A 72089-nucleotide genomic window follows, 5' to 3' on the forward strand; every position below is an offset into this window, starting at 1 on the left:
GCTAAATAAGCCCACAGATGACATTTATAAGCCCACATTAGGAATCGTGAAAACGCCCTGAACATCAGCATACGTTTAGCTGACGGGTGAAACCTGGTGACAGAATCCCTTTAAATTGAAGAAATAAATGCTGGGACAGCACACATCGTGTAATAACAATTCTGGAGCATCTTTTCTTATGACTCTATGTTGTGCTATTCCTTTATTATTTATCCTAGAAGTTTATTAATGAATTGCCAGCGGTCTGCAATAAAGGTCTAACTGAATGCTAAGAGTTGGGGGGGGGGGGGGGGGGTGTCCCTGTACAGTCTGACACTATTCAATCAGTTCTGCCAGTGTCAGACTATGAAACACCTTCCCCCCCCCCCCCCCCGAAACTGGTAACACCCATTTACACCTTTATGTAACTTCTAGCAGGGTAGCAACTTCTGAGGATAGGAGACTATTCTTTTATTCTGGAACTTGGAAACAAAGTATTTTTGAAGCTTTTGATTCAGTTTCTTTGTCTCGCCATCGTCGCGGGCGTCCTTATTTTAATGCATATGGGCTTCCAACCATAATAGGCTTTTTTCACATTTGCGTTAAAACAGATCCGACAGGCTGTTCCGTGCGGGAGGGCGCTACCGTGTGCTGCCAAGATACCGTCTGGCCTCGTTTACTATAAAGAGGACTGGTGGAGATTCGGCCGCTAACCGGCAAATAAGCCAAGAGGCGGCCAGACGAAAACTGCTGCGTGCGGTATTTGTCTGGCTGCTCCTCGCCTTATTTGCCGGTTGTGGGCAGATCTCCGCTGGTCCTCATTATAGTAAATGGGGTCGTATGGAACCTTGTTAGCACCCAGTATTCACAGAAATGTGACTACTGCAAATGTGAAACACGCCTTATTATATAGAATTTTGTATAATTTAAATAATACAAAAAGAGGATGTCAGAAGGACCAACCCGATCCTTCCTGGTATGGTTGATCCTGATAATGAAAATTATACCCCTATTGCTCTAATCCATTTTGTAATTAATGTGCCAATTGTGGCGTCAGTGCACTGAGGGGTGTGTTGTAGCCAGTCTACAGTGCATTTGGACAAACGTACTGCCAAAGGGTTAAAGGCTAAGTACCCCTTCGGGGGCAATTTTTTTATGATTACATTTTACTCATTTTGGGCTAAAAATATTTTTTTTTCAGGTGGTCTTTATTTAAAATATTGAGCCGTTCTGTCACAAAGGGTTAACTGTTTTTCTAGCTGTGTGCATCCTACTTTCACTTTGTGCCGGTCATCTAATAACCCTTATCTGTAAATTACTAAGGGGTCATAAACACTTATTTAAGCCACATTCTGATCAGTAAGATAAGGATTGAGTTATAGTGTTTAGGAGGTCAGAGAGCAGAGATAAGGAGCCTATCAGCTCCCTGCCTGACGGAGCAGAGAGAAAATCCACAGGCTGCTACAAGAGCATCCCAGCTATGTACAGAGAAAAGGACTCCATATTTTTTATAAAGATGATGATTTTTACCTCATAATGCGATAATAAAAAAAAATTGCCTACAAAGATATATATAACCTTTAATGCTGGTTTCAAAACTAAGGATGCTGAAGACACGGCATTCTGTTGGCCATTTTTCTCTATAGAATTAATCTTTTGAACCTACCTAATAATGCCTGAAAAAATACCTATATAAAAAAACATTATTGGAAAAAAAAGGTACTAAAACGCTATAATAATACTTCAGAAAAGGTATTCATGTATTTTGGTAATTTTTTTCATGCATTTTTAAAAATAAAAAAACACTGGGGCACATTAGCTGACCCTAAAGAGTTCAGCTTGGGTACCTCTTCCCTCAGTGCTTTGTGGCCAGGGACAGGGAAGCACGTAGCCTTTGTGGTGCCCGAGGCAAAAATTGAAAGGGCACCGTCCCCACCCTATGCCAAATTCTTGCCCTAACTAACCCCTTCCCTCCAGCCAGAGGTGTAACTTGACCAGCATGCACTTTCTATAATACCAGTGTCTTCTTATGTGGCACAAGGGTCTTTGGGCCCCCTCAGGCTCATAGGCCCGGTAGCGACTGCTTCCTCTGCACCCCCTATAGCTACGCCCCTGGGGTTATGTATCAAATGCGCTGCACCAGAGAACTGGAATGATTTTGTTCACTTTGTCGGTGGCGTAGGCATTTGTGCCAAATTTATGATTAGACTTTAGGCAAAAAGATCCGCAGGTATTTGTGCTACAAATGAAAACAAATGGCGTGTGACATTTTGCTAATTTTTCGTACAAAAACAAGAGCAACCCATGACAGACACTCCAAAAAGAGACAGCAAAAAAAGTCACATCGTAATACATAATCCCCTTATACATCTAATTTATCACAGGGGCTCAGGTTGGATGATGAATGTGGTGCAGGGATAGACACTTTTCTCTGAAAACCCTCAGCGCAAATCAGTTTACACTGCAGCTTTTTCCCCCGCCGTGTGTCTTTGCTGGTACTTTTAAGGGTACCTGCACATGGGTGTCGGGGGAACGCGCAGAAGATCTGCATGGAAATCTGTACATCTCTGCAACAAACCTCAATTCCTAATATCAGTTTTTGGTGCGGATTAGATGTGGGTTTTGCTGCAGATCTCAGCCTTCATTTGAAAAGGGTGAAATTTGCCGCTAAAACCGCAAACATAATCGACGTGCTATAGATTAGAAAATCCGTAAGGCATGTCAATCTCCGTGCAGAACAAATCTGCAAAGTGTACATGGGAACTGTTTAATCTCATGCACACGGCGTGCTGTCCGCACTGAAGTGAATGGGTCAGCATCCGACCAGCAAAAAACGTGGATCGGATGCGCACAAAAAATACGTTTGTGTGCAGGAGTCCATAATGTCAAAAACGAGCAGACGCGTATGGAGCGATTTTATGACGGGAAGTTCATTTCAAAGGGAAATTCAGTGTGGATTCTGCCCCAAAATAGGGCACGCTGCATCATATTTCCATTTGGAAAAAAAAAAAAGCAAGTCCTGCTTCCCATTGAAATGAATGGGAGGCTATTTTAAGCTGTTTTTGAGGCGGAAATGCGCCAAAAACTCTGTGCGAACTGGCCTTTAATATTGCCACACACAATACGGCTGCAGCGTTTACGTCACGCATGGCTGTCCGCTAAGGCTGCGAGGCGTATCGGCAATGTCAAACACATGTCCAGCAGTGCTGACCATTACCACACAGCGCTGTTTATTTCCTCCCCTCAGTCTCTATAATGGCTATGCTATGCCCATAACTTATGGCAAAACATCAAATTGTGTATCTCTGAGGAGCCCCTGCTTTAAAGAGTTAATACTACAACACATGGCCTCCACTGAGGGGTTTCCATGCCACATTTATATAAGCTGCAGTCATATGGGAGGAGGATTATACGTTATAGAGAACTAGTTTATTGCCGCCCTGACAGCAGCAGCAGCAGCTCGTGTCATCATTCTGAGCATGCTCGGTGCGCCCTAGTGTGATCACTTCCGCCCTCACTTGTTACCTCACTTCTGCCCTTACGTTCTGAGCATGCTCAGTGTGACTAATGTCTTTGCGTCCACCCTGACGTTCTTCCTTACGTACTCTGCGTGCTCAGTGCTCTTCTGGGACCGCTCACCCTTGTGCACTTTGTTTTGCACTTTTCACATGGTTGCAGCATATCAACAATAACGCCCTCCATCTACCAGGTAAGACTGCTTGGGGTTATAGTCTTGTTTTGCAGTTTTTATTTCTCCTCCTCCTTTATGCACACACTGTCTCAAGCAATGGCCGGTCCTGTGCAGTATTGCAGTATGTGTATTTTCTGTATTTGGCTTTATTACTAAATACACACACTTTTTATTATTTTTATTAGTGTGTTGTATGTGTTTTCTCTGTTCAAAACATCTGTTATGCTGTTTGAAGTGTTTTTTGTTTTTTTTCCAGTCTTTTGATATTGATGGCCGCCATCAGGATAGGTTATCAATATCAGATCTCTGGGGGACTGACTCCCAGGACCACCGCCAATCAGCTGTTCCCACATTCACCGGTTATATCCACGGTATAGTTTGCGGTGCTGCCGGCTGATGAAAACAGCTGATCGGAGGCAGTGCCGGACGTTGCGCTCCCACAATCCGATATAGACGATCTGTCCTGGCTGGGAAACCCATTTAAGGCTAGGTCTACATTGCAGCATTTGTCGCGCGGCTAGGGTTGGACGATATCAAAAATATTCAGACGATAACGATATTAAAAAATTTATCGCGATAACGATATATATCGCGATAAATACCCGTTTAAAAGAAAAAAAAACACAAGGAGACGTTATACTGTATGGGGGGCCACAAGGAGACGTTATACTGTATGGGGGGCCACAAGGAGACATTATACTGTATGGGTGGGCCACAAGGAGACATTATACTGTATGGGGGGGCCACAAGGAGACGTTATACTGTATTGGGGGCCACAAGGAGACATTATACTGTATGGGGGGCCACAAGGAGACATTATACTGTATGGGGGCAGCCACAAGGAGACGTTACACTGTATGGGGGGCCACAAGGAGACGTTATACTTTATGGGGGTAGCCACAAGGAGACGTTATACTGTATGGGGGGCCACAAGGAGATGTTATACTGTATGGGGGGCCACAAGTAGACATTATACTGTATGGGGGCAGCCACAAGGAGACGTTATACTGTATGGGGGGCCACAAGGAGACGTTATACTGTATTGGGGGCCACAAGGAGACATTATACTGTATGGGGGGGCCACAAGGAGACATTATACTGTATGGGGGGGCCACAAGGAGACATTATACTGTATGGGGGGCCACAAGGAGACATACTGTATGGGGGGCCACAAGGAGACGTTATACTGTATGGGGGCAGCCACAAGGAGACGTTATACTGTATGGGGGCAGCCACAAGGAGACATTATACTGTATGGGGGCAGCCAGAAGGAGACATTATACTGTATGGGGGCGGGGGCCCAAGGAGACGTTATACTGTATGGGGGCGGGGGCCACAAGGAGACGTTATACTGTATGGGGGGCCACAAGGAGACGTTATACTGTATGGGGGCAGCCACAAGGAGACATTATACTGTATGGGGGGCAGCCACAAGGAGACGTTATACTGTATGGGGGGCAGCCACAAGGAGGCGTTATACTGTATGGGGGGCAGCCACAAGGAGGCGTTATACTGTATGGGGGGCAGCCACAAGGAGGCGTTATACTGTATGGGGGCAGCCACAAGGAGACGTTATACTGTATGGGGGCAGCCACAAGGAGACGTTATACTGCATGGGGGGCCACAAGGAGGCGTTACACTGTATGGGGGGCCACAAGGAGGCGTTACACTGTATGGGGGGCCACAAGGAGGCGTTACACTGTATGGGGGGCCACAAGGAGGCGTTACACTGTATGGGGGGCCACAAGGAGGCGTTATAATAAGGTCTTGTGGCCACAGGCCACCATACATGCAGTAATACTTTGCGATATACCTTTCCCGCGGCTGCCTCGCTTGTGTGCTCTGATTCTGACATCAGATGCCGGTGGGCAGAGATTTGAATATGGGAGCAAGGAGGAGGGAGAGCCGGGGCGGCCGCTGCGGGAAGTAGTAAGTTTATAATTTCGTCACCAGAGCACACAGTAGTGAGGCAGCCGCAGGAAAAGTCTCTCCAGAGACACCAGTACTCACACAGGGGATCGATTCGCCACATATACAATAGAGCCGGCACTGGTGGGTGACGACGGTGATGATGTCAGATGGTGGGTGGAGACTTGACTAAGGGAGGCGGAGCAAGAAGGAGCCAGGTCAGGAGCGAGAGGAAGTAATGTTACTTCAGTGGCAGCGCTATGCAAGGTGCAGGGGCGGGCGGGCGCACGTTTAGAAGCGGTCAGCGCACAATATCGCCGTTTTTTTTAATACCGCGGTATATCGTGATACCGGTATATCGCCCAACCCTACGCGCGGCAGGGCGCAACTACATTGCAGCATTTGTCGCGCGGCAGGGCGCAACTACATTGCAGCATTTGTCGCGCGGCAGGGCGCAACTACATTGCAGCATTTGTCGCGCGGCAGGGCGCAACTACATTGCAGCATTTGTCGCGCGGCAGGGCGCAACTACATTGCAGCATTTGTCGCGCGGCAGGGCGCAACTACATTGCAGCATTTGTCGCGCGGCAGGGCGCAACTACATTGCAGCATTGTCGCGCGCAGGGCGCAACTACATTGCAGCATTTGTCGCGCGACAGGGCGCAACTACATTGCAGCATTTGTCGCGCGGCAGGGCGCAACTACATTGCAGCATTTGTCGCGCGACAGGGCGCAACTACATTGCAGCATTTGTCGCGCGACAGGGCGCAACTACATTGCAGCATTTGTCGCGCGACAGGGCGCAACTACATTGCAGCATTTGTCGCGCGACAGGGCGCAACTACATTGCAGCATTTGTCGCGCGACAGGGCGCAACTACATTGCAGCATTTGTCGCGCGACAGGGCGCAACTACATTGCAGCATTTGTCGCGCGACAGGGCGCAACTACATTGCAGCATTTGTCGCGCGACAGGGCGCAACTACATTGCAGCATTTGTCGCGCAATAATGGCAGTCTATGGTGTCGCACTGCAACATGCGATGCAACATCTCGAATGGATTTTCTGCGACTGTTGCGTTGCAGTTGCAGCATGTTGCAGTGCGACACCATAGACTGCTATTATAAAAATTGTTGCGCTACAAATGTCGTCGTGTAGACCTAGCCTAAGTGTCTAGCTGTTGCAGTACTACAACTTCCAGCATGCCCTGAGAGCTGCAGCTGGTAACCCAGATTCTTGCATGACCGACCTGTCTGTTATGCAGCAACACACTGCCGGCTCTGTATTGCTGCACAGCTAGATAAGCATGACGTTCGTAGGCCTGGACGAGAGCCTCTCGGCCAGCAGTCATATCATTATCAGAGGTGTCAGATCTTTCTTTAACCCATTACTTTCTTTTTGGACGTTTTGCAGAGCGATCAGTTAAAGCCATGAAAAGTGTTACGGTTGCCGCAGGGAAGCGAAGGGCTAAGGTGGAGGATGTAGAATCGCCACCTATGGCAAGCTGCAAGGAGGGCGTGCGAGGGATACTGAGAGCGCTGCAGAGCTGTGTGGGGAAGGTAAGCAGATGCTGCCATATTGTGCACATAGAGCGCCTCAGTGAGATCATTGGAGCATATTCACCAAGACTGGGGTTTATATTCAATGTGCAGTATTTACTAAAGGGGTTGTCATACCATAAGAACTAATCACATAGGGGATCATTTTGTGATCGGTGTGGGTTCAACTGTTCAGCCCTCCAATCAATCACTAGAATGGAGTGCATGGAGTGACGGTGACGGGTTGTCCAGCTTTTTAACACTTTTTGGCTTCTCCCTTCCTTAGGGGGGGTGCTTTGTCCCTCTGACCCTCCTAATAAGCAGAGAACCCCTTTAAAAGGGTATTTCAGGATTAAAATATTGATGGACTATCCTCGTGCACCTGACACCCCGCACTCCTGCCATTCGCTCCGGTGCTAGAATTACACAGTTCAGTCCATTGTGTAGTGGACAAGGCTGCTAACAGTAGACATGCTCTCATTGACTCTACTCTGAAACAGCTGGTCAGAGGGGGGTGCGGGTGTCAGACCTCCACCAGTCTGATAATGATGGCCTTTCGAATTTGTGGACAAACCCTAACCCTTATTGACACGTCAGTGATTGTGAGCCAAAACCAGGAGCCTCCACAGACATAAGGTATAAGGGAAAGATCTGCACCTGTTCTGTGTTTAGAGCCGCACCTGGTTTTGGCTCAAAATCACTGATGGAAAACACTGACCGAACACTGACTGTGTGAATGAGGCATAAGTGGTAAAACAATTGGGTGGTTTTATCTAGGACCTTCTTTGTAAGATGTAAGGTTCTAGTGTGGATCAACCTTATAGATATTGAGGCTTTTTCCTTAGTTACTTCGTGTACATTCAGTAGAAGATGTATCACTGCTTTTTACCCTTTCTCAGCTTCAGCAGCTGAAGATGCGGTGAATATGTCCATAAACTGGGAAAAGATCCAGTGCCTGCCTGATGCCAAACCAGCATTCCTGTGCGCTGTCCTTCATCAGCACATATCTGAACTTCAGGTAGCAAGTTTTAATGATACTATGATATTTAAGATATTATTTAAAGCCTATGTACACCTTTGGAGGCAATTTTTGTTTAAAATTGCATTTTACTCATTTTTGGCAAAAATCATATTTTCAATTGGCCTTTATTAAGAATATTGAGCTGTTCTGTCACAAAGGGTCAACAGTTTTTCTAACTGCGTGACTGGTACTTTCACTTTTAAATTCGTTTCGGTGGTAAAGGTGATTGCTTTATGGATTCAGTTTCCACGGACCATAACGCAATTCTATGACGGCATGCATAACTGAATACCTTTAGAGGCATTTCCGTTATTCATTCGTCATAATACAGATGAAACTCAAAATCAGAATCTCGTGCAAAAGTCATTTATTTCAGTAATGCAAATTAATAGTGAATGCATTAATGCAGCTTAAAGAGGACCTTTCACTAGTTTAAAAACTAAAAACTAACTATATCAGTGGGCAGAGCGGCGCCCAGGGTTCCCCCTGCACTTACTTGTATATCTGGGCACCGCTCCGTTCGCCCGGTATAGGCTCCGGTGTCTGCAGCTCACTCTGTTTTACTGGGCGGAGTTTTTGTATAGGGTTGTCCTCCAAGCTCCCAGGATATGCGCTGTGCGCTACGATTGGCCAGCGCTGCAGCACGGGACAACCCCTCATACAAAAACTCCGCCCAGTACACATGAGGGAGCTGCAGACACCGGAGCCTATAACCGGTGCGAACGGAAGAGCGGCGCCAGAATACTTGTAAGTGCAGGGGGGACCCCTGGGCGCGCTGATATAGTTAGTTTTTAGTTTTTAAACTAGTGAAAGGTCCTCTGTAACATTAGAATTTTGTGAAAAGGTTCACTATTCTAGGCTCAAAGTGTCTCACTCTAGTCAGCTAATTAATCATACCCCCTGAGCAAGGAGTACTCAATATTGAGACTTTGGGGTTTCATAAGCTATAAGCCCATAATCATCCAAATTATAACAAATAAAGGCTTGAAATATCTCGCTTTGCATGTAAGGAGTCTATCTCATGTGTTAGTTTCACCTTTTAAGTTGCATCACTGAAATAAATTAACTTTGCACGATATTCTAATTTTTTGAGTTTCACCTGTGAAGTCTATGGGCTGCAAAACGGATCCTTCCCTTTTTCATTATGCAAGGGTTTTTTACTAGTCATGAAACATCCGAAGTCGATTCACATAATACTTTGTTTGAATACTGTATGGAGCGAGCGCTCAGTACAGTATTAGAATGTATTGGCTCCTATGAGCTGAAGTTATTACTTCACGAAGTCTCGTGAGACTTCGCATAATAACTTCATAAATAAATTTCTACTGTAAAAAAACATTTCCCCGAACTTTGGTTCAGTTCCAAGTGAAGCATCACACTATATGTGCAGGGTCTGCTCTCCTGAGTGTAGACGCCCAACGGCATAGGTAGGTTTAGCGTAGGGCCTGCCTGAGACCACCTTGGCACCGGTAGGCGGGCACACATGTGTTTTGATCAAAAACGGGCGCCGTGTTCAGCGGTGAACTGTGGCCGGTGCTTCCCATTCACAGCTGCAGTCCTGGGCTGTGTGGGTGCGGTTGTTCTGGGATCTGCTCCACAGTTTCCTCTCAGCCCTGGCCACAGCATGTTTGCTGTTTGTTTTCTGCAGCACTTACTTAAAGAGCTTCTGTCACCCCCCCAGACAGCAATTTTCAGTATTGGACTTAATATAATTGCTAATGTACGCAGAGTCCATATATACCCCTCTTACCTCTGGCTGTGCTTTAAATTCTTTAAAAATAGTACTTTTGTGATATGCAAATGTCTTCACTACCAGCAAGTTGGGCGGTTACTTGCTGGTAGCCGCCGTCCCCTCCTCCACTTCATTGACAGGGCCAGCGAGCGCTCTCCTCCTCCCGCTGGCCCTGTCTGCAGCTGAAATCCTGCACCTGCGCTGTACCGGTCCTCATTCGCCGCAGGCACTCTGAGAGAAGGACGCTCGCTTGGCTGCTCCTTCCTCAGTGCGCCTGCGCCGATGACTCAGCCCTACACCCGGAAGAGAAGACGCCGGCATCGCTGGTAAGGAGGCGGAGAGTCCGGTGACGTCGCTGGATGCTTGATTCAGGTAAGTATTTGCCTAATAAGCATGCAGCCACTACAACCCCCAAAAGTGGGAGGAAAATGGCAGTGCGTCTTATGGGGCCATTTTTACACTGATACACCGCCGACCGCAAGCTGCACAGCACGGCCGGCGTGCGCTCGCTGGCCCTGTCAATCAAGTGGAGGAGGGGGCGTTTTTTTAGACCGAGGATGCGGCGGCTACCAGCAAGTAACCGCCCAACTTGCTGGTAGTGAAGAAATTTGCATATCACAAAAGTACTATTTTAAAGAATTTAAAGCACCGCCAGAGGTAAGAGGGGTATATATGGACTCTGCGTACATTAGCAATTATATTAAGTCCAATACTGAAAATTTTCGGGTTAGGTCATGTGACCCCGCTTACCAATCCTAGGCCTCCTGTGCATATATAAGTGGCTCAGCCCCCTTCTCAGATTCCTCAGTGTCAAGGTCCTTGTGTCCCGCTAAGGTTCCTGTTTTCAGCTTGTGTTCCTGACTCGTATCTATATTCCTGGACTCTGCTACCTATTATCCCTACCTGCTTGCCGTTGACTCTGTTGCCGATCTTGACCGTACCTGTGCCGTTTGCCCTGACCTTTTGCCTGTCTGACTACGCCTCTGTCTCATCCTTCGGTCCTGCTCCTCTGGTACTCATCTCAGGTACCTCCTGGTCTGCCTGGACCAGCTGCCTCGTATGCCTATCCTCCTCTAGAGGTACCGACCTGGTGTTCCCTTCGGGAAAGTCTATCCCCACCATCAGGGGTATTGTGAAGATCCAGGGGTTCACTTAGACAACGCCCTTAGAGGATGTAGGACACGTGGCACAGTGGGTTCACACCCCCTGGGTCGTGACAGTCCATATATATTGTTTGCATCTATTGTGTTATTATTATTTAGTGCATTATTTTCCTTGATTTTTATTTATTTTATTATTTTTTTCCTTGTCACTGTACCATTCACAAAGTGTAGGGCAGTTCTGCACTGACTAGACACACCTGCTCACACTATAACAACACCACCACTAGAGGCTCCTCTGGTGACATCAGTGGTTGATGCATAGCGCACTCCTTGACGTCTCCAACATCGTTGGCAGCCGTCATTTCTGCTCAGCATGAATTGACTTTGATCAGTGAACTGCACTAAGGCTTACTGGTCCCTTGTCCAGCGCAGGTGCTCCCTGGCCCATGCAAGACAATCAGGCCTGATCCTGGACGTGTGGTCATGTACCCTTGCGGGTCGTCTAGCATGCAGACCACGCTGGTGTAAATGGTTTCGAATGGTCTGACGTGACACTTGGGTGCCTCTCACCTCCCTTAGATGTGCCTGGAGTTGTGTGGCATTCATCATCCGGTTCCGCAGGGCATTATTCACAATGAAGCGGTCATCAGCGTGGGATGTGGCCAAAGGATGTCCACTTCTATGCCTTTCTGTGACTCTCCCAGTCTCTCGCTATCTCTGTTGCAACCTGCTGATGACACTCTAAGCTCAGTGGCCATTTCTGTCTGAGAACATCCTGCTTAAAGCCTTGCAGTGGCGAAGTACTGTCGATCCATTGTTAGGTGTTGTCTTGGTCTCATGATGTCAAAATGTGAACAGCATGATGAGGAGGACTGTTTAAATACCAATTCTAATTGAAGCAGGAAATTTATTGGGCGATACTTTGATCAAACACCTGTTGTAAATTTTGCCGTTAAGCTTTTTTAAAATTTTGCCAAGAACAGCAAGTTGTGCAAAAAGTACTGAAACACTGAACAGTTGGACATGTGTATTCTAAAGTTTAGAGAAGTTTACCTGTAAAGGTTAGAGTGCATTTTAGGTTCATCCTGAAAATTCACCCACAAGCCAAATATCCCTAACTTTTTGTGAGTAATGTATCAATAGTGAGTATTTGGCTACATGCACACAACCGTTGTGTGTTTTGCGGTCTGCAAATTGCGGATCCACAAAACACGGGTGGCGTCCGTGTGCGTTACGCAATTTGAGGAACGGCACGGACAGCCTTTATATAACTGCCTATTCTTGTCGCAAAGCGCGGACAAGAATAGGACATGTTTTTTTTTTTTGGTCCACGGAACGGAGCCACGGATGCGGACAGCAGACAGAGTGCTGTCCAACGGCCGTGTGCATGAGGCCTTTATGTGCTGTTAGGAAAGATAAGGGCATCATAGTGCTGTGCAAAGTTTTAGGCAGTTGTGGAACAAAATGCTGCAAAATAAAAATGCCTTTAATAACCGAAGTGTTAATGCTTTATTTTTATTAGTTAACAGAATGCAAAGTGAATAAACAAAAGAGAAATCTAAATCTAGTGAATATTTGGTGTGACCTTTAATACCAACATCAGTTCTTTTAGGTACACTAGCACACAGTTTTTGAAGGAACTCTGCAGGGAGGTTGTTCCAAACATCTTGGAGAACTAACCACAGATCTTCTGTGGATGTAGGCTTGCTCAAATCTTTGTCTCTTCATGTAATCCCAGACAGACTTGATGATCAGAGGCTCTGTAGGGGCTATATCATCGCTTCCAGGACTCCTTTTTCTTTTTTACACTAAAGATAGTTTTTAATAACATTGGCTGTATATTTAGGGTCCTTGTTCTTCTGCTGAATAAATTTGGAGCCAATTGGATGCCTCCCTGATGGTATTGAATAAGTGTCTGCCTCCTTAATCCTGACCAGACCCCCAACTCTATGCCACAGGATACTGTTATGTCCTAACAGCAGGCTTACTGAACAGACAGGCCTGGTGTTTTTGGGATCATTGTCCTCTATCCAGGGCAGTTTCGGCCAAGCTTTAGCTGTTGGATAGATGGACTCACGTTTCTTTCTAGAATACTTTGGTATACAGAGGAGTTCATGGTTGACTCAATGAATGCAAGGTGCCCAGGTCCTATGGCAAAACAAGACAAATCATCAACCCTCCTCCATTGCGCTTGACATTTGGTATGAGATGTTTGTGCTGATGTGCTGTATTTGGGTTTCACAAAACGTGGTGCCTATGCCTCCTCATAAATTACATGGCTCCTCTGGCAGCGCAGGCCCGAGGCTTGATGAATCAGGGCCTTTGTTCCTGAAGTCTTGTAGTTTGTTTGGATGCAGCTTTGTAAACTTAAGCCGTGCTACCATTTTCTTTTTAGAAAGAAGAGGCTTTCTCCTGGCAACCCTCCCAAACAAGCCATACTTGTTCAGTCTTTTTTTTATTGTACTGTCATGAACTTTAACATTTAACATGCTAATTGTGGCCCGTAGAGTCTTCGATGTAGCTCGTTTTTATTTTGCAGTTTCTCTGAGCATTGCACGCTCTGACCTTGGGGTGAATTATTGGGGCAGTCTCTGCTGGGAAGATTGTCAACTGTCTTGAATGTTTTCCACTTGTGAATAATCTTTCTTATTGTAGAATGATAAGACTTCAGATTGTTTGGAAATAGCCATATGACCCTTCCCAAAATGATTTAAGATCATTGCTTATCACATGCCTGAATGTTTCAGACCAGCAAACTTCCAAATCTTCTTCTTTTTATAGAAGTGGTCACACATCATTTAATGCTTAGGAGCACCTATTTCCTACTTGCTGTCTAACTACCTATGGAAGCAGTAAGGGTGCACTTAAGCCCCTCTGAGTTGAGCATTGGAGCATTTCATGCTCCGATGCTCCCCCTTACCCTGCGCTGTATAGTGCAGGGCAAGAGCTTTCTCTTAAGACCCGGTGACGTACCGGGACTATGCTAGGCGGAGGCTTCTGCCTACCCGTGAGCTTGGTGACGTCACCGGCACTAATGGGTGGGATTTAGTGCTGCCCTAGCCTGTAAAAGCAATGTAAAAATATGAACAAAAAAAAGCCCTTGTCCTGCGCGATGCAGCAACTGAACTCAGAGGGGCTGAGTGGGGGGAGTAGGAGTTATGTCCGGGTTCAGCTCTGATGACACAGTGTAGCTTGGCATATGCTTTTGTTCATGTAAAGTTATATTTGTTTATATTTATAAGACCTTAAAAAAAAAATCTGACTTTTTATTATGTCCTGATATGTAAAACCATAGAATTCAAGAGGGTGTACCTTGTTTTTCTCATGACTGTATATCCAGAGACACCTGCATTTAGTACAAAAAAAAACAAGTAATATTTCCTGTTACGGAGCGCCACCAGCCAAATTCTTGCAGGAAGTATCTATATGTACTGCTTAAAAATCTTACTATCTGTGAGTGGTGCCCTTACTATCTTGTGAGTCTCACAAACGTCTCAGGGCACACAATGACTCCTCAAACAAATTTTCTCCGCTGCAATCCTTCCCTAAATTACTCAAGATTTGACTGTCTTAGCCAACATTAAGTAGACCTCAAAACACTGAGTGCAAGCACTTGTGGGAAAGCAGAGGATATCGTACTCAGGTTTTTAAGTGTCTACTGACCACAAATATATATATATATATTACTCACTTCTACGAGGAGAGTTAGTAGTCAAACTCTCTTCATTATCCAGGGCCACGAAACAGAGCTCTTATACCATAAATCGCGTATTACCGCAGGCAGTCGCCATATGCAGCACAAAAAGTTTATTAAAAAAAACTGTGAAACAGTAAAATTGCTTAAAACTGGGATGCTCAAGCTGCGGCCCTCCATCTGTTGCAAAACTACAACTCCCACCATGCCCGGCTGTAGGATGTCCGGGCATGCTGAGAGTTGTAGTTTTGCAACAGCTGGAGGGCCTCAGGTTGGGCATCCCTGAAAAAACCTTCAACGCATTTCGGTGCATCCTCCTTCCCCAGGAACACTTAGGTCCACATTCCTCCATTTAGACTACTTTGTTTTGTTCCTCCTCCTCTATGTTCCTGTCCTATTAAACCAGAACTGATATATCAGACTAGGTAAAGTAAGCAATAGGGATGGATCAAGGTGAATGGACTTGTTCTGCTATCTATCTAATCAGATACAGGGTATAAGGAGAAAGGATCAGATGCAGTCTATTACGAGCAAGTAACAATTGAGTAATTATGTAATTTTGTAAATGAGGTTGCGAGTTATAAGTGCGCGGTGCAGAAATCCTTTATTATGAGGAATTTAAATAATCTTTTATTATTGTGAAAAGCTTTGCGCTGACTGTTGCTGCCTGCTTAAATATAGTATGATATGAATACGGCAGCTCACCACGCACAATATCATCTGCTGTTGAGATTTTTTTTTGTGCTCATTGCCAGGCATTGTTATTTAATCAGTGTTATGTTATTAGCTGCAAAAAAAGAACATCTCGTCAGAGACACAGGAAGGAAAAGAAAATAACATGCATTCAACCTAAATAGATAAGAATTGTTTAGGGCATGAATGAGGTTCCGCTCTGCGGAGGATGCGAGGATAGCATTGGCCACATGCATACAAGATACAGTATTTTTTGCTTTTGAGACACTTTTTTTCTCCCAAAAGTGGGGGGAAATGGCAAGTGCGTATTATTAGGGAATACTAATGAACGCTTTCATTATGGAAGCAGTATGCAGGAGACGCAGGGAGCGGTGACTATAGTGCTGCTAGCAGCTCCGATAGTCTGCTGGCGATGTCAGGAGCCTGGCCATATAAGGGGCCGACTGTCCCCATCGGGGCGAACCCATGGATACTAACTATGGCTACCGCCACTCATTGTATGCCAGGAAGCTGTGTGCAACAGGTACCCCCGAGACTATAGACAATAGCCACCTGTGCCAGGTGGAAGTGGAAGACGCTCTGATGGTGGCTCTGCTGGATTCAGGGAGTCTGGTGTCCCTGGTAAGAGCTGCCCGCAAAGTATACTGGCCGAAAAGTTGTGTCGTGTGCATCCATGGAGATGTAAAGGACTATCCCACCACCCTGGTGTCTCTGTCCACGGTGGCTGGCAGGTGGACTCACGAGGTGGCCGTCGCCACCAATTTACATTATGAACTTATTATTGGGAGAGACTTCCCGGGTTTCCCGACAATGTGGCCTGATACGAAAGTTGCCAATATCCGTGAAACAGGTGTAACCCCAGTAGAGTGGCCTTGCTCAGGGGGGAAACCAGAACCCTGGGAGCCTGAGACCGAAGGGCCAGCGGTAGGGGTGGGGCCGCCACTGCGGTGGAAGAGGGGGAGGCAAACCTGTTGAGTGTAATGGTGGGAGACGTGGAGTATTTGCCGCTGGGTCCTGAGTTGGCAGACCTCAACGTCTCCGGGGAAAATTTCGGTACAGCACCGGGACCCAACGCTATCTCGGGCCTGGGAAAACATTGTAATAGTTGATGGTAAACCTCAACAATCGGAGGCCGAGTCGATGTTTCCCCGTTTTGTGGTTCATCAGAAGATGCTGTAACAGGTAAACCAACTACGGGGTGAGCATATTGAACAGCTGGTGGTGCCAAAGGCGTATCGCAAGCTCGTGTTGGACCTAGCCCGCCAACATGTTCTTGGGGGACACCTGGGATGGCAGAAAACGCAGGACCAGATTCTACAGCGGTTTTACTGGCCCAGTATATTCAGAGAGGTGGAAGAATAATGTAAGTCTTGCCCAACCTGCCAGATAACTAGCCCCCAGCCACATTTCCGTAGTCCCCTGGTACCTCTCCCGATTATTGAGATTCCGTTTGAGCGAATCGCTATGGATCTCATAGGCCCAGTACCGAAATCCGAGAGGGCACCAACACATCTTGGTAGTTTTAGACTATGCAACTCTGTACCTGGAGGTGGTGCCCCTGCGACATACATCGGCCAAACTCATAGCTAAGGATTTAATGGAGATGTTTTCCCGAGTGGGACTACCTAAAGAGGTTCTGACTGACCAGGGGACCCCTTTTATGTGAAAGGTCATAAGGGAACTCTGTAAGTTACTGCACATAAAACCGCTACGGAAGTCTGTTTATCATCTGCAAACGGACGGCCTGGTAGAGAGCTTTAATCAAACATTAAAAGACATGTTAAAAAGAGTGGTGTCTAAGAATGGGAGGTATTGGGACCTTCTTCTGCCCTCTATCATGTTCGCAGTGCGAGAGGTGCCCCAGGCTTCTACTGGGTTCTCGCTCTTCAAACTCCTATATTTTCCGCAAACTAAATGAGATTTCCAAATTTGAATGATGAGCTTATTGAGAGGTTAGGCAAAGCCCGGTATTTTTCTGTTTTGGACCTCACCAAAGGGTACTGGCAGGTACCCTTAATGGAGGCTGCCAAAGAGAAAACTGCCTTCATCACACCAGAGGGGCTGTATCAGTATAATATGTTACCCTTTGGTCTGCACGGCTCCCTCGCCACCTTTCAACGGCTCATGGACATTGTGCTGCGTCCACATCGTCGGTACGCTTTGGCTTACCTGGAACGATATTGTCATCCACAGTACCGACTGGGAAAGTCACCTAGCCAGGATACAGGCTGTAGTGGACTCCGTTCGAAAGGCTGGACTAACAGCTAACCTAAAAAAATGTGCGATTGGGCGCGGAGTCATCAAACCCCAAGTGAACAAAATAGAGACGATACGGAATTGGCCCCAACCTGTCACTACTAGGCAAGTAAAGTCGTTCCTGGGAATGGTGGGATATTATATGAGGTTTGTCCCCCACTTTGCTACGGTGGCCGCACCCTTGACAGGGCTCTTGAAGGGACGCAAGTCAGTGATGGTTCACTGGGATGATCAGGCGGAAAAGGCTTTCTCCGCTTTGAAGTCGGCCCCGTGTGGGTCCCCGGTTTTGGTGACGCCCGACTTCAAAAGGGAGTTTATAGTACAGACCGATGCCTCCGAAGTATCTTACTGGGAGTAGTCAAAGTGCTGGGTGGGTGACTACTCCCCACATGCCAGGCTGGGTCTTGGCAGGCTTATAAAAAAAACAGCCAGCTCTGTCAGGTGTTGTGTATTACCTCCCTCTGACAGTGGAGCTCTGAAGACCGTGTATCAGGCGAGCAGGCCACCTTAAAGCCCGCAAGTGGACTTTCTGAGGCTGAGCATTCAGCCGGGTGTGAACTGACACCCAGGATACCAGGTGAACTTTATTTTGTTTTTCTGTGTGTGAACAAGCACCAAGCCTGAAAAGTGACTGTTGTGTTGTTTTATAAGTGTGAATAAACACTGAAAAGTGATTTACAACCTGGTCCTTTGCCTCTATACTGCATCCGCTAAGCAAATCCCCACACTACGTATAGTATCAGGACATAGTGCATGTAGGGTTCCACTATGACCTGACACTGTGCGACGTCAGGTCACAGTGCTTAGTAGCGCCGGCGGAAGACCAAGTAGTGCAGGAAGAGTACACTGGATCTGCAGAGTGGCAGCACTGTCCTGCGCACAAGAGGTAGATTGTTTTATTTATTTTACTGTCTGATCTGAGGTCTGATAAAGAATGGAGGTCTGATTAGTGGTCTGATAAAGACTGAGAGGTTTGAACTAGGGTCTGATGAAGACTGGCAGTCTGATTGGTGGGTCTGATGAAGATTGGGGTCTGATATGAGGTCTGATTAAAGATTGGGTGTCGGATCAGTGGTCTGATGAAAAATATTTTTGTTCTTGTTTTTCTCCTCAAAAATCTAGGTGCATCTTACAAAGTGAAAAATATGGTACTTTTGCTGATGTCTGTTTTGAGGCTTGCATGCATGGCAAAATAGACATTACACCTGCCTTGGCTTTGCTTTGATCCATGTATCTCCAAATCCAGGGTTATAGTTTTTAACTGATGTCCTAAATGGCAGCTATTTTCTATTTTATTGCGTTTGTTATATATGATTTTTTTAGTTTTTTTTAAGAAAAATTGCTGGTGCTAACGACAAAGATGTTAATTATAATTTATCCTCTTCTGAATCTTGTTTCTCAGTTGGAGGGAGAGCCAATCTGAGTGACTATTCCCTCCTTAAACTGTACTTTAAATGTAAAAATGTTACAATATATTTAAATTAAATTCAGTAGGATTTTATTTTTTTACAAATCCTTTTTGTTTAGTAAATATTTGTGTATGTGTAGCTCTTTCTTTTCACTTTTTTAGTGTGAACATGTAAAAAATGTTAGTGTTATTCCCATCACATACATTAGGGGCATATCGCTAAGATGCCCCCATTGTCTGATAGGTGCGGGTCCCACCTCTCGCACCTACAAGGAGAACAGAGCGGGAAGAGCTGTGGCTGGAGGACCCCGGGTTTCCCGAGGTCCGTCCACCAGCAAGCGCTGCTCCCATACAAGTGAATGGGAGCGCACCGCAAACGCGTGGGCCCTGCTCCCATTCATTTCTACCGGCAGACGGAAATAGCCAGGCCAGCGCTCTGTTTTTTTCGCGGCCTCATTGAAATGGAGGGCGGCTGCTCAGTGCGCTCTCCATTAATTTCTCCGCTCTGTTCTCGTTGTAGGTGCACTCCCAGAGGTGGAACCCGCACCTATCAGACAATGGGGGCATATCCTAGCGATATGCCCCCATTGTATGTGATGGCAAAACCCCTTTAAAAGTTCATAGTTAGAACCTAACTTGGTGATTTATTATACTTATGTATTTCTTATGTGTTTGTATTTTTCAGCCTCTTTTAGATCAGCTTCAAACCCTTGTAAATGGAAAAGAACAGAGTGCCGACCTACAGCACACCACAGAGGCTCCCTATACTGTCGATGTTGTGGAAGTGAAGGAGAACATTAACGTTGGAAATACTGGCACAAAACATGCTCTAAATAAAAACTTGGAATGTCTACCAGATCCCGCAGTTGTCCAGATTCAGGCTGGAAAGTCAGAAGTGAGTGATGATTAGTCTTGTATTTTAACTAATATTTTTGCATTTAATTTTGACTAGTATTATTCCACCCTTGGAGTTACCTGCAGGGGGAAGTTTGAATTTTCACTTTTCTATGCAAACCGCTTTAGAGCTTGAAATACACATGTGGAGTAATTCATTAAGACCAAAAGTATGTCCTTCCAGCACTTCTTTCCATATGTGTGTTTTTTGTTTTTTGTTTTTTTTGTTCCTTGCAGCTTGCTTTATATCTTCAGAAAATCGACTTTGATCCATATGCTAATGAGGCATTAAAGTGCCCATAGAGGCTTTTTTTATTTTTATTTTTTATTCAAAGGAGCCCAGGAACACCCCCATAGAGTGCCCAGTCCCGCCCTCCTGCAGAGGCCAAGCGCGCCTCTCCTCCGCTCATACGTTACACCCCCAGTAACGTCGTTGCCGCCCCCCAGCTACATCACTAGCAGCCGATAACCCAACTCGCCCTTTCCCTTCAGCACCGCCAACAAATCTCGCTTCAGCATCGACAATTCAGAAACCTCCTCGGAAATGTAAAAAAGTCCATCTGGTGTAAAACTGTTAATAACAGGAAGGAGAGAGATGCATCTTCTGTTCCTCAGTCTATCTCAAGGCCTCTTTACACAAGTTGATAATTCGTCCGATCGAGCGAGGAATGAGTCGTTATTCAAGACTTTAACGTTCGACCCACAACCCTTTAGATTAGCAGGGTATAGTGTAAAAATGTGTTGATTGCGATCATGTTGTTTGTAACAGTAAAGCGCACTGCGAAATCATCTGTCATGGAAATGATACCAGTTTACACTTGTGGGATTCTGGACGACGAATGAAGATTAGGTGTCTACATTGGTGATCACAGGAATGAAAAGCTAAGCAAGTATTGCTTGTTGTTCAATGCTTTTACACTACTCAATAATTGATCACTTTCGCTCGATTTAACTTTTTTTTTAAAACTATTATCTACTTGTGTAAAGGGGCCTTTAGAGGCTGCATGCTGTTAGTGGGGAGCAGCAGAGGTGAGAAGGGCAGATTTCACACACTATAAAGACCTTGGGGGTCATTTATTAAGACCAGCGTTTTAGACACGGTCTTAATATCCCCTATAGCAGGCGGTGGATCAGTTGGAGTTATGTAGAAGCGTCCGCCTCTACTTCGGCAGATCCACCACCTCTTCTAAGCGTAAGATAGCTCGTTTGCTGGTGTACATTTAGACTATTTTCTACACCTAAATCAGGCATAGAAAATGGTAAATTTTGCTGGCCCGTCCCCTTTTTCTCCCATATCACGCCCACTTTTTTAGACCTGGTGTGAGTCGGGAAAAGTTGTAGATTGTGATGTAAAGGACCATTGCACCGCAATCTGCACCAGAAATACGCCTAATATAGACATATTTCTGGTACATAAATGACCCCCCCCCCCCCCCCGTCCCTCAAATGGTCGTTAAGCCTTCCACAAATGCTTTATAAATCAATAGTACTTAGGAATATAAGAACTTTGTAATATATCTTATCAGAGGAAAATGCCTCTCTCTTGCTCTAGCACAGGGTTGGCCAACCTGCGGCTCTCCAGCTGTTGCAAAACTACAACTCCCAGTATGCCCAGTCTGCAGCTCCGCCGTCCTCCCCTTTACAAAGACTTCTATGGGCAGAAGATATTTAGATCCTTTTAGTCATCTTGTGGATCGCAGTCTCTCAAGTTGGTTTTAGCAGAGAATATTGTTTTAGAAGGGGGTAAGAAAAGTCTGATAAGTGGAGAAAGAGGCATTTTTTTCTGATATTACAAAGCTTTTTATATTTACCTGTACCATTGATTTATGCAATGTTTGTTGAATGGTTATTGAACATTTAAGCAATCATGGGAAGAGAAAAATGTACAGCAATCATCTAGACTGTATGAAACGCTAATTAGTTCTCATAATGAGAAAATTATAATTGAACACATTATGATTACTATTTGACATATGGTCGCAATGACATACATGTGTTCTCATACAGAGTCTGTACCTGTATTGTCCCTTTAAGTAAAGCAAAGCTTGATGTGATTTCCATCACTGTGTCCACATGAATCTTCATAGCTCTTATTCACTATAGCGTGCAGCATTTCAGAGTGTTCAAAATCAAAGGCAAGTTGATGGGTGCACACACGCTGTGTCTTTTTCTGAACATATCCAATTCCCCCTACCCCCTCACTCCATCTTTTTTTTTTGCCGTGCTTACTCCCTGTAGATCGACAGAAGGATATTGGCATTCATAGAGAGAAAGCAAGCAGAGATCAATGAAAACAACGTCCGGGAGTTCTGCAACGTTATTGATTGTAATCAAGGTAAATGTTCCTACAGTCACTCCATTTCCCAGTGATCTCTGCTAGAGATATGACTCAAAATGTGTGCTCTCAGTCTTATTCATGGCTTTGTACGGCTAGAGATTCACTTTGATTCATCTTGCAAAGAATAGTTAGGTAATGCAATTGCCACACAAACACTGCCTGCCTTTCATTTTGCTGCATATAGAACAACGATACATTTAGATGGGGGGGGGGGGGGAGTGAATAGGTGTAGCATCATAATTATTATAATTTTTTTTTACCTTTGTCTTATAAATATAATTTAGCTTCCTGTCATGTTTTAATTCGGGCATATAAATTTACCAAATTTTATTCATTTGCCCAAATTTTTATATTTTTAGTAAAGGGCATCTGTCAGCAGATCTGTACCTATGACACTGGCTGACCTGTTGCATGTGCACTTGGCAGCTGAAGGCATCTGTGTTGGTCCCATGTTCATATGTCTGAAGTCACTTTGTGGGGCTTACATAGTGGAAACCCCCCCATAAATGGCCCCATTTTAGAAACTAAACCCCTCAACTTACTCAAAACTGATTTTTACAAACTTTGCTAACCCTTTAGGTGTTCCACAAAAATTTAAGAAAAATGGAGATGAAATTTATAAATTTCACTTTTTTGGCAGATTTTCCATTTTAATCTATTCTTCTCTTTAACACATCGAGGGTTAACAGCCAAACAAAACTCAGTATTTATTACCCTGATCCTGTGGTTTACAGAAACACCCACCATGTGGTTGTAAACTGATATAAGGGCACACTGCAGGGCGCAGAAGAAAAGAAGCGCCATATGGTTTTTGGAAGGCAGATTTTGCTGGACTGGTTTTTAGATGCCCTGTCCCATTTGAAGCCCCCCTGATATGCACCCTTACAGTAAAAACTCCCAAAAAGTGACCCTATTTCGGAAACTAGGGGATAAGGTGCCAGTTTTTTTGGTACTATTTTGGGGTACATATGATTTTTAATTGCTCTATATTATGTTTTTTGTGAGGCAAGGTAACCCAAAAATGGCTGTTGTTATGGACGCAATGATATCGAATGTGCCTACGTTCTTTGTTTTCAGTTTTACAAAATAAAGCATTTTAGAAAAAAAAATTGTTTTTGTGTCTCCATTTTCTATACGCCATTTTTTTTCTTTCTTCCAATCGTCTTGTGCAGGGGCTCATTTTTTGCAGAAAGAGTTGTCATTTTTATTGCTTCCATTTTTGGGTACATATGTTTTTTTGAACATTCATTATTACACTTTATGGGGCAACATGACCAAAAAATTGGTTGTTTTGGAACAGTTTTTATTTATTTATTTATTTATTTATTTATTTTTACAGCGTTTACCTGAGGGGTTAGGTCATGTTACATTTTTATAGCGCAGATCATTACGGCGGTGGCAATACCTAATATGTATACTTTTTTCTTATTTAGTTTTAATTAAGTTTTACACAATAATAGCATTTTTAAAACCCCAAAAAAATGATGTTTTAGTGTCTCCAAAGTCTGAGAGTCATAGCTTTTTTATTTTTTAACTGACTTATGTAGGGGCTCATTTTTTGTGGGATGAGGTGACTGGTAATATTTTCGGGGGCATACACCTTTTTGATCGCTTGGTGTTGCAATTTTTGTGATGTAAGGTGACAAAAAAAGGCTTTTTTTTACTTTTTTTTTTTTACGGTGTTCACCTTGAGGGATTAGATCATGTGATATTTTTATAGAGCTGGTTGTCACAGACGCAGTGATACCTAATATGTGTACTTTTTTTTAATTTATTTCCCTTTAACACAATAATAGCATATTTGAAAAAAAAAAAAAAAAGATGTTTTAGTGTCTCTATGTTCTGAGAGCTATAGTTTTTTTTTTTTTGTGATTTTCTTTTGTAGGGGTTAATTTTTTGCGGGATGAGGTGACTGTTTTATTGGTACCATTTTGTGGGACATACACCTTTTTAATCGCTTGGTGTTGCACTTTTTGTGATGTAAGGTGACAAAAATGCCTTTTTTTTTTTTTTACACTGTTTTTATTTTTATCTTTTCATGGTGTTTATCGGACGGGGTGAATCATGTGATACATTTATAGAGCTGGTCTTTACGGACGCGGTGATATCTAATGTGTAGTTTATAAAAAATTTTCATTTTTTTTAATCTCTTATAAATGAGCGGATAGGAAAAGGCAATTTATTTTATTTTTAATTTACGTTTTAATTAATTACCGTATTTTTTGCTTTATAAGATAAGACGCACCCCAGATTTTAGAGTAGAAAAATAAGAAAAAATATTTTTCATCAGACCTCATATCAGCCCACTCAGAGCCTTATAAGACCTCAGATTAGCCCATCAGTACCCCCAGACCTCAGATTAGCCCATCAGTACCCCCAGACCTCAGATTAGCCCAGCAGTACCCCCAGACCTCAGATTAGCCCATCAGTACCCCCAGACCTCAGAATAGCCCATCAGACCTTAGATCAGGCTAAAATAAAAAATCATCTTACCTGTCCTGCTCCGCGGCTCCTCTTCAGCTGTCGCGCTCCCATCTTCCTGGCCTGCGCTGCACTATCACATGACTGCGTGCAGCGTCAGGTCATAGTGCGCACACTACGTTCTGACGCTGTGCAGCGCAGGCCGGGAAGATGGGAGCGCGACAGCTGAAGAGGAGCCGCGGCGCAGATCAGGGAGGGTAAATATTACCTGCGCTTGTGGTGCTTCGCTCCCCGCTCCTAATACATACTAGTGAGCGCTTCCATAATGGAAGCGCTCACTAGTATTCGTTTTATAAGAAGCGCTGACATTTTTCCCCCACTTTGGGGGGGGGGGGGTCGTGCGTCTTATAAAGCGAAAAATACGGTAATTAAAAAAAAAATAATAATTCCCCCCACACTTTTTTTTATCAAGTCCCTCTTGAATCTTGAAGATCCAGTGGGGCTGATGGCTGTACTATACTTTTCAATGCTTTTGCATTGCTAAGTATAATACCATCAGTTTTACACTGATAGATGGCAACACTGGACGCCTTTGCAAGGCGCCCGGTTGCCATGGCAACCGTCGGGCCGCTGCCATCGCAGCGCGGCAGTCCGATGGTTGAGAGAGGGAGCCCCCTCCCTCTGTTAACGCTTTGGATGCTGCTGCAGCGGCATCTAAGGGGTTATAGCAGAGTGTCTGCATACAGCTGACACTCGCTGATGGCGGCCGGCTCAGGAACGGAGCCGCCTCCATCACCTACAGCAGGGGGAACGCACAAGGGGGCAAGAATGAGGCAGGGGACAGGAATGGGGACAGGGGACATGGATGGGTGCAGGCGTGCACAGTTGCCGGCACATACATAGTGCACGGCTGGCAAAGATGGAGGCAGGGCGCACAGATCCGGGCAGGGGGCTCACATATTGGGGGCACAGATTAGGGGGACGGAGCATATACACTGCGTGCAGAATTAGTAGGCAAATGAGTATTTTGACCACATCATCCTCTTTATGCATGTTGTCTTACTCCAAGCTGTATAGGCTCGAAAGCCTACTACCAATTAAGCATATTAGGTGATGTGCATCTCTGTAATGAGAAGGGGTGTGGTCTAATGACATCAACACCCTATATTAGGTGTGCATAATTATTAGGCAACTTCCTTTCCTTTGGCAAAATGGGTCAAAAGAAGGACTTGACAGGCTCAGAAAAGTCAAAAATAGTGAGATATCTTGCAGAGGGATGCAGCACTCTTAAAATTGCAAAGCTTCTGAAGCGTGATCATCGAACAATCAAGCGTTTCATTCAAAATAGTCAACAGGGTCGCAAGAAGCGTGTGGAAAAACCAAGGAGCAAAATAACTGCCCATGAACTGAGAAAAGTCAAGCGTGCAGCTGCCAAGATGCCACTTGCCACCAGTTTGGCCATATTTCAGAGCTGCAACATCACTGGAGTGCCCAAAAGCACAAGGTGTGCAATACTCAGAGACATGGCCAAGGTAAGAAAGGCTGAAAGACGACCACCACTGAACAAGACACACAAGCTGAAACGTCAAGACTGGGCCAAGAAATTTCTCAAGACTGATTTTTCTAAGGTTTTATGGACTGATGAAATGAGAGTGAGTCTTGATGGGCCAGATGGATGGGCCCGTGGCTGGATTGGTAAAGGGCAGAGAGCTCCAGTCCGACTCAGACGCCAGCAAGGTGGAGGTGGAGTACTGGTTTGGGCTGGTATCATCAAAGATGAGCTTGTGGGGCCTTTTCGGGTTGAGAATGGAGTCAAGCTCAACTCCCAGTCCTACTGCCAGTTTCTGGAAGACACCTTCTTCAAGCAGTGGTACAGGAAGAAGTCTGCATCCTTCAAGAAAAACATGATTTTCATGCAGGACAATGCTCCATCACACGCGTCCAAGTACTCCACAGCGTGGCTGGCAAGAAAGGGTATAAAAGAAGAAAATCTAATGACATGGCCACCTTGTTCACCTGATCTGAACCCCATTGAGAACCTGTGGTCCATCATCAAATGTGAGATTTACAAGGAGGGAAAACAGTACACCTCTCTGAACAGTGTCTGGGAGGCTGTGGTTGCTGCTGCACGCAATGTTGACGGTGAACAGATCAAAACACTGACAGAATCCATGGATGGCAGGCTTTTAAGTATCCTTGCAAAGAAATGTGGCTATATTGGTCACTGATTTGTTTTTGTTTTGTTTTTGAATGTCAGAAATGTATATTTGTGAATGTTGAGATGTTATATTGGTTTCACTGGTAAAAATAAATAATTGAAATGGGTATATATTTGTTTTTTGTTAAGTTGCCTAATAATTATGCACAGTAATAATCACCTGCACACACAGATATCCCCCTAAAATAGCTAAAACTAAAAACAAACTAAAAACTACTTCCAAAAATATTCAGCTTTGATATTAATGAGTTTTTTGGATTCATTGAGAACATGGTTGTTGTTCAATAATAAAATTAATCCTCAAAAATACAACTTGCCTAATAATTCTGCACTCCCTGTAGTGCCTGATTTCAGATTAGAGCCTGAAACCTGTACTTTAACACTGCCACGATCGTTTGGTTAGTCTGCACAGACTAACCAATCGGAACGATTGCCGGCAAGGGACCACTCTGATTGGTCCCTTGCCGGCATTACTGGACTATATGCTGTCCGTGACAGCAGCAGTGCAGGGGCAAAAGCTTTAATCCAAGCGATTTGTAGCGCTTGGATTAACCCCTTAAGGACCCATGACGTACATGTACATCATTTCTTTGCGGGACTTAAAGAGCCGTGACGTACATGTACTTCATGGGGATCGGGCGGGTGCAGGAGCTGCACCCGCCCCGATCCGCGGCAGGGGTTCGGCAGTCACTGTTAGCCGGATCCCTGCTGCATGCGCCAACATCGGTGAAATCACTGATGCCGGCGCATTAACCCTTCATGTGCAGCGGTCAGCGCTGACCGCGGTACGTGCGATGTCGGGCGGGGATCGGAGCTGCCATCCGGTCCCCATGCTGCTGTGACGGGGACCCGATGGCATGGAAGGCAGCCCGATGCCTTCCTTAGGCATTGGGGCTGCCTTCCGGTGGAGAGCCTGTGAGATCCAGCCCCCTGGATCTCACAGGCAGGAAGCTGTATGAGTAATGCACACTGTATTACTCATACAGCCAATGCATTCCAATACAGAAGTATTGGAATGCATTGTAAAGGGGATCAAACCCCCAAAAGTAAATGCGGTAAAAATAAAGTGGAAAAAATAAAGTCCCCCGCCTTCAAAAAAAAAGTCACTTCCCCAAATAAAGTAAAAACATTTTTGTAAAAAAATAAGAAAAAAAAAAAAAAAGTAGACATATTAGGTATCGCCGCGTCCGTATTGACTGGCTCTATAGACATATCACATGACCTAACCACTCAGGTGAATACCGTAAAAAAAAAACTGTGTTAAAAAAGCAATTTTTTTGTCACCTTAGATCACAAAAAGTGTAATAGCAAGCGATCAAAAAGTCATACGCACCCCAAAATAGTGCCAATCAAAATGAGCCTGACAGTCGCCCAAAAAATAAATAAAACTACGGCTTTCAGAATGTGGAGACACTAAAAAAATCATTTTTTTCCCAAAATGCTTTATGTAAGACTGAAACAAACAAAAAAGTAGTCCTATCTGGTATTGTCGCATCCGTGACAACCTGCTCTATAAAAATACCACATAATCTAACCTGTCAGATGAATGTTGTAAATGACAAAAAAAATAAAAACTGTGACAAAACAGCTATTTCTTGTTACCTTGCCTCACAAAAAGTGTAATATAGAGCAACCAAAAATCATATGTTCCCTAAAATAGTACCAACAAAACTGCCACTTTATCCCTTTTTTGGAGTTTCTACTCTAGGGTGGTATCAGGGAGGCTTCAAATGGGACATGGTTTTAAAAAAACAGTCCAGCAAAATCTGCCTTCAAAAACCATATGGCATTCCTTTCCTTCTGCGCCCGTACAGTAGTTTACGACCACATATGGGGTGTTTCTGTAAACTACAGAATCGGGGCCATAAATATTGAGTTTTGTTTGACTGTTTACACAAAGTGACTTCAGACCTGAACTGGTCCTGAAAAAATTGGTTTTGGAAATTTTCAGAAAAATTTCAAGATTTGCTTCTTAACTTCTAAGCCTTCTAACATCCCCAAAAAATAAAATAGCATTCACAAAATGATCCAAACATGAAGTAGACATATGGGGAATGTAAAAGTAATAACTATTTTTGGAGGTATTACTATCTATTATAAAAGTAGAGAAATAAAAATTTGCTAATTTTTCCAAATTTATGATAAATTTTGAATTTTTTTATAAATATATATATTTTTTTTTTTACTCAATTTGTTTTATCGTCACGTATTGTACTTCATGGCAATCTCAGAATGGCCTGGATAAGTAAAAGCGTTTTAAAGTTATCACCACATCAAGTGACACATGTCAGATTTGTGAAAAATGGCAGGGTTCTGAAGGGGTTCAAGAGCTGCCATAACGTTTATATACGTGCTATCTGAACAGGGTATGTGCAGATAGGACGTATATAGCCGTATGGCAGTCATGAAGGGGTTAAATAGGTACTATTATAGTGCATTGTGTAATAATGCTACCTAACACTACGCACTACTATTAATGTCTTTGTTTTTAGAAGCACTACTGTAAAAATCATTAGATAAATAGTATAGTATAATATAAGGTATTTCTATAATTGCAGAAAACAGTTGTGCCAGAACCGATGCCGTTTTCACTCCGTTTCCTGGATCTAAGAGCCATATAAAAGGTGCTTTACTTTTTTCATCAATTATGGTTGTTCATGTCCTCAGAATCGGTGTTACTTTATCTGATTTCACAAGGCAGGAGCATGAGCGCCCACTTTTATGTTATATTACTGCCTCAGTGCGTGGACCTCCTGCTGTTCTGCTGGATCTTAAAACTATAGCATGCTCATGGATACACTGGATTCATGACTATATGTCCTGTGTATCATTTCAGGTCTCCTAGTAACTGAAAAGCACAAGATGCTACTAGTTGTGAGGACCTGTAGCAGCATATTAAAGGGGTATTCCAAGATTTTAATATTGATGCCCTCCCTACACTGGCGGTGGTCTGACACCCCACTCCCCGGCTGATCAGCTATTCATGAGTAGTCCAGGCGTGGACTACACGGCTCCATACAGTGTGTAGTGGACAGAACTGGGTACTGTGAATACGCTGCGGTAACAAGCTCTGTCCACTACACAATGGACAGAACTGTGTATATCTGGCGGCATCTTCCAGCGCTACTTATGAACAGCTGATTGGCAGGGATGTGAGGTGTTGGACCACCGCCAATCTGATATTGATGGCCAATTCTGAGGATATTAAGAAGTCTTGACTGCCACTTTAAATACACTATATACAAGGGAACAAAAAGTGTTTCTGTATTACATGTTCTTTCCATATGATGGCTTCCATTCAGAAGTTTCAACCGTCTGCAGGATCCATTAGATGTCGGATACCAATGGCACCCGACGGACGCCATTAACTCACAAGGGATCTGTTGGGGGGCTTTAGTGGTGTCCACTGTCTTGAGTGGAAGAATACTGCTGCGTTCACCAGTATTCCCTCCAAATGGGAACACAGTCCTAATTGTAGAATTTGATCAATGATTGTTTTTTAGAAACAGTTTTGATCAAAAGTTTAAGACCACTTGAAAAATGGCAAAAAATCATATTTTACATTGTTGGATCTTAACAAGGTTTCAAGTAGAGCTTCAGCATGCAACAAGAAGAAATGGGAGTGAGACAAAACATTTTTTGAGCATTCAATTAATTGAAAATAACGATTAAACTGAAACAGGCTGTTTTTCAGCTAATCCAAATTTTAGGACCACATGCCTTTAAAAGGCCAAATCTGTGCAAAGATGTGGATTCATTGTCATTTTCTGTCAGGTAGTCACACGTTGTGATGGCAAAGGCAAAAAAACTCTCCCTCTTTGAACGTGGTCGGGTTGTTGAACTGCATAAGCAGGGTCTTTCACAGCGCGCCATCGCTGCTGAGGTGGGATGCAGTAAGACAGTCATTTGGAATTTCTTAAATGATCCTGAGGCTTATGGTACAAAAAAAGTCAAGTGGAAGACCCAAATAAATTTCATCAGCACTGAGCCGGAGGATCTAATTGGCTGTCCGTCAAGACACTGGACGATCCTCGACCCAAATTAAGGCCCTTACTGGTGCTGACTGCAGCCCCATAACCATCAGACGGCATCTAAGACTGAAGGGCTTCAAAAACAAAAAAACGTCTTCAAAGACCTCGTCTCCTTGAACGCCACAGAACTGCTCGTTTGGACTTTGCAAGAGAGCACCAAACATGGGACATTCAAAGGTGAAAGAAAGTTTTATTCTCTGATGAGAAAAAATGTAACCTCCTGATGGTTTCCAACGTTACTGGCATGACAAGCAGATCCCACCTGAGATGTTTTCTACGCGCCACAGTGGAGGGGGCGCCATAATGGTCTGGGGTGCTTTTTCCTTCAGTGGAACAATGGAGCTTCAGGAAGTGCAGGGGCGTCAAACGGCCGCTGGCTATGTCCAGATGTTGCAGAGATCATTCCTCATGACTGAGGGCCCTCGTCTGTGTGGTAACGACTGGGTTTTTCAACAGGACGACGCTACAGTACACAATGCCCGCAGGACAAGGGACTTCTTCCAGGAGAATAACATCACTCTTTTGGCTCATCCTGCGTGTTCCCCTGATCTAAATCCAATTGAGAACCTTTGGGGATGGATGGCAAGGGAAGTTTACAAAAATGGACAACAGTTCCAGACAGTAGATGGCCTTCATGCGGCCGTCTTCACCACTTGGAGAAATGTTCCCACTCACCTCATGGAAACGCTTGCATCAAGCATGCCGAAACCAATTTTTGAAGTGATAAACAATAACAGCGGAGCTACTCATTACTGAGTTCATGTTTGGAAGTTGGATTTCTGTTTTGGGGGGGGTTTAGTTTTTTTTGGAGGTGTGGTCCTAAACTTTTGATCAGCTGAAAAACAGCCTGTTTCAGTTTATTTGTTGTTTTCATTAAATTGAATGCTCAAAAAATGTTTGGTCTCACTCCCATTTCTTCTTGTTGCATGTTGAAGCTCTACTTGGAACCTTGTTAACATCCAGCCATGCTAAATATGATTTTTTGCCATTTTTCAAGTCGTCTTAAACTTTTGATCAGGACTGTATATTTGTATGGGTTAGACAATGATTAAGTGTTTATCTGGTTTGATAAAAGTACAGGTAACACATACTACTTGTGGGGGAGGCTTATCAATCTATTTACGGCATTAAAAAGTCACAAATTATAACTTTTTGAGCTTTAAATTGTTAAATCTGGTAAGCCGTGATAGGATCCTCCCTCCCGAAAAAAAAGGTGAGAAAAGGGGGCCTATTGTCGCCCGCCAGATTTACTACAACTTGTGCCAGAAATTGTCGTAAGTTGTAATTCAAGTTTATGCCAGCTGCTATCTGGCATAGATTTAAAGGGGTTCTACATTTTCATTATTTTATGTTCCATTCACTCTCCTCAGCCATGCCCTGCTACTTACCAATTTACTTGCCTTGCCAATCTTATCTCTGGCCGCCGATTCAGATAGCGGGCACGTGGCCTTCCTCATCCAGGAAGCATTTCTCGTGCTGAGGTCGCAACTAGTTATCCCATCATGGCAGTGGATAGAAGTCGTGACTAGAGATGAGCGAACTTCTGTTTTAAGTTCGGCATCTAAAGTTCGGCTTCCGGTTAGCGGAGGATCCCGATATGGATTCCGAATTCCGTTGTGGTCCGTGCTAGCGGAATCAATCATGGCCATTATTGCTTCCGCTACCACGGACCAGAACGGAATTCGGAATCCATATCGGGATCCTCCGCTAACCGGAAGCCGAACTTTAGACGCCGAACTTAAAACAGAAGTTCGCTCATCTCTAGTCGTGACAAGCAGTGGGAGGGCCGGACTTCAGCATGAATAGTGCCAAGCGCGCATAGGACGCTTCTGCGCTTGCGCTGCTTCTTCCCCTACTCTGGTCCCAGAAGCAGGGGTGGGCGGAGTCCACTTTCTCTGAATCTGTGTGGGAGGAAAGAGGAAGAAACAGCCCAGTTCATAGGCCTTTTTCCATCCACTCCCCTTATTTTTTTTAGAATTGTAGAAACAATGATTGGTAGATGGTAATGGAAATACGTTTTCATGTATGATGTGGGTGTAATGTTTCTATGTCCTATTTTAGTCTCCAGGGTTGTGAATGCTTATGGACCTCAGACTAGAGCTGATGGTTCCTCTTCCAGCTCAAGGGCACATTCTCTCCCACACGAGTGCGGGAACCAGGCTGTGGAGGAGAGGCTCCAAAATATTGAATATCACCTACAGCTAAACCCAGGTGACAACTTAAATTTTATTCATATTCCCATTATTGTTGTGTTCTCAATTGCCCCAATCTGTCAATAAGGTGTTAATATAGGACGGGCTTAAGTTTTTATTTTTTTTCAGGGCTTTACTTAAAGGCCCCTTTCAGACGAGCGAGTTCCACCGCATTGGACTCGCAGCGTGAGTATGCAGCAGGTCCCGACGTGACCTCGCAGCATAGCATTATATTGATTTGTGATGCTGTGTAACCCCTACAGTTCTGGAATGTATTGTATAACACTGACATAATGCTGACACAATCGAATTAAAAGTGATCATGTAAATGTGGTATCGCCGAAATCCTACTCATCCAGAGAGTGAAGGTAACAGGTGAATGCTACCGCATACAGAACCAAACCCATAAAACTCTGGCAGAAATGCTTTTTTCTTTTTCAATTCCTCCCCATTTGGAATTTATTTCCAGCTTCCCACTACATTGTATGTAATATTAAATGGTGCCATGAGAAAGTACAAATTGATGCGCAAAACACAAGCCCTCCTACAGCTATGTGAAGGGGAAAAAGAACTAAAACACAAAAATGAAAAATTGCCATGGCAGAAAGGGGTTAATTTTGGTCCAATGTAAGTTATGTTTTATGATTCCACACCTCTGGTTGTTATATTTCTCTGATTGGGGTGAGGTTTAGACTAAAGCTTTTTTGGACGTATATTGTCCACTGATATTTTCAGCATTAGCATTTTTAGTTTTCTAGAACTGAGGTTTAATTCCACCCTTAATCTGTTTTGGGTGCTTTGTTTAAGTCTGATACAGTTTATTTGTGTTTATTACAGGAGGACCTGTGCCAAAAGACATTTATCAGAGAATTAAAAAGTTAGAAGACCGAATCTTGGAATTAGAAGGAATTTCCCCTGAGTATTTTCAGTCCATGGTGAGTACCTTTACAGGGGTTATCCCAGGATTAATGTAAAACATGAAAATCAGACATCACATAGTACATTAAAATCTCTTGGTAACAAAGCTAGAACCAGCCCTGTACCTCACATGGATCCAGAGATCTCCTCATTCATTGTGCCAATTGTCCTGCCAGTAGGGCTGCAGTAAACGATTATTTTAGAAATAGAGTATTCTATTGATTATTTTTTACGATTAATCGCGTAATCTAAGAAGAAAAAATGAATTAATACAGTTCCCCCAGTGTCATCGGCTCCTCCGCTCCCCCCCAGTGTCATCGGCTCCTCCGTTCCCCCCCAGTGTCATCGGCTCCTCCGTTCCCCCCTAGTGTCATCGGCTCCTCCGTTCCCCCCCAGTGTCATCGGCTCCTCCGTCCCCCCCCAGTGTCATCGGCTCCTCCGTTCCCCCCCAGTGTCATCGGCCCCTCCGTTCCCCCCCAGTGTCATCGGCTCCTCCGTTCCCCCCCAGTGTCATCGGCTCCTCCGTTCCCCCCCAGTGTCATCGGCTCCTCCGTTCCCCCCCAGTGTCATCGGCTCCTCCGTTCCCCCCCAGTGTCATCGGCTCCTCCGTTCCCCCCCAGTGTCATCGGCTCCTCCGTTCCCCCCCCCCCCAGTGTCATCAGCTCCTCCGTTCCCCCCCCCCAGTGTCATCGGCTCCTCCGTTCCCCCCCCCAGTGTCATCGGCTCCTCCGTTCCCCCCCCAGTGCCACCGGCTCCTCCGTTCCCCCCCCAGTGCCACCGGCTCCTCCGTTCCCCCCCCAGTGCCACCGGCTCCTCCGTTCCCCCCCCAGTGCCACCGGCTCCTCCGTTCCCCCCCAGTGCCACCGGCTCCTCCGTTCCCCCGAAATAATTTAAAGGGTCTTCTGGTGAATGAGATTGGACGAGACAGCACCGTGGGTATATGCCTAGCTGCTAATACCGTAGGAAGCTGACATTAGAAAGGTGGACTATACCCTCTCATAGAGTCCATAGGAGGCAGACAGGTTTCATCTGTGGCAGACGAGCCTTCACTATGGGTCTCCATGTTAGTAACACCTCCTGCCGGCTCGTACTTCGGTACCTCGCCAGTGCTATGTCCCCCAATGCATCGAATCAGAAAGGAATTTTACAGTAAGAACAAAAATCCAGTTCTTTGTAAAATGAAATTTCTAACATATCGCTCCAATATATATTCTTTACAAGATTTCTGCTTCCTGTCAGTTTTTGGAAACATTATTTCTTACATTTAGTGGCTAACTCAGCTGCCAGAAGTGTTCATAGCAAAACCTCTGATATACCATAACAAGCATTTACAGTGCCAGCAGCTTTCAGGACAGTCTCTTTTGTGTGTATTGCAGTACAGTGATTTTTAATTTGGAGGCGTCACACGTGGAGCAAGCTTCCAATTTTATATCCTGTAAATCTACTAATTGTCCGTACATTGCGTCTACTTGGATCTGTGATGATGGCAATGGACAGCTCATTTGTGTTTTCCGCAGCTGTACAGAAGACAACTCCAACAGAAAAATTATAATTTGAGAATACAATTTTGCCAGGTGCCCCAAAACCCTGCTTCTCTTCCTACAGCTAAATGATACAGTTCTGGCTGCCTACAGCCACCACTAGAGGGAGCTTTAGACAGCACTGCATACAGTTTTTTAATAACAAGTTGAATGTATGAAATGTCTGCAGCAAACTTATTCCCTGAGTAGGCACTGTACAGAGCTCTGACCGTTATAAATATAGTAAATCACTTAAACGTGTACTCCATGGCCATCTAGGATTCATATTGTCTATTGTTTAATTATTTTGTCTAATGCAAAGCTACCTTTGGCCTTCATAGAGGTTAAAGGAGTTGTGAAGGCCATATATATTGATGAGCTATCATCAGGATAGGTCATCAATATCAGATCGGCAGAGGTTCAACACCCGGCACCCCTGCCGATCAGCTGTTTGACGAGGAGGCGGTGCTCCATACAAGCTTGGATGGAGCGAGTACTTGTATTCCGAGACTAAGTGCAGTGTAATGAACAGAAAACGTTCATTCTTTAAACGGTCTCCTCTTCAAACATTATATATATATAATATATATATATATATATATATATATATATATATAATATATATATAATCTCCTTTAATGAGAGTAGAAGGAATATGTGAGTGTGGTACTGCAACTAGATTAATCAGATTAATTTTTTTCTACTTTTATAGAGCTTCTTTTAAGTATCTAATGTGAAGTACGTCAATAAGTAAAGATAAGAGGGCAAGCAGTCATCACACTGCGGTATTAAGATGAAAAAAAAAAGATAAATTAAGAAGAAAGCTGTGGTTTATCTTGGCTAATCCGGAGCAGTTTTATACACTGACGGCAGTTCCCCTTTAAAAGCATCAAAGTTGTTTTTTATCCCTAAAAGTGCAATGATTCCCAGTGTTAAATTGCCTGCACATTACTGTGTGCTGCTGGGACGTGATGTTTCATCTCCTGCTGCCGGCAGACAGCGACGATACGACTAGGAATTGTTAGTTGTAGCATGCTATTAGTTAGATTCCTATAATCATATACATACGAGCAAGCCTACAAATCGTGCAGTGGGATTCAGATTTATTCTAATGTGCTTTATTATTATTATTATTATTATTATTTTTTTGTAATTCTGTCCCCCTGAAGAGACTCTGTGCTTACACACCTCGTTTGTGCCATCTTTTCTGACTTTGAAATTAAACGTGCCTTCACAGCATATCAATACTAGACTGCCCTTGGACTTCCCACTATGTTGTCCTAAGTAGCATATCATTTTTTTTTAACTCCTGTAGAAATGTCCTATCCTTGTCTGCCAAACGGACCAGAATACGACATGTTCTATCTTTTTTGCGGAGGTCCCACGGAATGGACGTGCGGAATGCACGCAGCACACTTTGTTGGCTATCTTTGATATGAAATGGATCCCACATCCGATGCCAAAAAAGCGGATTGGATGCGGTCCAAACATATGGTCTTGTGCATGAGGCCTAACTCTGATGACCCTAAAAGGTTCATTTTTCTCTTTTTAGATTACTTTTGGATATATTAGCATAAAAAAAAATCTCAATTACATTTTTTCATACTGATGGTCATTAGTAAGCTATTTTTGTCTGTTTCGCTCGGTAAGAACCTGTCTGCCTGTAAAATATTCAACATGTCCTTTCCCTCATGACATGTCTGTCTGCTAGTATATAATTGCCTTCCACATAAAATATCAATTTTAGCCAAAAATGAATAAATGCAATATAAACAGAAATTGCCTCTGAAGGTGTACATAGCCTTTAAATCTCAAACACAAGGAGAGAGATGAAACGGTCGTTGGCACAAGAGACTGTGTTGGCACCCTAAAGGGGGTTCTCCTATTATGTATTCTTATGTCATATATTTTAAGGTTTTATGATATCCACTTTTACATATTTCATGGTTTTTTATTTGTCTTCTGTTGCAGGAGATGCCGAGTAAAAGAAGAAAATCACAAACTTCACAGGTACATATACTTATATAGAGGTAATAGTGTCCACGTATCATACAATAGAATGAATTAGCGCCTGATGGTGAATTAAAAGTCCCACTGGATGTGATCAGTAGCAGATTTGTATGTACGTTATATTACATTACAAATAGCACATGTGACTTAGATCCTTAGGCTCGGCACACATTAACATTTCGGGTTGGTTGGAATACATCCTGCAGACACAGAACACACAACGCCAGTGTGAATAGAGTGTCATGGGGCGAAATGCCATAAATAGGGTACTTTCACACTTGCGTTGTGAGCATCTGGCAGGCAGTTCCGTCGCTGGAACTGCCTGCCGGATCCGGAAATCTGTGTGCAAATAAATAGCATTTGTAGACGGATCCGGATCCGTCTAACAAATGCATTGAAACACCGGATCCGTCTCTCCGGTGTCATCCATAAAAACGGATCCGGTATTCATTTATTTCTGCATTTTTAAAGGTCCTGCGAATGCGCAGACTGGAAAAACGGATCTGTTTTGCCGGAAACACTTGGTTGCCAGATGCGGCATTAAATGCATTTGAATGGAAAATAATGTGGATCTGGCATTCCCGGCAAGTAGTTCGGAATTTTGGACGGAGAAAATACCGCCAGAGTGACTGAACTGAAGACATCCTGATGCATACTGAACGGATTGCTCTCCATTCAGAATGCATTAGGATAAAACTGATCATTTTTTTTCCGGTATTGAGCCCCTAGGATGGAACTCAATACCGGAAAATGAAAAACGCTAGTGTGAAAGTACCCTAATACATGCACAGAAAAAAAAAAATAATGAATAAAATAAAACAAATCTAATTAAAAATAGAGAAATATATATACTTGCGGTGATATATTGTTTCAATATGTTTGCTAGTAAAGGGGTTATACCACAGAAAGTATTTTTATGAATATTGGATCGTGGGGGGTCCGAGTGTTCATATTGGTCCACCGCTCCTTTAATTTCTATGGTAGTGCAGTCTACGCCAGCGCCATTGAAATGAATGGAGCAATGGACCGATATGCATACTACCACTGCCTTCGTGCTCTGGTTTGCTGGGGCTTTCTAGAGGTTGGGTCCCTGCGATTCGATATTTATCACTTATCCTGTGGATATGTAATAAATTCTTTGTGGGGTAACTGCCTTCTAAGATTACATGCCTAAAATATATATTTTGTTTTTAGAACTACTCACTGGTGGAGCTTGAGCAAAAAATCAATGCTCTCCGACAGTCCCTCTACAAAAAAGCAAAAGTTGAGTCGCTGGAGAAGATGTAGTAGAGTCATATGGACTTTGGTCTGGATATTGCTGTCCTTGCCCCCGGAGAATTTTGGTTCCTCCCATTTGTCTACTTTTTTTCTGTTGCTTCCATCATTCCACATTTCCAGTGACATTGGTCTCATCTTCAGAGTCATTGTAATGGGATGGAGGGAAAACTATCCAGATGAAGGCCAAAATAATCTTGTCATAGCTGTAGAAGACATGTCTAATGTAGACACTGAGCAAGGCACTGTTGTAAATAAGTATTTATATATGGACACTTAGTTTTTTTCTTGGTTTTTGTTACATGATGTTTCTGCTTGGGTCTTCACCGGATAGACAGAGTGAGACTCAGAGTGATGAACATTGTTTTTTTGGTTAAATATCCTTGAAGGGTTTTTCCATTTCTGGTAAATCTTCCTATCTCACTCATGCTCTTGTGTAGATGAGCTCCAAATACCCTTTTTCAGCATTTTTGGTGTTCTTGCATGGTCACTGTTGTCACCGCCACTGACCTGGATGTTTATAGCTTAAACTTCATGGTTCGTCTGTTTCCGGCGCTCGCTCAGTTATGGCTCCTCATAGCCAAGTTATCTTGGCAGTGTAAATCTGCCTCCTGCTCCTCTGCTGCAGAACTTTCTACCTGCCACCTGTACGTGACATCAATGATGATGCCCCGTATATTGCCTGGAACGGAAGACAGAATATAGATTCTAGGATGGCAAATAACAGGAAGTGCCAAAAACCCAACTAAGACTGCAGCGGCGATAAAGGAACAAACTGTGTTTCAGAAGGGTAAGTAATTTGTAAATCCTCCTCCTATCACAGGTTAAATTACCTCTAGTCCCGGAAAACCCCTTTAAGTTCCCAAGAGGTATCTTAAAGGCTATGTACACCTTTGGGGGCAATTTTGTTTTTATTATTGCATTCTCATTTTGAGCTAAAAATCTTTTTTTTTATTTGGTCTTTATTAAAAATTTAGAGCCCCTTTCTCTGTACATAGCTGAAATGCTCTACTAGCACAATCTGAATTTTCTCTCTGCTCTATCAGCCAGCTCATCTGATGGCTCCTTATCTCTGACCTTATAAACACTCATTATAGCTGAATTTTTGTCTTACTGATAAGAATGTGGCTTATAAAATAAATGTTTATGACCTTTTAGTCATTCAGAGATAAGGTTTATTAGATGCTGGACACAAGTAAAGTACGATTAAGCAGCTAGAAAAACAGTTAACCCTTTGTAACAGAATGGCTTAATATTTTTGATAAAGACCAATTGAAAAAACTTTTTGTAGGCCAAAATGTGTAAAATGCAATCATAAAGAAAATTGCCCCCGCAGGTGTACATAGCCATTAGGCATTTATGACCTGTCAAACAGAGTTCAGTGGGGCATGCAGGAACCCCAGTCCCCCCGATATAGGTTCCATTGTTACCCCTGGGACCCTCACCTATCTGGCGTTTATATGGGTTTTCCTTCCAGGAGAATTGTCTACAAAAAGGGGACACAGAATAGAGGACACATGGAGCATGGGACACTCATTCTTGTGACTTCCATTAACCTACCTTTGTCATGAATTCTGTGACTAGTAAATGAATGTTCCCAGTGAGAATACACATAAGTCAGCAAGCCAAATTTTAAGTGGAAAAAACATAGGTTTTACCAACATTTTCATTAGTAAATTTGGGGCATGTAAGCCCCACCCATAGACATGCTCCAAACCTTCCCAGTAACGCCCTCTGGTCAGGGCTTACTTAAGCCCCACCTATTTTTGGACCAAGAAATGTGAATTTGCCAGAATTGTCTCAGAAAATTGGGGACAATCAGACAACTTCAGGACTGGTGGAGCAGTTACATCTGCAAATGTGGGCATCTTCTGCATATATTATGTAAAAATCATGTGTTTTGTGTTAATGTAAGTTACCTACATTTATAACTCTAGACAATTGTATGATGGCGTTCGTTCTGTGTGCCAGTTTTCAGAAAATAAAATGTCACTTTGATAATTGGTAGTAATGATGTATTTTTGTAAAAAGTAACACACAGAATATGGGATTTAGTAGCAGAAAGCTGCTTATTTTTTCACTCGCATAATCAGTTACTCTAGTTGTCAGTCTGACAGGACATTCTGTCATATACCAATATAAAATAAATTTGTCTCAAGATTGTAAATACAGTATATCTGTAAAAGGAAATATGGGAAATTATATCCTGACGTGGATGGTTGTGAGTAATTCTGTTCTATGTTGCATGTACAAAAAAAAAAATTATATATATATATATATATATATATACTGCTCAAAAAATAAAGAAAGACAAAATAACACATCCTAGATCTGAATTAATTAAATATTCTTCTGAAATACTTTGTTCTTTACATAGTTGAATGTGCTGACAACAAAAATCACACAAAAATAAAAAAATGGAAATCAAATTTTTCAACCCATGGAGGGTCTGGATTTGGAGTCACACTCAAAATTAAAGTGGAAAAAACACACTACAGGCTGATCCAACTTTGAAGTAATGTCCTTAAAACAAGTCAAAAATGAGGCTCAGTAGTGTGTGTGGCCTCCACGTGCCTGTATGACCTCCCTACAACGCCTGTGCATGCTCCTGATGAGGTGGCGGACGGTTCTCCTGAGGGATCTCCTCCCAGACCTGGACTAAAGCATCTGCCAACTCCTGGACAGTCTGTGGTGCAACGTGATGTTGGTGGAAAGAGCGAGACATGATGTCCCAGATATGCTCAATTGGATTCAGGTCTGGGGAACGGGCGGGCCAGTCCATAGCATCAATGCCTTGTCTTGCAGGAAACTGCTGACACACTCCAGCACATGAGGTCTAGCATTGTCTTGCATTAGGAGGAACCCAGGGCCAAACCGCACCAGCATATGGTCTCACAAGGGGCTCTGAGGATCTCATCTCGGTACCTAATGGCAATCAGGCTACTCTGGTGAGCACATGGAGGGACTGTGCGGCCCTCCAAAGAAATGCCACCCCACACCATTAATGACCCAATGCCAAACCGGTCATGCTGGAGGATGTTGCAGGCAGCAGAAACGTTCTCCCACGGCATCTCCAGATTCTGTCACGTTCTGTCACATGTGCTCAGTGTGAACCTGCCTTTCATCTGTGAAGAGCACAGGGCGCCAGTGGCGAATTTGCCAATCTTGGTGTTCTTGGCAAATGCCAAACGTCCTGCACGGTGTTGGGCTGTAAGCACAACCCCCACCTGTGGACGTCGGGCCCTCATATCACCCTCATGGAGTCTGATTTCTGACCGTTTGAGCAGGACACATGCACATTCTGTGGCCTGCTGGAGGTCATTTTGCAGGGCTCCTGGCAGTGCTCCTCCTGTTCCTCCTTGCACAAAGGCGGAGGTGGTAGCGGTCCTGCTTGCTGGGTTGTTGCCCTCCTACGGCCTCCTTCACGTCTCCTGATGTACTGGCCTGTCTCCTGGTAGCGCCTCCATGCACTGGACACTACGCTGACAGAACAGCAAACCCTTCTTGCCACACCTCGCATTGATGTGCCATCCTGGATAAGCTGCACTATCTGAGCCACTTGTGTGGGTTGTAGACCTCCGTCTCATGAAAGCACCGCCAGCATTCAAAAGTGACCAAAACATCAGCCAGGAAGGATAGGGAACTGAGAAGTGGTCTGTGATCCCCCACCTGCAGAACCACTCCTTTATTGGGGGTTGTCTTGCTAATTGCCTATAATTTCCACCTGTTGTCTATCGCATTTGCACAAAAGCATGTGAAATTGATTGTCACCTCAGTGTTGCCTTCCTAAGTGGCTAGTTTGATTTCACAGAAGTGTGATTGACCTTGGAGTTACATTGTGTTGTTTAAGTGTTCCTTTATTTTTTTGAGCAGTGTGTATGTATATATATAATATATAATATATATCAGTACAGACCAAAAGTTTGGAACACCTCATTCAAAGAGTTTTCTTTATTTTCATGACTATGAAAACTTGTAGATTCACACTGAACGCATTAAAAACTGTGAATTAAACATGTGGAATTATATACCTAACAAACAAGTGTGAAACAACTGAAAATATGTCATATTCTAGGTTCTTCAAAGTAGCCACCTTTTGCTTTGATTACTGCTTTGCACACTCTTGGCATTCTCTTGATGAGCTTCAAGAGGTAGTCCCCTGAAATGGTCTTCACTTCACAGGTGTGCCATGTCAGGTTTAATAAGTGGGATTTCTTGCCTTATAAATGGGGTTGGGACCATCAGTTGCGTTGAGGAGAAGTCAGTTGGATACACAGCTTATAGTCCTACTGAATAGACTGTTAGAATTTGTATTATGGCAAGAAAAAAGCCGCTAAGTAAAGAAAAACGAGTGGCCATCATTACTTTAAAAAATGAAGGTCAGTCAGTCAGCCGAAAAATTGGGAAAACTTTGAAAGTAATAGCTATTTGACCATGAAGGAGAGTGATGGGGTGCTGCGCCAGATGACCTGGCCTCCACAGTCACCGGACCTGAACCCAATCGAGATGGTTTGGGGTGAGCTGGACCGCAGAGTGAAGGCAAAAGGGCCAACAAGTGCTAAGCATCTCCTGGAAACTCCTTCAAGACTGTTGGAAGGACCCATTTCAGGGGGACTACCTCTTGAAGCTCATCAAGAGAATGCCAAGAGTGTGCAAAGCAGTAATCAAAGCAAAAGGTTTGGCTACTTTGAAGAACCTAGAATATGAATATTTTCAGTTGTTTCACACTTGTTTGTTATGTATATAACTTCCAATGTGTCTAATTATAGTTTTGATGCTTTCATAGACATGAAAATAAAGAAAACTCTTTGAATGAGAAGGTGTGTCCAACTTTTGGTCTGTACTAATATATATATATATATACACACTCACCTAAAGAATTATTAGGAACACCATACTACTACGGTGTTGGACCCCCTTTTGCCTCAGAACTGCCTTAAGATGCTCTATTGGGTTGAGATCTGGAGACTGTGGGGGACATTTTAGTACAGTGAACTCATTGTCATGTTCAAGAAACCAATTTGAATGATTCGAGCTTTGTGACATGGTGCATTATCCTGCTGGAAGTAGCCATCAGAGGATGGATACATGTTCTCATTCTGTTTACGCAAATTCGGACTCTACCATTTGAAATGTCTCAACAGAAATCGAGACTCATCAGACCAGGCAACATTCTTTCCAGTCTTCAACAGTCCAATTATGGTGAGCTCGTGCAAATTGTAGCCTCTTTTTCCTATTTGTAGTGGAGATGAGTGGTACCCGGTGGGGTTTTCTGCTGTTTGTAGCCCATCCGCCTCAAGGTTGTGCGGTGTTGTGGCTTTACAAATGCTTTGCTGCATACCTCGGTTGTAACCTCGAATGGTTATTTCAGTCAACGTTGCTCTTCTATCAGCTTGAATCAGTCGGCCCATTCCTCCTCTGACCTCTAGCATCACAAGCCATTATTGCCACAGGGCTACGCATACTGGATGTTATTCCCCTTTTCTCACACCATTCTTTGTGAACCCTATAATGGTTGTGCGTGAAAATCCCAGTAACTGAGCAGATTGTGAAATACTCAGACCGGCCCGTCTGGCACCAACAACCATGCCACGCTCAAAATTGTTTTTAAATCACCTTTCTTTCCCATTCTGACATTCAGTTTGGAGTTCAGGAGATTGTCTTGACCAGGACCACCCCCTAAATGCATTGAAGCAACTGCATGTGATTGGTTGACTAGATAATTGCATTAATGAGAAATAGAACAGGTGATCCTAATAATTCTTTAGGTGTGTGTGTGTGTGTATATATATACTATATATATATATATATTATATATATATATATACTATATATATTTCAAAAATTGATATAAGCTAGATGAGCCAGGAAATTGGGATTTTCTTGGACAGTTTATTGACTAATATATAATACTGAATATAATATAAGCTGGTTTTCAAAGGTTTGTTTTGGTGGAGCTTTTGTATCACCCACAGACCTGAATCTTGGAGGTCGTGTACAACGCTTAATAATTTCACAGGAGAGGTCCTTGACCACCAGCGAAGTGCAACTGTATTAACAATTTCTGCAAAGCATAGACGTCATAGACACCGACACTGGAAAGAGGTTAACTTCAAGCTCCCACATACTGATGCAAAATCTGGTTTGAATGTACAGGTTTTAGGCCAGTTTACACTAGCGCTAAACTGTTTTGGTAGATGGTTCCGGTAGAGTAGCAGCTTGCCGGAGTTCATCTCATCCGGCATAACCAGAAACTGCCATATTACCGCCAGGCCCCATTGACTATAATGGGATACGGCGGGGATCTGTCCTGTTTTCGGCATCTGTGCCAAGACTTGGGCGGACAAATACCTCTGCAACCAGCATTTCTTTGTCTGATCAAATGCCACAAAAAGGCTGGATCCCGCTGGGGTCCTATTATAGTCATGGGCTCCAGCGACGAAAGGTATAATCCAACTATGCCAGATATGATGAACTTTGGAAGGCTGTTCCTCTACCAGAACAGACTGCTGGAACAGTTTTAGAGTTTGTGTGAAACTAACCTTATAAAACTCAAGCTTCGACTTAGGTGTGACCACTATCTCTTCCCACTGGTGTTTAAAAAAATAAATCCCTTCCACAGCTACCTTTTTAAAGGTTATGTAAACCTTGAGAGGCAAATCTTTTATGATTTGACTCAATTTTGACTAAAAAAAACAAACCTTTTTTTCTATTGGCCTTTATTAAAAATATTGAGCTCTTCTGTCTGTTTTTCTAGCTGTGTGAGTGGTACTTTCACTTTCACTTTGTGCCAGTCATCTAATAAACCTTATTTCTAAATCACTAAGAGGTCATAAACACTTATTTAAGCCACATTGTTATCCGTAAGATAAGAACTGAGCTATAATGAGTGTTTATAATGGCAAAGAGCAGAGATAAGGAGCCCGTCTGATTTGACGGAAAAAACAGAAAATCCAAAGGGTGCTACTAGAGCACCTCAGCTCTGTACAGTAAAAAGGACTCCATATTTTCATTAAAGACCAACTTTAAAAAAATATTTTTTAGCTCAAAATGAGTACAATGCAATAATTTTAAAAAAATTGCCCCCATAAGAGTACATAGCCTTTAATATTGCCGATCGTAACTTTGTGATGGTTTTATTCTTGGAGATGCAGTGGGTACAGTTGGTGCAACAGACTGGACCATTGTGACCTTATCCTCCTTGGATCTTGGAGTAAAAGTCTGAAAAGGGGATCCAAATAATTGGTAGCCAAGGACACTTCCTATTGACCAGCACATGAGCAGTGCTGACCAATCCAAAAGCAGGACTGGACAAACGGGAAATATTTTGGACTACCATTGCACAGTGCCATTTTGGACTACCATTGCAGTGCGCATAAGTCTTAGGAGCGGTGCGGCCATCTTGGATGAGGATCTCTTTAGGATTTCTAAATGGCTTTCAATTGTCAAGTCTCCCCAGATGTACTGCTTCCAAGTCTGTGAGCTGCTCATTTGGAAGAATCAAGCTTTTCTCCACATGTATCGACCACACAAATCAATTAGTGTTTACATACAGTCAAGCGACGTGGAGCAAAACAGATGGTATTGTTTTCTAAGAACTCCATGAAGCAGCATGCAGGAGCCGGCGGCTCGGGCCGCATTTACACTCTTTGAAACGTCAATATACTTTTGAAGAAATCCAATTTCTTTAGACTGTTTAGCACCGTGCTTTGCACATGGAGAAATTAGATCATTGCCAGATGAAAATATAATTACTTCTAGATCTGCTGGCTTTAAATGAGTTCTGTAATGTTGTAGTTGCCGTAATCAATATAGCAGCTCGAAAATGTCAGCTAAGAGCTTTGTTGACTGGGGGTGCTACATACACAGCTTGGTTTTGTGTGCAAAAAACGCATGTGCAAGAGTTGAATCTGTAAATATCAAGTTACCAAGGCTATAGAGTGGAAGCCTACCTGATCTGCAGGAACATTGGCTAATTTACGTGACTGACAATACAGAACAATTTAAAATCAAAGTTAAAACAAAACTCCTTAAGGAAGCAGCACGCGAAACGCACGTCGGGGTGTGGACTGGTGGTGCATTTTTGTGGTGGGAGTCTTCTCTTGGGTCAGTATTCATTGTTCACGGTTGAAATACCGGGGGACATAGCGGGAGAATGGAGCGGCGCCACGGAATAATAGTGAGTGCAGTGAGATCCCGGGGCGCCGCTCTACATAGCCTGATAGTTATCTTACAATGTTTGGACCGATGAAAGGTCCTCTTTAAGGCAGTTTCACATAGTACAGGATTTTATCTGTGGATTTGTGCAGATAAAATTTGCAATGGATTGTTGTACCAGGTGAATGGATGAGATAAAAAAAAAAATCCATAGGCTGCAGTTTGTATTTTCAAATCTACAGTATGTCAATCTGCTGCAGATTTTTAACATTAACCCTTTAACAGTTTTGGGAAAAGAACCTGAGCAGAGCTAGGTAAGTAGGGTGAGCGGGAGAGGGTTGCTTTAACCTTTTGATATCTCGGGCTGTATAGCAGTGTTTTAACATGAATTCTGCGATTTGAGAATAAATAGGCTTAACAGGCTTAGTGATAAAAATATATTTACTAAGTGTGATTCAATTTAAGGGAAAGCAGACAAATCTCATACAGAGTAGTAAAAAGTAAATAATAATCACTAGTCTACACATACAATATGGGGGAGGGGGACTCCGAGGCCGCCATGTCGTAGCACATGGCCGACACCGCATGGTCATATAAGAGATAGGAATAGTGTTTCAATCAACATCCTTCCTGGATGAAGTTCCTCAGTGGAGTGTCAATTAACGGTCTGTTTGCAGCCTATACCCTTTCAGCCCCTTCTCCCAAAGATGTCTAGTGTGCAGCACGCATGCCTCTGAGATAAGCACTCAGGAATTTCTTAGCACAATGGAGGTTGGGGGGTTTGTGTATGTTATCTAACTATCAACTCGCTATATTATAAGTAATATTATTACACAGAATATAAAATGTGACAGAATTAAAGAGGACCTTTCACCTGGATATCCTTAATCTAATTATTATCCTACCTTATAGTGCGGCCCCCACTGATGTCTTGGCACTTTTTTTTTCCTAAAGAACCTCCTGATTGGATGCGCTCGCAGCCAGGGAGAAGATAACCGCGCCCAGGAGAAATACAAGTCCACGCCTAGTATAACCGAGTCGCCTCATTAGCATATGAGGCTCCAAAAGATACGAGGACCACAGCGGACGAATGGGGGATTCTTTAGAAAAAAAAAGTGCCAAGACATCAGTGGGGGCCGCACTATAAGGTAGGATAATAATTAGATTACGGATATCCAGGTGAAAGGTCCTTTTTTAAAGGGGACAGAATCAATCAGTAATATATATAATTTATGTCAACACGAACAGCTAGAGAAATGGGCCTGGTTTGGCAATTTAAGCTTTTAAACAGCACCAGGAAAACAGCATTATCTCCTCTACATCGGGAGATATAAGCTTTAGAAGTCTGGTCGGGAATGATAGCAGCTGAAAGTGTAAGCAGGTTTCACTTCCTTTCACTCCTTACCCAATTTCTAAAGACTATCTTCCTACCTATAGCAGCTAATCTTGGTCTTGTTATAAAGCTCAGATTGTCAGTTTTCAAACAAAACCAGGCCCATATCTCAAGCTGTCTCAAGTTAAAGCAGCGCTCCCCCCTTTCAGCTGGCTATGTGGAGGAGTGAGCAGTAAGGAGCCTCGAGGAGAAGAGGGTGGGCAGTAAGGAGCTGACGGGTTGAAGGAAGAAGATTCTACCTCTTCTGCATTCTACCTATCTCCCTCTCCTCCATCAATCAGACAACATACTTGCTCTCTGATTGTCACATACACTCACCTAAAGAATTATTAGGAACACCATACTAATACGGTGTTGGACCCCCTTTTGCCTTCAGAACTGCCTTAATTCTACGTGGCATTGATTCAACAAGGTGCTGATAGCATTCTTTAGAAATGTTGGCCCATATTGATAGGATAGCATCTTGCAGTTGATGCAGATTTGAGGGATGCACATCCAGGGCACGAAGCTCCCGTTCCACCACATCCCAAAGATGCTCTATTGGGTTGAGATCTGGTGACTGTGGGGGACATTTTAGTACAGTGAACTCATTGTCATGTTCAAGAAACCAATTTGAAATGATTCGAGCTTTGTGACATGGTGCATTATCCTGCTGGAAGTAGCCATCAGAGGATGGATACATGTTCTCATTCTGTTTACGCCAAATTCGGACTCTACCATTTGAATGTCTCAACAGAAATCGAGACTCATCAGACCAGGCAACATTTTTCCAGTCTTCAACAGTCCAATTTTGGTGAGCTCGTGCAAATTGTAGCCTCTTTTTCCTATTTGTAGTGGAGATGAGTGGTACCCGGTGGGGTCTTCTGCTGTTGTAGCCCATCCACCTCAAGGTTGTGTGTGTTGTGGCTTCACAAATGCTTTTCTGCATACCTCGGTTGTAACAAGTGGTTATTTCAGTCAACGTTGCTCTTCTATCAGCTTGAATCAGTCGGCCCATTCTCCTCTGACCTCTAGCATCCACAAGGCATTTTTGCCCACAGGACTGCCACATACTGGATGTTTTTCCCTTTTCACACCATTCTTTGTAAACCCTAGAAATGGTTGTCCGTGAAAATCCCAGTAACTGAGCAGATTGTGAAATACTCAGACCGGCCCGTCTGGCACCAACAACCATGCCACGCTCAAAATTGGTTAGGCTACTTTCACACTAGCGTTGTTTTAATCCGGCGTTCAATTCCGACACCGGAACTGCCCGCCGGATCCGGAAAAACGTGTGAAAACGGATTACATTTGAATCCTGATCAGGATTTTGATCACAATGAAAAAATGCATTGGAAAAAACGGATCCGCCATTTATGGACTTTAACTTTTTTTTTCACATTTTTCGGGCTTAACATGCAAAAGCCGGATCCGTTTTGACTGAACACACAGTGCCAGATCCGGCGTTAATGCAAGTCAATGGGAAAAAGGCCTGATCCGGCGTTCAGTCAAAGTGTTCAGGCTTTTTGGCCGGAGGTAAAAATACTGCATGCTACGTTTTTCTGAAAAGCCTGATCAGTCAAAAAGACTGAACTGAAGACATCCTGATGCATCCTGAAGGACTGACTCTCCATTCAGAATGCATGGGGATAAAACTGATCAGTTCTTTTCCGGATTTGAGCCCCTAGGACGAAACTCAGCGCCGGAAAAGAAAAACGCTAGTGTGAAAGTAGCCTTAAATCACCTTTCTTTCCCATTCTGACATTCAGTTTGGAGTTCAGGAGATTGTCTTGACCAGGACCACCCACCCTAAATGCATTGAAGCAACTGCCATGTGATTGGTTGACTAGATAATTGCATTAATGAGAAATAAACAGGTGTTCCTAATAATTCTTTAGGTGAGTGTATAGGGAGGTCTTTTTTATCCAGGTAAGAAGTGAGAAGATGAGTGCTTGCCCATCTAATCACCCCTCAGGTTACTCATTTGTTCAGTAGACTTTACAGAGTTTTAGTTCCTTGCATCATAAGGATACATCAAACTGTTGCTCCTGGCTATAGTAACATAATTTGTAAGGATAATAAAGACCTAAATCCTTCAGTTTAGCCTATTATCCTGCAAAGTTGATTCAGCGAAAGGCAAGAATACCTTGAGGTTGAAATTAAATGTACTAATTTTAGAGGGAAAATTCCTTCTCGACTCCAATCGGGCAATCAGAATAACTCCCTGGATCAACGACCCCTCTCTTGTATCTATAGCCTGTAATATTATTACACTCCAGAAATACATCCAGGCCCCTCTTGAACTCTTTTAGTGAGTTCGCCATCACCACCTCATCAGGCAGAGTGTTCCATAGTCTCTCTGCGTTTACAGTAAAAAATAAATAAATGAGAAAACATTTCCTCCAGACGTAGAGGATGTCCCCTCGTCACAGTCCTGGGGATAAATAGATTATGGGAGAGATCTCTGTACTGACCTCTGAAATATTTATACATCGTTATTAGATGTTCCTCCCTTAGACATCTGTTTTGTAAACAAAATAACCCTAATTTTCATAATCTTTCTGGGTGCTGTAGTCCACCCATTCCATTTACTAATTTAGTTGCCCACCTTTGAACCCTCTTAAAGGGGATTTCTCATCTTAGACAATAGGGACATAAGGCTAGGATATGCCCCCAATGTCTCCTAGTTGAAGGTCCCACCGCCAGTTGAACCTACACTTAAAATGCCCGCAAAATGTGCGGCTGCCATCCATTTCTATGGGACTGCTGAACATAACCAAAAGCTGGCTCGGCTATTTCTTTAAGCTCCAAGAAGTGAATGGAGCAGTGGCTGCACTTGTGTGGTGCACTTTCCATTCATTTCAATGGGCCTTCTGAAAATAGCCGAGTGTGTCGCTTGGCTATTTTCGGCACTCCCATAGAAATGGAGGACGACCGTGCATGTGCGGTGTGCCCTCTGGCACTTCAGCGGCTCTGTTCTAAGTATAGGTACAAGTCCTAGAGGTTGGGGGCATATCCTAGCGATATTTCCCCAGTATCCAAGGTGGGAATACCCCCTTAAGATCTGCTATGTTTTTCTTGTGCACCGGAACCAGAATTGTACAGAATACTCAGTGCGGTCCGACTAATGATTTATAAAGTGGCAAGACTATGTTCTTATCACGGGCATCTATGCCCCTTTTGATGCAACCCATTATCTTATTGGGATTGGCAGCAGCTGCCTGAAATTCCTAAGTCCTTTTCCATGTCAGTGTTAGGGTCCATTCACACGTCCGTGTGTGTGGATCCGCAAAACACGGACATCAGCGATGTGCGTTCTGCATTTTGCGGAACTCACATCGCTGTCACTTAATAGAAAATGCCTTTTCTTGTCCGCAATTGCGGACAAGAATAGGACATGTTCTATATTTTTCGGGATCGGAATTGCGGACCCGGAAGTGCGGATCCGCAATTCCGTATCCGGGCAGCACATCGTGCTGCCCCATAGAAATGAATGGGTCCGCAATTCCGTTCCGCAAAAAGCGGAACGAAATTGCGGACGTGTGAATGGACCCTTATCCAGTGTTTTGCCATTTAATATGTACAGGTAACATGTATTATTCCTTCCCATGTGCATAACCTTACATTTGTTAGTGTTAAACCTCATCTGCCACTTCTCTGCCCAAGCCTCCAATCTATCCAGATCCCTCTGTAGCCATATACTGTCCTCTTCTGTGTTAATTACTTTACATGGTTTAGTATTAGTATCAAAAATTGATATTTGAATGTGCATCCCCTTTATAAAATCATTAATAAATACTGTATATTGAAGCTAATACTGACCCCTGAGGTACCCCACTAGTTACAGTGACCCAATCTGAGTGTATACCAATATTAACCACCCTTTGTTTTCTATCACTGTGCCAGTTACTTACCCACATTTTCAGACATTTTCCCCAGTCCAAGCATTCTGATTTTATGTACTTACCTTATGTGGCACAGTATCAAATTCTTTGAAGAAGTCAAGATATATGACATCCAGTCTTGTGGAACAGACTCTGTCATTATAGAGTCCTTAAATATCAGAAATAAGGGTCTGTCTACTACATTAATTTTCTTAGGATACAGGGGTGTATGCCATCTGGACCCAGATATTTTTCTTTTTTTTAACCTTTCTGGGTCAGACAGGCCACATTTAATGTGTTTATTTTGACACTCTGCATTCTGACATTGTATTGTCCTCAGAAGAATATTTGGTAAATTTAGCTTTTTCCTCATTGCCCTTTACAACTCATGACTTTTCAAATGGCCAACACTTTAAGGTTTAACCTTTTTTTTATTATTTATGTAATTGAAGAGCATTTTAGGGTTAGTGTTACTCTCTTTTGGCAATGAGCCTCTCTGTCCTTATCTATCTTTTACATATTCTATTTTTTTCTTATAGTTTTCAAGTGCTTCTTCCCCACATTCCTGCTTTAGTAATTTTATTTTTTTTAACTCGTTTTATTGAAAAAGAGTAACAAGGCACTTTCATGGTACAAACATATGCACACAAAGTATTCTTATACAGCATACTGTAACATGCAAATTGACATTTTCTGATATAAGTACAATAAAATATAATACAACGGATTTAGTTGCGTTAAATTCACTATATATGAAATGCATACATCTGTAATGATAAGTTTAAGCTATTAGAATCATGATAAGCGTGTAAGATTTATTACTATAACGTTTCAAGAGTCTATAGAGACCGCAGAGCCGGACGAGGTAGTTAGGTTAGATTCACACCATAAACCCCACACTTTCTTAAATTTCTCAGGACATTTTCTATTCATATATAGTACTTTTTCAAAAGGTATGATCTGGTTTACTAGCTTTTTCCAAATACCTACTGTAGGGTATTCCTCTGCCATCCACTTAAGGGCAATCACTTTGCGAGCCATAAACAGGGATTCACTCAGGAGTATTTTATTATAGTGAGTCCACCCATCATTATCTAAAATACCCAGCAGACATATCTTGGGACATAAAGGTATAGGGCCCATACCCAAAGATGATAAAATTTCAAGTACATCACGCCAGTATGATCTGATATGGTTACATTCCCACATCATATGCCAGAAGTCAGCATTATTGTGAGTGCACCTAAGACAATTAGGCTGGGACATCCTGCCCATCTTATGCAGCCTGGTAGGAGTCAAATAACTACGGTGCAGCATAAACAATTGGATGAGTCTGTTATTAACCGAGGGGGACACATGAATTACTGCCTCCAGCGCATCCGTCCATTCCTCTGCAGTAAGATGGGGAATGTTCCCTTTCCATCTAGTCTCAGCCAGTATGGGCTGTGAGGACATTTGTAAGCCCAACAGATAAGTATAAAGCGCTGATATTATGCCCTTAGGTCCCTGTGATTTTATGACTCCAATTAAAGGATAGGAGGAGATGACTCTGTTCCGATCCTTAAATTGTTCCTGCAAGGCGTGCCTGATCTGCAGATATCTAAAAAATTGAGTACGTTCCAATCCATATTTCTCTTGAATTTGGGAGAAGGAACAGATAATGCCGTCCTTATATAAGTCTCGCAGCACAGTAATCCCTAGAGATAACCAAATGTGAGTACCCTCTATGGACTCCAAGTGCGGGAATAATGGGTTATCCCATAAGGGTATATCATCTGGCCAGTCCCGATATTGACGCAATTTGGTGTCTCTCCAAACCTGTTGTGCCAACCTATGGATCTGTAGCAGTTTCCCAGATAAAGACTCAGCTCCTTCCAACACTGGCCATAGATTGGACAATTCCAAATATTGTTGCAGATAATATTCCATATTCATGAGGGGTTTCCCGTTCACCCAGTTAGCCAAAAATCTCAGCTGGCCTGCAAGAAAATATAAATGGAAGTCTGGTAGCGCTGCACCACCCTGTAATTTAGAGCGCTGCAGAGTGTTTAAGGTGAGTTTATGTCTAGCCCTGCCCCAAATGAACTGAACAATTAATGAGTGAAGGCGGTCAAAAAAGCTCCGAGGTATTGGAGTACAGGCATGTTCCAATAAGTATAACCCCTTAGGTAAGAGGATCATCTTTATCAAATTGATTCTTCCCATGATAGATATAGGCAGTGTTCTCCAAATTTTGAATTTGCTCGAAAAGATAGATTCTAATGGGGCAATATTTTTGGTATAGGCCTCTCTTGGCTCTCTAGTAATATAAATCCCCAAGTATTTAAAATGGTCCACCACCTTGAGATTATGACAGACATTGGGCCAGTCAGAGCTCCATAGTGGCATTAGTGCTGACTTGGACCAATTGATATGCAGCCCGGAAAATTTCCCAAACAATTCTATAATAGTGATCGCCCGCGGTAGAGAGATATCCAGTCTATTGATGAACAGTATGAGATCATCTGCATACAGGCCTACTCTGTCTTCCCTCCCGCCCATCTCGACTCCTGAGTATATTTGATCTTGACGGATACGAATGGCCAGGTGTTCAATGGCAATTGCAAACAAGAGGGGGGAGAGGGGACACCCCTGCCTCGTACCTCTCTGCAAGTTAAAGTAAGCAGAAGTCGCACCATTTACTAGGATGTTGGCTCTAGGGCTTTTATATAGTATCCGGATCCATTGCATAAACCTAGGCCCAAAGCCGAACTTTCCCATGACTTTCATCAAATACGGCCACTCCAGTGAGTCAAAGGCTTTAGCTGTGTCTAGTGAGGCCAGGGCCCAATGTCTGTCATGGTGGGTTCCAATTTGGGCTATGACTTGAGTCCTACGAATATTATTGGAGGTCGAGCGTCCAGGCATATACCCAGTTTGATCACTGTGTATAATGCTAGTAATTATCCTGTTCAACCTATTGGCGAAGATCTTTGCCAGAATCTTGTAATCTAGGTTTAACAAAGATATCGGCCGATAGGATGCACAGTCTAAGGGGTCCTTATCCGGCTTCAGAAGTACAACTATGGTTTCTTCATAAAGGGAGTCTGGTAGTTTGCCCATCCGCCAAGCCTCCTGGAACATCACTTTAAGTTGAGGTACTAGTATATCTACATATTTGGAGTATATCTCTAGGAGTAGGCCATCTGGGCCGGGGGCCTTCCCATTTGCCAGATCGCTTATAGCCTCCTGAATCTCTTCTATGGTTATATCTTCCTTTAACCTATTGCTGTCCGCCATTGATAAAGTTGGATGCTCTATTTCATTTAGATAGTGCTCAAGTTCTAGTTCCGAATATTCCGCCCTTGTATGATATAATTTCTGATAGAAGTCAGCGAAGTTTGACAAAATATCTGATACAGAGTCCCTAATCTCACCGTTTGGGGCCCGTATTCTCAGAACTGGTGGAGCTGATGAATTCTTATGCACAATATGCGCCAGTACTCGCCCTGCCTTATCTCCCACCTCAAAAGCCTGTTTGTAAAAGAATAATTTACGATTGTTTTTTTCATGTAGGTGAACTAAATACATCCTACCTTTCTGCATCCAATCCTGTCGATTTGTTTCAGAGGGATCTAGCACGAACCTTGCCTCAGCTTCCCTAACACATGTATTGAGAGAGTCCTCTTTCTTCCTGGTGTCTCTCTTAATAAAGGATATGGATGATTTAAGACACCCTCTAAGATAAGCCTTCAACGTATCCCATAATAGCAGGGGGTTCGTATCTGCGTCCTGTACTTCTAAAAACATTTGCAATTGGTCAGGGATCCTATCTTGTTCTTTCAGGAGGCTGAGCCAGAATGGGTGTATTCTCATCCTAATATTAGACCTACTTTCCTGCCTGTCATTGAACCTCGCTATCAGTGGCGCTCTGGGGACCATGTGAGATCTCCGACAGTTCCAAGCACACATCAGGGGTACCAAACATATAGTCAATTCTAGACATTGCACCTGAAGAGGGAGTAAAACAGGAGTACTCTATGGAGTCCGGGTGTTTTTCCCTCCATAAGTCTAGCCATCCCATCTCCTCGATCCAAGCCGCAATTAAGCTGGGCGGGCTAAGAGTCGGGGGTGCAGGATTAGTGTGGAAGCGGTCTATCCGCGGGTTCATGACCATATTTAGATCCCCTACGCATATCAACCTAGCATGTGGGTATTGAGCTGCAAAGGTGGCTGCGGTTTGAAGGATAGACATATTTGCAGGAGGGGGACAGTAAATGTTCATAATCACAAACGGAATGTTATTCACATGTGCATGTACAAAAATATACCTGCCGTCCGTGTCAGTCTCAACTGCGTGTGGTTCCCATCTAATGGAGCGGTTAATTACTAGCGACACTCCTTTAGAGTGAGAAGTACCAAACGAATGACCAGACCACTGTACCCAGGGCTTCTGTAATCTAGCTGCCGTTTCGGCTGTGAGATGAGTCTCTTGCAAGCTAATTATGTGTGGGTTATATCTGCGAACATGAGCAAAGACAGACATTCTTTTACCCGGATCCCCCAATCCCCTCACATTCCATGACATTAACACTATGGCAGCCATTTTATCAATATTAGTGATCTATGCATAAGGCTGTTCCCTTTCTGGATTCTCCAGTGTCTGCATCTCCTCATCACTCCTAATACACATACGCTGCTGTCTGAATACATTGTTATACCATACAGTGCCAAAACATAATACAAACATTTAAATCCGAACCAACTATGCTGTGGATTAGCATTAATATACATAGTATAATGCCAAAAATCAAGTAATAATTTCTCTGTGGCTGAGTAGTCAGGGACCAGCATATTACTAGATGTAAAAAGAATATGCCGGTATCCGACCAGCTCCCTCTGCCCGATATAAGTCGTGCCTGCAGCTAACTTTCTGTGTGCATTGTAAACAGCAAAACTCACGCCAAAAGCACAGTGTCAAACCGGTGTCCGGTGCAGATTTTAAAGCTGCGTTGGTATCATCAACAATGCGGCCTGACCAATAGGGTCCTGGACAAAAATAAAACTGGATTGCTGACTCATTAATATACTTCAAGGAGGTGGCGGTAATCTCCGGGATTTTCTTGCGGCCCATTCATCCGCTTCTTTGGGATCCGTGAAAAAATGTGATCTCTCTCCATCCACCACTCTCAGCCTGGCGGGGTAGGCCATGGAATACGGTAAGTTCATGTCCCTGAGTCTCTTTTTGACGGCCACAAAAGTCGCCCGTTTCTTCTGGAGCTCGGCGGAGAAATCAGGGAACAAAGATACCTTGGCGTTTTCATGCGTGACGGTTTGCAACTTTCTTGCTTGAGTAAGGATTATGTCGCGGTCCTTCCAATTTAACATGCGAGCTAGGAGCGGCCTGGGTGGTGCCCCTGGAGGTGGTGGTCGGGCCGGAACCCTGTGGGCCCGCTCCACTGCATATGCCATAGAGAATGACGCTTCAAGGAAAGTTGACCTAAACCAGGCCTCAAGAAATGCTGCAGGATCGCGTCCCTCTGTTCTCTCAGGTAGGCCCAGAATGCGCACGTTATTTCTCCTGGCCCTTTTCTCCAAGTCATCGCATTTCTGCTGCCATAAGCAGACGGATCCTTCCAGGGCCTGTATTTTAGCAGGTATGGGGCGAGTGAGGTCTTACAGCTCAGAGATCCTCTCCTCTGTCCCCCGCACTCTTTCTCTGAGTTGCTGAACATCGTGCCTGAGGAGGCCCACATCCACACGTACCTCCTCTATCTTTGTAGTGAGGGAAGTTTGGCAAACTAATATCGCCGACATCAGCTGCTCATGTGCCTCTTTCGGAGAGCGTTCAGCCGCTTCAGGTTCCTCAGTAGCCGCTTGCTGTGCCGCCTGGCCACGGGTATGCTGCGTGCGAGGTGAGCCGGCTGCCGCGGCGCCATTTTGATTTTCTTGGCGCGCAAACTCTTTCAGCCGGTCTGCAGCAGCTTGGGCTTTACTGGGTCCCATCTCCGGTTGCTGTGGAGGATCGATCTGCTGTATACCTTTTAGGTCAGTTTGATAGGCTGCAATGGCACTCAGGATTATAGTTGGGAGCCGGAGCTCAGATCAGGTGCGACCGTTCATGCCGGCTGCTAGCCACGCGCCCGCTTTAGTATTTAATGTATATAATTGAAATGCTTTCTTTTTGTTACTTATTGCCCTCTTTACATTTCTCTTTATCTACATTTTGTTTGTTTTCTTGTATCTTAACTGTTTATTCCCATAAGGTATGTATTTCTCACAATAAACATTTAAGATGTTTTTAAAAATATCCTATGCCTTTCTAAACTGATCAATTTTTGCCTTCCTGAAGGTCAGTGTTTTTTGTGCCCCCTGACAAAACACCCTTTTGAATGACATGGATGTTAGACTTGTCCATAATGAATCTGTCTGCGGATGGCTGTACTCTAACGTTTGCTTCCCTCAGGTTGCAGCAGTATCTTTTGTCATATACTGCGCCAGAGTGTGTGTTGCCAATTTACCTTTTCCTACACGGGCCACCAATTTGCTTTAGCAACCGCCATCTCTATGTTTCAGACTACTCTAAAGACTCCCATACACATTATTGTATTGTCAGCCAGACCCGCTTAGAACGGCGAGTTTGACTAAAAGTCTAATGTTGATGATTGATTGATGATGTCAGAGAAGAGAAGAATCGGGTGAAGTGAATATTTGCGCACTTTCCTTTTGTTCTCTCCTCTCTTCACATCTGTTTTCTCCTCTCTTCCCATTGAATACACTTTTGGCTGAACTGATTGTTCATGTGTATGGAGAAGTCAGGAAAGAGAGCTGTCGGACGAACAAGCTATTGAATGTGTATGGTGGCTTTACATAGGTGTGCCATGAGTTTTATTCAACTAGCCCTGCCTGTCTTCCAGATCTGTCCAGGGGTGCACAAATTTTATTTTTTTGGTCTGGTAGTCTCATTGTCACATTGCTCTATTTCAAGGGACTGCAAAAAAACAAAACAAAACGTCAATCGGCACATGTTTGCATCAGGCTATTACACAGTCCCATGCAAAGTGAATGGGGAGGTATGATTGCTACCACAGTCATTTCTCATTCAGTTCTGTTGATTATCGGTAGCATATCCCTGATTACACTGGAAGATGTGCCGACGCTAATCGTACATCTTTCGTGCTGATGAAAGATTCAAATCAGCCGACAAATGAGTGATAGCTTGTTTATCGGCTGATCAGTGGCACCATTTTTACAGGCCAATTATGAGTGTTCCTATGAACAGTTGTTCCCAGTAATTGGCGCGATAATCGTGCAGTGTAATAGGGGCTTAAATGGCAACATTTCCTTCCTACCGCCTATTCATAAATGAGCGCTTTCCTTCACTGCATAGGATGGGGCAAATTGTTTATTACCGCCACCTGCCCCCACAAGTTATAGGTTATATCTGTATGACCAGTGCCCTGTAATAACCACTAAGCACTATCCCTTACTAGCAGGGAAAGCGCTTAATGGTTAACCCTTTAATAACCAGGGCTCACAAGACCTTAATTACCAGACACTTTAAGGATTGTAACTTTATTTGTTGGACAACCAAAATAATTTATTTATTTATTTATTTTTTTAGGTGGCGCTGGGACTTTATATAATTTTATTTTTTTCATTTTATTTTTTGTTTATTTGGGGAAAACTGCAAAACATTTAAAAAAAAATCTTTTTTTCTTTCAAACTATAGCTCCTTTAAGTATGAAACTGACTCCAAAATAAATTTTTAAAATGGGTTCCCTATTTTGTTTTGTGTTTTTGATATATATGTATAGTTTCACATGAATGAGGCGATATCGGCTATGATTTTGGTTGGCATTTGCATTTTATAATGTTTTTCATTTTTTACTTACTATATTTTTTGCTCCATAATGCGCAACTAGGAGTTAGAGGAAGAAAATAAGAAAAAATAAATATTTTTCATCAGACCTCCATTCCTCGTTAGACTGACAATAAGGCCCAAATTTCTCATTAGACCTCAATTCAAACCCCATCAGACCTCAGATCAGACCCCCATTGATTATTAGACATCATATCAGACCTTAGACCCCCAATTCAGATCCCCATTCATTATTAGACTTCAGATAAGACCCCCATTCCTCCATAATGGAAGCATTGACTAGTATTAGCTCCATAAGATGCACTGCCATCACCCCTAACACACACACACTTTTTGGGGGGGAAAAAGTATCTTAGGGCTCGTGCACACAAACATATTTTTGGTCCGCATTTGATCCGCATTTTTTTGCAGATCAGATACAGACCCACTCACTTCAGTAGACCTACAAAAGATGTAGAGAGTACACCCATGTGCTGTCTGCATCTATATGTCTGTTTTGCGGCTCTGTAAAAATAATAGGACGTCCTATTGTTCGTTTTACAGTCAAGCATAGAATAGTTCTATAGAGGGCAGTACGCTCCGATCTGCAAAATGCAGAACACGCACATCCTGTATCCATGTTTTGTGGATCTGCAATTTGTGGACCGCAAATACGGCAACGGCCGTGTGCATGATCTCTTATTGTGCATATATATTTTTGCCACATAACATGTGCCCCAAGAGGTCATTAAAAGACCTTTGAGGGACATACTTTTTTTATTTATTTATTATTTTTACTTTTTTACTTTTTTCCTTTTTATTTAATTTTTTTAAAATTAGTAATTATATTTTATTTAATATATTTTTGCACATATGTCCCCCAAGAGGTCATTGAGGGCCCTCTGGGGGACACTGACACCTCTTTATTTTTAATTTTTTTTTATTGAGCCCCAGTTACAGCTGAAAACGGAGCAGAGCTAACCTGCAGCACTGCTCTGTCCCTGAGATACCTTGTGATCACATGATCTCCAGGTCCAATTGAGGAAGTGGCACAGCGACTTGCTTTATTCCGTGCAGAGTGCTCATTGAGCGCTGTGCACCTATCTGAGGAGAGGGCAGACGTGGTAGTAAAGCACTAATGTCTTCTCCTCAGGCCTCCTTCTGTCACTGACAACGGGGGACCCGACCTGCTCCTACAAGAATTCAGCAGCAGGACCTTTCATCCAGCACTGTGTGGCGCTCCAGTCAGAAACACATCAGCAAACCATGGCACTGCAGTCCGCATGCGTGTGCGGGTTGCGCACCCATGATGTAATCCATTGTCAATGCACATCGAACATTCTGTAACTGATCTCTTTATCATCTCTTTATCATCTTTATGATGCTTCGTTTCTATGTTCAATGTCTTGAAAAAGACAAATGCAACTGTAACTTTTAAATCTAAACATCTAAAACCCAAGAAACCGTTCTAATCACACAAGGCCACAATAACAAAGCAGATTGTCAATGCATTCTCTGCAGCGCACATGGTAATGGAAAGCAGATATATCTCATTGCGTGTTTCTTCATTTGTGTCTGATTTCACATTGAGCCGCATTGATGCTAATTTTGTACCGTAAAAGTGCTGTAATTTTTAAAAATAAATTGCTAATTGCACACAAAATAAAACAAAAGCTAGTCGTTTTTTTTCCCTGGAAGGGAGACAAGGCCATATATTCCGTCAATGCCATACTGTGCATTATTTGCGGTAACAGCCAGGCTGAGCGGCAGCGAAGGCCTTGTTTAAATGTTGGTACCATAATTTACATATTCGTTGTCTGCTAGAGGTTAAAGGGAACCTGTCACCTGGATTTTGGGTATAGAGCTGAGGACATGGGTTGCTAGATGGCCGCTAGCACATCCGCAATACCCAGTCCCCATAGCTCTGTGTGCTTTTATTGTGTAAGAAAACTGATTTGATACATATGCAAATTAACATAAGAGTCATATCTTACTCGTGTGACCAGAGAAGAGTCATATTTTCAAGCTCTGACTCATCTCAGGTTAATTTGCATATGTTTCAAATCGGTTTTTATACACAATAAAAGCACACAGAGCTATGGGGACTGGGTATTGCGGATGTGTTAGCGGCCATCTAGCAACCCATGTCCTCAGCTCTATACCCCAAATCCCGGTGACAGGTTCCCTTTAATGGAGATAATTTACTTTAAAAGTCTCTTTACTCTTCATAGAGATGCTCATTGCCAATTAACAAAGGAGAACAAAGTGTCATCAAAATGCAATGTAGTGTGTAAACTTAAAGAATATATTGGGAATTAAAATCAATTCTATAACTTGATGAAATTATTGATTTAAAGGGAATTTGTCATCAACTTTATGCTGACCGTACTGAGAGCAGCATAAAGTAGTGACAGAAATGCTGATGTCAGCGGTGTGTCACTCATGAGCTTAAAGTAAGGGGTAGCCGAGAACCAGCCTTGTAGCGTTTGCAGCCCAGGCCTTGAAAAGAGTCAAATCTACCAGAGGAGAGTCCTGGTTATTCATATCTCCTGCTCTCTCACCCATCTGCTGATGATTGGCAGTTCTCTCCTAGAGAGAAAGGAGAAAACTGGGTAGAAGACGGTCAGTCATCAGCAGGTGGTTGAGAGTGCAGGAGATATGAATAACCAGGACTCTTCTCAGGTAGATTTGACTCTTTTCAAGGCCTGGGCTGCAATGATTATGATGCTGGTTCTCGGCAATCACTTACTTTTAGCTGGTGTGTGACACACCGCTGAAATCAGCATTTCTGTCAGTACTTTATACTGTCCTCAGTACGGTCAGCACAAAGTTGATGACAGGTTCCCTTTAATAATATATTTTCACCTTTTTGTTTTAAAGTTATAGCATTTAGTGGATTTTTATCAATTATAAAAGGAAACACCGGTGGTCTGTACCCGCCACCTCACTCCTCAGGGTGGGTACGGCCACTGTAGCACCCTTCTGCTCTCCTCTGCTGATCAAGAACCACCAGCATCTTGCTACTTGAGCCCAGCTGTCTTGCTGGAGCAGTGCTGCACTGTTCACTCTGAGCAGGCTGAAGTCTGTCTCTCGTCTGCTCGACCTCTCACTGACCATAGGGCGCAGCTTTCATCTCTTACAGGGAAAGTGTGAATGAACCTTAATCTTTCCCAGCCTATGGCTTGCTACCTCACAATACTTAAGGTACCTTCCCTTTGGGAGGGTGCCTAAGCAATAAGTTCTAGTTTCTTAGTGTCCTGCGTTATAGTCTTGCTGCCTGCCTGTGTACCAACCTCTGTTTCTATCTAATCTGACCTCTCCCTGTCCCTCATATTGACTCTGGGCTTCCTGTCATGACCCTTGTACTGATTACTTGTCACGGCTGTATGTGAGCAACAAGAGTATACACAGTAAAAAGAGCTACTGACCGGACCCAAACTAGGGAGGATAAAGGGTGACCCCTGTCAGACCCTCAAAGCTCTCCCTATGCTGCTAAAGCACATGCCCGGATCCAAATGGCGGAACGAGGCATGCCCACGTACCTAAGACTGATGACCACTGTAACCCCTACAATAGTGGAAGGGGCACGGCCACCGGTGCCCTGCTCAGTATATGGAGGGAACCGTAGCCACCTCAGATCCAGTCAGAAAATAACCAGGTACACAACAATGTCTGCACACTTAGCTGAAGGTGCTGCAGCCGCAGAGAAGACGGATCCAAGGACAGCTGGCAATATCCGGAGTGCTTGCTGCAGCAGAACACAGGTCCAGTGAACTGATAGCTACAAGTGAAAATACTCAAGCAAGAGCTACAACTGAAATGAGAAATATAATCCACGCCCTACAATAGGAGGAGGGGTGATTTAAAGGCAGGGAAATCAACCGCAGGAGGAACAGCTGGGAGGAAGGAAACAGAAAGTAAAGACTTCATCACAGGGGCGGAGAAACAGAGCAGTGAGAACGTCTCAAAGCTCTGGTAGTGACAGTACCCCCCCCCCCCCTCTACGGGTGGACTCCGGACACCCAGGACCCACCTTCTCAGGATGAGCCCTATGAAATGCCCTGATGAGGCGAGTGGCTTTAATGTCCGACACCGGAACCCACATCCTCTCCTCAGGACCATAACCCTTCCAATGAACGAGGTACTGAAGAGAACCGCGGACAATGCGAGAGTCCACAATTCTGGAAACCTCAAACTCCAGATTGCCATCAACCAAAATCGGAGGAGGAGGCAAAGAGGAGGGTACCGTGGGCTGGACATATGGTTTTAAGAGAGATCTGTGAAATACATTATGTATCTTCCAAACCCGTGGAACATCAAGACGGAAGGCAACAGGATTGATGACTGACAAGATTTTATAAGGCCCAATAAACTTGGGACCCAATTTCCAGGAGGGAACCTTCAGTTTAATATTTCTTGTAGACAACCACACCAGATCACCCACATTCAGGTCCGGACCAGGCACACGTCTCTTATCAGCCACACGCTTATACTTCTCACTCATCTTTCTAAGATTACTCTGAATCTTTTGCCAAATGGTAGACAAAGACGAGGAAAATCTCTCCTCCTCAGGTAAACCAGAAAGAGCCCCTCCCGAGAATGTCCCAAACTGCGGATGGAACTCATATGCACCAAAGAATGGTGACTTATCAGAAGATTCCTGACGACGGTTGTTCAGAGCAAACTCAGCAAGAGGGAGAAATGAACACCAATCCCCCTGGTTCTCTGCCACAAAACAGCGCAAATATGTCTCCAGATTCTGATTGAGGCGCTCAGTCTGACCATTCGACTGCGGGTGAAAAGCAGAAGAGAAGGACAGCCGAACCCCCAGACGAGAACAGAAAGCCTTCCAGAACCTGGACACAAACTGCGTGCCTCTATCGGAAACAATATCAGAGGGAATGCCGTGCAATTTAACAATATGGTCGACAAAAGCTTGCGCCAACGTTTTAGCATTGGGTAAACCAGGGAAAGGTACGAAATGAGCCATCTTGCTAAAACGGTCCACCACCACCAGGATCACCGACTTCCCCGAGGAACGAGGAAGATCCGTGATAAAGTCCATGGACAGGTGCGTCCAAGGACGGGAAGGTATGGGTAACGGGAGAAGGGAACCTGAAGGCCGTGAACGAGGGACCTTAGCGCGAGCGCACATCTCACAAGCAGCCACAAAACCCTCCACCGACTTACGAAGAGCCGGCCACCAAAATCTCCGAGCAATGAGATCTACCGTGGCTCTACTCCCGGGGTGACCAGCAAGAACCGTATCATGATGCTCCTTGAAGAGTTTGTGACGTAGCTCAGGAGGCACGAACAACTTCCCAGAAGGACAACGGGCAGGTGCCTCAGTCTGGGCAGCCTGGACCTCGGCCTCCAAATCGGAATATAGAGCAGAAACAACTACTCCCTCCGCCAAAATGGGACCCGGGTCCTCAGAGTTTCCTCCTCCCGGAAAACAGCGAGAGAGAGCATCAGCCTTCACATTTTTGATCCCAGGTCGGAATGTAACGACAAAATTGAATCTGGAGAAGAACAGAGACCATTTGGCCTGTCTCGGATTCATACGCCTGGCCGACTCCAAGTATGCCAGATTCTTATGGTCGGTAAAAACGGTGATAGGGTGCCTGGCCCCCTCCAACCAATGGCGCCATTCCTCGAAAGCCAACTTGATGGCCAACAACTCCCTATCTCCCACATCATAGTTTCTCTCTGCCGGGGAGAGTTTTTTAGAGAAAAAGGCACAGGGTCGCCATTTGGCAGGAGAAGGGCCCTGGGACAAAACTGCACCCACACCCACCTCGGAAGCATCCACCTCAACAATAAAAGGTAAGGAAACATCGGGATGCACCAAGACGGGAGCAGACGCAAAACTCTCTTTAATCTTAGAAAAGGCTGCAAGCGCCTCCTCCGACCAAGAGGAAAAATCCGCCCCCTTTTTTGTCATGTCAGTAAGGGGTTTGACAACAGAGGAATAATTCAAAATGAACTTTCTGTAATAGTTCGCAAAACCCAGAAAGCGCATCAATGCCTTCTGATTCTCAGGAAGCTCCCACTCAAGTACAGCACGGACCTTCTCCGGATCCATGCGAAAACCAGAAGCAGAGAGGAGAAAACCCAGAAATTGAATCTCCGATACCATAAAAAGACATTTCTCCAGCTTGGTGTACAATTTATTTTCCCGCAGAATCTGCAGAACCTGAAAAAGATGATCCTGATGGGTCTGAACATCAGGGGAAAAAATCAAAATATCATCAAGATACACCAATACAAATTTCCCCATTAAATGGTAGAAAATACTATTAACAAAATGCTGAAAGACGGCCGGAGCATTCATCAGGCCGAAAGGCATAACGAGATTCTCGAAATGCCCGTTAGGGGTATTAAAGGCCGTTTTCCATTCATCCCCCTCTCTGACCCTGACCAGGTTGTACGCGCCTCTCAAATCCAATTTGGAAAACACCTTGGCCCCAACAATTTGGTTGAAGAGGTCCGGGATCAGAGGAAGGGGATAGGGATCGCGAATCGTGATACGGTTCAGCTCCCTAAAATCTAGGCAAGGTCTCAGAGAGCCATCTTTTTTTTTAACAAAAAAAAAACCCTCGGCCACAGGTGACTTTGAGGGACGAATATGCCCCTTATCGAGACTCTCGGAGATATAAGTTCGCATTGCAATTCTTTCCGGTTGTGAGAGATTGTAGAGGCGTGCTTTTGGCAGCTTGGCGCCGGGAATGAGGTTAATGGGACAGTCAAACTCCCGGTGAGGAGGTAGCTCCTGAACACCGCTCTCGGAAAACACGTCCGAGAAATCAGAGAGAAATGATGGCACAGTTTTAGTAGACACCTCTGCAAAAGTCGCTGTGAGACAATTCTCTCTACAAAAGTCACTCCACTCATTTATTTGCCTTCCTTGCCAATCAATAGTGGGGTTATGTCTAGTGAGCCAGGGTAACCCCAAAACTAGAGGAGAAGGCAATCCGTTAAGGACAAAACAAGATATATCCTCCACATGAGTGTCACCTACAGCTAGCCGGATATTGTGAACAATGCCCTTCAGAGATCTCTGTGAGAGTGGACCAGAGTCAATAGCAAAAACAGGTATATCCTTTTCTAATGTGCAAACCTGAAAACCATGCATGGCTACAAATTGAGTGTCAATAAGATTGACGGCCGCTCCACTATCGACAAAAATCTCACAAGAAATGACCTTGCTCTCTAGCGCCACACTGGCAGACAGGAGAAAACGGGAACTGCAGGTCAGAGGAAAAGCATCAATTCCTACATCAACTTTGCCCAAAGTAGCAGATGAAGGTTTTTCTCTTATTATCGCTCTTAGTACAGTTCAAGAATCTCCTAGACGGACAAACATTTGCCAAATGAGCTATGCCCCCACAACAAAAACGCACCATACTCTGAGGACTAAATCCTCTTTTATCAGGGGCAAGTCGACCTAGCTGCATGGGCTCCTCCTCAGAGGGGAGCGAGACAGGATGAGGCCCCTGCACACTGAATGAGTCCGCACCATTGCCCCTAGACTGACAATGGCTGGACAGAGAGGTCTTGTTTCTTTCTCTTAGACGCCTGTCAAGGCGTACCGCCAATGACATGGCAGACTCCAAGGACGTTGGTCTCTCATGGAAAGCAAACGCATCTTTCAATCTCTCTGAGAGACCATGACAGAACTGACTCCGGAGTGCAGCATCATTCCAACCTGAATCAGCTGCCCATCTCCGAAATTCAGAACAATAAAGCTCTGCAGACAGTTTGTTCTGGCATAAAACACGTAAGTTAGATTCGGCCAGAGCAACACGATCCGGGTCATCATATATCTGCCCCAGGGCCACGAAAAATCTTTCCACGGATCGAAGGGAGGGATCCCCTGATGGCAGCGAAAAAGCCCAAGTCTGAGCATTACCCCTGAGCAGGGAGATGACAATCCTCACCCTCTTCTCCTCCTTACCAGAGGAGTGGGGACACAAGCAAAAATGGAGTTTGCATGCCTCTCTGAAGCAAACAAAATTCTCACTGCCCCCGGAGAACGTTTCCGGAAGTGAGACCTTTGGCTCGCAACAGACTCCATGAGCCGGAGCAGAGCCCAATGCTTGAAGCTGAGTCATAGATTGACGGAGATCCGCTACTTCCAAAGAAAGACCCTGCATGCGGTCAACCAGGCCAGAAAGCGGATCCATGTCAAAAAAGGACGGTTTTGGTGGATTATAATGTCACGGCTGTATGTGAGCAACAAGAGTATACACAGTAAAAAGAGCTACTGACCGGACCCAAACTAGGAAGGATAAAGGGTGACCCCTGTCAGACCCTCAAAGCTCTCCCTATGCTGCTAAAGCACATGCCCGGATCCAAATGGCGGAACGAGGCATGCCCACGTACCTAAGACTGATGACCACTGTAACCCCTACAATAGTGGAAGGGGCACGGCCACCGGTGCCCTGCTCAGTATATGGAGGGAACCGTGGCCACCTCAGATCCAGTCAGAAAATAACCAGGTACACAACAATGTCTGCACACTTAGCTGAAGGTGCTGTAGCCGCAGAGAAGACGGATCCAAGGACAGCTGGCAATATCCGGAGTGCTTGCTGCAGCAGAACACAGGTCCAGTGAACTGATAGCTACAAGTGAAGATACTCAAGCAATAGCTACAACTGAAATGAGAAATATAATCCACGCCCTACAATAGGAGGAGGGGTGATTTAAAGGCAGGGAAATCAACCGCAGGAGGAAGGAAACAGAAAGTAAAGACTTCATCACAGGGGCGGAGAAACAGAGCAGTGAGAACTCCTCCAAACTCTAGTAGTGACATCATCACAGGGGTGGAGAAACAGAGCTGTGAGAACGTCTCAAAGCTCTGGTAGTGACATTACTAGATCGCACCAACTCTGCCTGTCCGCAGCTTGACCCTGAACATGGTTTTGCCTGATCCCTTGGTGCTCCACACTGGTGTTTATTGACCCGTATGAGTCGGCAGCCACTGAACAGAGCATACTCTAGGAGATAGTGGGTTGGTGGTTCCTCTAGAGTGGAGTCCCAATCCCTGTATAGGGGTTCAAAAGTTGGGAGGCACTTAGGTAATGCCCAAAGTTAAATCTGTTCAGTGACACAGCAAATCCTTAGCCACTTCCTTAAAAGGGTCCTCTAAGAGTATAAAATGTCCCCTCATGTGCCGGGCACCCCACATGGAATATACTTACCCCGCTCCCGGCACCGCTCCTGTTCCCCGCACCACCACTGCTGCTTCTCTCTGCACACGGATGAAAACGTCCGGTGTTGGAGAGGAGCAGCCAATGGCAGGCGGGACGGGGGCGAGCCTCCCTAACATTGTCGGTGACACTACAGAGGCTCGTCCCTGTCCGCGCCTGCTGTTGGCTGCTCACCCCCGACACCGGGAGAAGCAGTGGCGTGCCCGGCACATGAGGGGACATTTTATACTCTTGGAGAACCCCTTTAACAATATACATTTTTTTTCTTTAAATGATTACGGGGGTAACCATCTTAGTATCTTGACCGAGCTCCTGCAACACCAGTTAAACAGATTTGCTTTACAGCAAAATTAAGTTGAAAAATGGCTCATTAATTTCTATAGAAGAGTGTTGTGGGCATGCTCTGTGGCTTGTGCAGGGAGAAGTTTGACTGTATCAATATATGTTATCAATGGTAGATCATATCTTATCTGTCTCCAGCTTTATGGCAGAGGTGTTTCTTGGTCTTTGATGATAATGAGATCAATGCTTGCTCCCCAGTCTACACAGCACACTCTAAGAAGTGATCTCTAGAAAACAGTGTTAGTACATACTGCTTGCTTAGCACTAAGCACAATAAAGTGATTTTTAAAAAAAATAAACCATTCGGAAAATGTATTACTTCAACACAAGAATATGTAGTTCCCCTGTAAGCAATAGATTTCATTTAAAGGGGTATTTACGTTTCTGCAAATGGTATACTGCACCACCTATAGCTGTGCCCATCTATCCTGGCACATAGCAATGTGAAAAAAAAAAATGGGTGCAACAGACGACATATAATATTGACCAAATTATTATTATTATTTATTTGAAAGCGCCATTTATTCTGTTGAGCTGTACATTAAGAGCGGGTTACACATACATAATCTAAAAATAAATTAAACAAGAAATTACAGACTTACAAAGGGGGAGAGGACCCTGCACGCAGAGTGTACACTCTACAAGGGAAGGGGGAAGAACACAGTAGGTAAGGGTTATCTCGCCCTTTCTACCATGCATCTCTCTGTTCTGATCAACCCACTATTCAGTGGCGTTAGGGGTATTATTCTTTTATTATACACACAGGTGAATGTTTACATAGCAAAATGCAGCACAATCCTGGCTCAATTAGCAGCAAAAAACAGGCATAAATACTGGTCTGTACCGACAGTTTGTACGTGCTGCCTCACTCCTTGCGACGGCAGCCAAGACACTCACCTACTTTTATAGGTTTCATACACCTTGGGGATATTTATTATTTCCCTGTGCCAGTTTTCTGGTGCAAAGAGGCACAAACATTGTGTTTGGATCTTTTTAAATGCCATTGTGACAAAATATTGTTGCAAGTGGTGTTTTTACACTGCCCTCAACAATTTCTGAAAAGCGGCCATAGCAATATCTTCATTTGCACTAAATTTCAGGCACAAATGACAGAAATATACGGCAGCTCAGAGGCTCTAGATTTCATTCCTGAGCACAGACTGCCAGGGGCATGCGGCCAACTTATAATGAGGCCTGCACCTTGCCCTAAATTAGGTGCATCCTCCTGGGAGTGTAGGAGATTTCAAAGACCGACATAAAACATTGGTCTTTGATAAATCTCCACCTTTAGTAAACATTGTTTAACAAGGGGCATGGTCCGGTGAAAGTTTTTTTTGGAAAATGGGTAGAGTTTCACCAAAATGTTTGCATAATTTTTGCTCAACCAATAGATGATGTAAAGTTAGACTGCTTTCATGTAAGGAAGCACTCAGCTCCTTAGTGCATACAGTAGAAATGTTCATTCAAGCTAGTTCACAAACTCTCTCCTTCACCATAAAGCTGATGGGGGGCAGGGTACAGTGCTACTGACGACTACTGGAAATGGAGTCTAGACTGCCAGTGTAAATAGATTACTAGTGATATGTTGAGTCTGTATGTGTATGGTGACAGTATATATAGACCACACAATACACTTGTTACAGCAGTGTATGTGTGGAACCATTGTGTCAACCAACTGATTTTACTTTGGGCTAAACCTATGGGTGTTATGCTGGGCAGTTCTTCTGCATTTATCCTTTTACCCCTGGACTTTGCGGTTGGGAACCACCAGACTGCTACCTCCTGGAGTAGTCCTGGTGTGGTTGACAGCTGACCCATGGGAGGCAGAGACACTGGAACAGGCGAAACAAGGAGTCAGTTAACAGGCTGAGGTCAGGGCATGCAGAGTTTGTGCAAATCCATGATACATATCCAAGATCAGGGCTAGCAGTGGAGGATCACAACAGTAAACTGGCACAGGTCAGTACACAGGCAGGCAACAGGAAAACAGCACACCTTTGAAAGAAACTTGGCAATCTAGGAACCTAATTGCTCAGGCGAGGAGTGTGAGAGAGAGTCTAACAATTATAGTGGAAGCAGGTTAACAATTAGAAGCAGCCATGTAGCTGTGCACAGAGCAAGGAAACAAAGGTAATGGTGGTAATAGCAAAATGGAAGTAGTAGTTCAGTGAATAATGTTCCTAATAGAAGTAGCGTAACTTGGGCCGCTGATGTAACAACACTTGAAGCATAATAGAGCACAGTGTATTCTTTCCTTCTTAGTTACTTATCATTGCTTTCCATTACATATGCATGCTGTTTTCTCATTATTTATACCTTTTTGTAAGTGCCCAGGAACTCTGCTAGAGCGTTAAAGCCCACCCTTACTGGCTGAGAATAATAATAGATGAGGATGTGAATCATTGAATGAAATGGCAGCCCCTGGAGATGTTCAGATCATCCA

At 43.8% G+C, this 72089-nt stretch overlaps 1 protein-coding gene across 1 annotated transcript; it reads left to right on the forward strand.

Annotated features, from left to right (window-relative positions):
- Positions 1 to 3563: 3563 nt before the first annotated feature.
- On the forward strand, positions 3564 to 41096 carry LOC120982085 (MAP3K12 binding inhibitory protein 1). Its single transcript, XM_040412003.1, has 10 exons — positions 3564 to 3688; positions 6991 to 7136; positions 8015 to 8133; positions 19708 to 19917; positions 22155 to 22251; positions 29452 to 29517; positions 32986 to 33135; positions 33954 to 34051; positions 37526 to 37564; positions 38759 to 41096. The coding sequence occupies exons 3-10, from the start codon at positions 8041 to 8043 to the stop codon at positions 38849 to 38851; spliced, it is 846 nt and encodes a 281-aa protein (XP_040267937.1). The 5' UTR covers positions 3564 to 3688; positions 6991 to 7136; positions 8015 to 8040; the 3' UTR covers positions 38852 to 41096.
- The last annotated feature ends 30993 nt before the right edge of the window (positions 41097 to 72089 follow it).

Source organism: Bufo bufo, chromosome 11 (genome assembly GCF_905171765.1).
Source record: "Bufo bufo chromosome 11, aBufBuf1.1, whole genome shotgun sequence".
Classification (NCBI taxonomy): Eukaryota; Metazoa; Chordata; class Amphibia; order Anura; family Bufonidae; genus Bufo; species Bufo bufo.

What these genes read in the sequence shown, in the direction of transcription:
- LOC120982085 (XM_040412003.1), top strand. Translation starts at nt 8,041, where the DNA reads ATGTCCATAAACTGGGAAAAGATCCAGTGCCTGCCTGATGCCAAACCA. An exon ending in AGCACATATCTGAACTTCAG is followed by an intron (nt 8,134 to 19,707) that starts GTAGCAAGTTTT and finishes TGTATTTTTCAG; the next exon opens with CCTCTTTTAGATCAGCTTCA. An exon ending in CTGAGTATTTTCAGTCCATG is followed by an intron (nt 34,052 to 37,525) that starts GTGAGTACCTTT and finishes CTTCTGTTGCAG; the next exon opens with GAGATGCCGAGTAAAAGAAG.